Source organism: Ictidomys tridecemlineatus, chromosome 7 (assembly GCF_052094955.1).
Source record: "Ictidomys tridecemlineatus isolate mIctTri1 chromosome 7, mIctTri1.hap1, whole genome shotgun sequence".
In the NCBI taxonomy this organism is placed as follows: domain Eukaryota; kingdom Metazoa; phylum Chordata; class Mammalia; order Rodentia; family Sciuridae; genus Ictidomys; species Ictidomys tridecemlineatus.
Window position 1 is genome coordinate 171,345,381 of NC_135483.1, and position 72,089 is coordinate 171,417,469.

The window sequence follows — 72,089 nt, forward strand, 5'->3', positions numbered from 1 at the left end:
CTAGGAGAAATTTCTACATCATTTAAACTGAAAGACGAAAAGGCAAACTTTGAAGTTAAGAAATGAAAGAAATTCCATGGCCTAAAAAGAAAGAAAGAAAGAAATGAATAACATTTCCTGAGCAACTATCACATGCAAGATCATTGGTGGATATTCCCTCATTTGATTTTGAAAATATAGTAGACCCCACTTCTCTGTGGGGGATACATACCAAGACACTCAATGGATGCCTGAAATCATGGATATTACCAAATCCTGCCATGTTTTTTCCTATACTTGCATGCCAGTGATAAAGTTGAATTTATTAATTAGCATCATAATAGATTAGCCATAATTAAAATGGAATCATTTTAACAATATAGTGTAATAAATTTTATGTGAATATGCTATCTCTCTTTCTAAATATCTTATGGTATGTTTGCCTTTAAAAAATGTTTTTTAGTTGTAAATAGGCACAATACCTTTTCTTATTTTTTTATATGATTCTGAGGATCGAACTCAGTGCCTCACATGTGCTAGGCAAGTGCTCTACCACTGAGCCTCAATCCCAGTCCCATATGTTTGCCTTTGCATTCAAAGAAAGAACTGTACAGCTTCTCTTTGGCATAACCATATTACCAGCATCACCTCTCTTGTTACTTATTATCCTTTGGGGCCATCATTAAGTAACAAGTGTTAATTGAATGATCATTGCAGTGCCATGACAGTGCATCTAATAATTAGATGGCTGCTAAGGGACAAACAGGCAAGTAGTATATATGGTTTGGATACAGTAGACAAAGGGACAAGTTACATTTTAGATTGGACAGACAGGGACTGAGCAAGATTTCATCACACAACTCCAAATGGCATATAATTGAAAACTTATGTATAGTTTATTTCAGGAATTGCACATGTCATATTTTTGAAGGATGGTTGACCAAGAAGGGTACCTGAAACTGCAGAAAGTGAAACTGTGGTAAGGAGGGACTACTGTCTTGCTGTAAGGTAAAGAGATGATTATCCTCTCTTTAGAGTCCAAAAAATCTCAATGCTGAAGATCACATTGTTAATATGTGACAGACTTTGGATCCAAAGCCAGATGAAATGTGGTTGTATGGCTCCAAAGCCCCTTGACCTTTCAATCACAGCATGAATTATCATGGTAGCATCATTGGGCCCTGGTCCCGTTTGCCTCGTTTCCCCAACCCAAAGTTTCCAACTAAAATCTATGGGATGATTTTCCTTTTTTCTTTAGGAAAAAAGGAAAAAAAAGAAAGGTATCACCATGAACACACTTGCTAGTAGATTTTTCTGGAAAGAAATTTCCTTGTAACTTTGATTTGTATGTCGTTATTTTTATTATTTTAGTTTATGCTTCTACATTATATGACATGAATATTTCTTTGAACAGAGACCTTACATGTTTTCACAGTATGATGTGATGTGAATATTTTGCTCAATTGAATCATTAGGAAGCATAATCTAACAGCATTGGGCGGGTTCTGACTAGACTCATGCTTCCCCTTAAATGTCAATGGCAATTTTTAAGTAAGCAGAGGAGTTACTTGGAGGCAGTGGAAAATGGAGAGACTGGGAAAGAATGCTAGTGCTGCTTGCTCCTCGGGATGGATCCATATAGAGAGTTTGCATTAGATGGCACTTGGTTCAGCTTGCTGGATAGTAGTTTCAAGTGCTCTCTGTGACAGACCATAGAAAATGCTGGTTTTGTAGACAGCTGACTACAAAACTCCTTGAGAAATGTATGTCTTGTGTCTGCTCACACAAAACACAACCCATTTTTCTGCAAATGCACTAGATCAGTGGATTCCAAAGCAAAGGAGCCCAAATGGAAATGTTACTGAACAAGAAGATTATATATATCCTTGCCCTTGAAAATGCTGAGTTCTGTGTGATAGACTTATATGTGTTTAATATATTCATATTATAGTACCTGTATAAACTAAAGGTATAGACTTTATTAATTGATATATGTTGGAAAGGCTTGACTGAAAATTGCTTACCACCATGAGTGCAAAACTAAAAAAGCTTGAAGGCTATCTATCTAGAAGAAGGTGGACATCAATGAGTAACGGTCGTGAGAGGTCACACTAAGTTCTTAAGATGTCACAGATAAAACCTGGCCAGGTGCAGTGGCTCACGTCTGTAATCCCATTGACTTCAGAAGGAGCCTGAGGCAGGAGAATTGCCAAGTTCGATGGCAACCTGAGCAACTTAGTGAGACCCTGTCTCAAACAGAAAATAAAAAGGACCAGGAATGTAGCTCAGTGGTTAAAACTGAAAAAAAAAAAAAAAAAAACCCTGAATTGCCTAGGTTGTGATAGAGAGGAGACGCTGCCAAGAGCAGAGTACAACTGGACCTCTTCCTGCTTTCCTCCTTACCAATGAGGGCGAACCCCTGTGAGGCTGCCTTAAAAGCAGGTGGGTTGGGCCCATCACAAACAATCCTTTCACTGCCTGAGCAGCCACAAGTGGCAGTCCCTGGACCCTCCCCAAGTCCATGTGCTTGGGTCCATCAAGGAAGAGAAATGGAAAAGACTTCAAAAATGTAATGTATTTAGTGGGTTAAGGAAGTAAAAAAACAATTCTCAAAAGATATACAATTGATCACCAAATATATGAAAAAACGTTCAACATCTCTAGTAATTAGAGAAATGCAAATTAAAACTGCTCTAAGATTTCATCGCACTCCAGTCAGAATGGCAGCTATCGAGAATATAAACAACCATAAGTGTTGGCAAGGATGTGGGGGAAAGGGTACACTCATACATTGCTGGTGGGATTGCAAATTAGTGCAACCCCTATGGAAAGCAGTTTGGAGATTCTTCAGAAAACGTGAAATGGAACTGCCATTGGTCTTGTTTATCCCACTCCTTGGTTCATACCCAAAGGACTTAAAAACAGGGTACTATACTAAGGCAGCCACATCAATGTTTATAGCAACACAATTCATAATAGCTAAACTGCAGAACCAACCTAGATGCCCTTCAATAGATGAATGGATAAAGAAACTGCGGTATATATACACATTGGAATATTACTCAGCATTGAAAGAGAATAAAATTATGGCATTTGCAGTTAAATGGATGGAGTTGGAGAATAGCAAGCGAAGTAAGCCAAACCCCCCCAAAAAACAAAGACCAAATGTTTTTTCTGATAAGTGGATGCTAATCCATAAGGGGGTAGAGGCATTGGATGAGTGGAGAAACTTTGGATTGGGCTAAGGGGAGGGAGTGGAGGGAAGGGAACACGTGGATAGGAAAGATGAAGTAGTGAGATAGACATCATTACCCTAAGTACATGTATGATTGCACAAATGGTGTGATTCTACTTCATTAACAACCAGAGAAGAGAAAAACTGTGCTCCATTTCTGTACAATGAATCAAAGAACATTCTGCTGTCATGTATAAACTGATTAGAACAAATAAAAAAAATTAATGTATTTGACTTATAAGAAATGCGCATTAAAACTGTTAAGAATGCCCTATTCTTTGAACACTAATTTCAGAGATTTAAACCAAGCAGCAGATGGTCAGGTTAAAGAAGAGGCATTCCTGTGTTTATCCAGTGGGGCAGAGATTGGCAAAATCTTTATGTAGGTAATTTGAAAATACTGATCAAGAGTTCAAAAAGTGTGTACATCCACCCACTCATCATTTTCTCCTCTGGGGATTTCTCAAAGGAAATACTCAGATTTGTCAAAAAGGTTTAAATACATAAATGCATGTTATTCAAACACATTCATTGGGTGCCCTTTACCTCTCTATTAGATGCTGCAACACAACAAAGAACAAAATAATAAAGGTTTTGGTCCTTGCAGAGGTTATTAATAATCTCTGAAATACTTTTAACAGGGAAAAGTCAGAAATCAACCAAATGACCAATATTAGTATTCCTTTTTGCCATTATGAATTACTATGCAGTCATTATAGATTATATTATTGGAAGACGCTGGAAAATGTTCACACTGAGTGATTGAGTGGGGAAAAAAAGTAGTTAACAAAGCAGTGCATAAAATATAAACCTTCTCATGGCCTTGAGTATTCAGAGAAGAGTCTGCAGCTCAGCCCAGCTTTTGAGACAGCTGTAATACAGAATAAGTAGACTTCCCTTTCATAAGGAACAAAACAGGACAGACAAAAAACTGTTGGGAAATATGACCATTTCTTTCAACTTCATGAATATTTTACTTGGAGGAACTAGAAGACAGGTAACACCAAACAATGAATGGATAAACAAGATATCTTGTGGCCTTACAATGGAATCCTATTTAGCCATAAAAAGGAAAGAAGTATTGATACATGTTATAGTATGGATGAACCCTGAAAATATCAACTAAACATTTTTATGCTAAATGAGATAAAACAGCAACAAAAGACCATATGTATGTATGTTTGGCTATATGCATTATATAATGCTATTTGTGTGAAATGTCCAGAATAGAATTAATCTATACAGACAGAGAATGAATAGTGGTCGACCAGGTTTGGGGATGATGGGGTGGGGGGAAGTCATTGCTAATGGGTGTGAGATTTCTTTTTCAGATGATGTGCTAAAAATGATTGCACACTCTATCTGGGTGAGTTTTGTAGTATGTGGATTATAGTTCAATAAAGCTCTTTTTAAAAAGCAAGTCTTTAAAGCTAATAATTCATCAAATTAATGTATTATATTAGTGCATATGACTCTAGTACAATTGATAATCTCTTCATGAATTTTATGACTGTTTTAGAAAACATTTTTTGAAGTTTTTTAATGTAATTTTTTTTTGCATAGTATTTATTCTATGTCTTCGTAAAGGAATTACCTCTATGTCTTCATTTTACCACAAGAAGCAACACTAATTATTAAAAATCTGAGCATACCTTTTTTTTCCTTCTCAAAGCCTCAATAATAGGTAGTTAAATTATAAATTCAATAATAGCCAGAAATATATTTGCCAAGTAAATGGGTTTCAATTTTTAAATGCAATCCCTGCTAAGAAATGTTTTATTTTGCCTCACAGTACATAATGACTAAAATAAACCTAAACAGAACTTCCATGAATTGATATTTTCCACAACTATAATACACTACTACTGTAACTACTGCTATACTATACTCTGACATTTTATTTTTCATTTAATTTATTTTATTTCATTTTTGGAAATGTGCTTGTAATTCAGTAAGTTGACTCACTAATGTGTCCCCCCAAGTAGATCTAAATCATCTTTAATTCACTGGCTATCAGAAAATATGAGTTCATACTTGGAAAAAAAAAAACTCCCCAAAACAAATGTATAGAGAGTTAACTAGCATTTTTGTGGGAAATGGCACAGTAGATCAGTCTGGTCAGTCAAGCAATCTAGATAAAAGATAAACCATAAGAAAATGTCTTTGAACTTGACTCCACGGGGAAGCCTTTTTATTGAGATGGAAGAAAAAGAAAATGGGTACCAAAAGCTGTCTACCAAAAAAGACAGAGAGAAAGGGTTAAACCAGGCACGATGGTGCCTGTCTGTAATCCCAGCTGTATTGGAGACTGAGGCAGATGGATCGAAAATTCAAGGCCAACTTGGGCAACTTAATGAGAGCCCATCTCAAAACAAAAAAGGCTGAAGGTGTAGTTCTGCCGTAGGGTGCGCATTCTTAAGGCCATGGGTTCAAGCCCTAGTACCAAAAGGAGAGAGAAGGCAAGCTGTATGCCAAGCTTCTGGTTACCTTATCTCGTCCCTCATATTCTTCAAGCTTTAGATTCTGATATTCAGGGCCCGGTGACATCTTGGCATTAGGACTAACAGTTACCTCCCTTTTCTAGGACTTAGCTCAACCTCAGAAATAATACCAGGGCTAATAACATTATCACTTTATAATGAAAGTCTAATAGCAGTGTTGAGTGGAAGTACTGTTGGCCAAGGGCCCCTATTTACTAAATATGTCTCATTTGAAAGATCTGACCCAAGTATCTGACAATCAAAAAGAAATATCTTTTCATCCTGCCATTATTTGTTCGCAGTTATGCCATCTGGCTCACATTACCAGAAGAAAACTTGGCATGCACATTCAGCCAGAATGACCATCAGTTCTCAAAACATCTTATTTTCTCTTTGCCAGAAACAAAGTGACAACTGATTTCAAAATGTAACCATTTATCATGTAAAGCAAATGACTTTTTTTTTTTCAGTAATACTCTCAATAGTAAGATTGGAAGAGAATTTTTGGAGTCATCAGATGTCTCAAACTGTGTCCTAACAGTGTAACTAATTTATATTTTCCTGCGTTTGATTCTGAAATTTTAATTCAATTTAATAAATAAAATACTTTTGACCACCTGCTGTATGAAATGGAATGAGCTAAGCACTGAGAGGATACCAAATTGTATTAGCCAGGGAAATGGCTCTAGCTCTGTAATAAATAAAACATTAGATTACAGTGGCTTAACCCAATAAACTTTTATTTCATTCACTTAACAGCACAGGGTTGCTGTTCTAGGTCAGAAGGCAAATTTCTTCCACATGGTAAAGCAGTGATCCCAGTTCCTATCTGGAGTTCTTCTATCCTGCACAGTATAAGATTCTTCTGCTTCAAGCTAACAAAGAAGTGAAAGACAGGACCACTTCTTAAAATGCCCAGCCCAAAAGTGACATCCACTACTTCCATGCGCATTCTACAGTTAAGAACAAGTTGCACAGCCACACCTGGATACAAACTATTGACCCACACAGCCATAACAGGATAGTCACTTCTCTACAACAAATTCACACTAGAAATGGATGAGAACAAGCTGGAGATGTCTGATTCATATCACATAAGAAGTGGCTTCTACCTTCAAAGAACCTTTCTCAGAAGAAGTATTAACTAAATGAAGAGATATTTACAGATAGGAAGATGCAATATTGTCGAGCAGTGTTTCCAAGTTTGATCTATAGACTCAATGCAATCACAGTCAAAATCCCAGCAAATTATTTTGTAGATATCAATGTGCTGATCCTAACAGACAGGCAATGAGACCAAATAGCCAACACAATATTGAAGGAGAAGAACAAAGTTGAAGGATTGGCTCTACCCACTTCAAGACTTATTGTAAGGCTACAGTAATCAAAAAAGTGTGGCGGAAATAATAGAACAGTCAGTCGGTCAGATTGATGGAACCGAATGGAGAACCCAGAGGGGATCCATGTGGATACCCTCAACCAATCTTTTTTTTTTTTTTTTAAATCTGCTTGTTCAATAAGTTTATTATCTTTATCTGAAAAAAACTTCATAGAAAAAGTGTTATTTGGTTTAGCTCTCAGCAGCCCATTCCTGAGCTCTGAGGAAGCTTGCCTTCTTTTTAGCTACCCGATCTGTCTTGTGAGCAGGGGACATTTTAGGTCCCACCTCGTCTTTTTAACTTCTCTTTGGGGCTTTCTCATAGACTGAATTCTCTCATATAGCAGAATGAGCTTTCTTGTACATCTCCTCCATGTCAGGGGTAATGTTGTTCTTTATATACTGAGAAAATTATTTCTTGTATGCATCTTCATCTTCTTCCATTAGATAATGCATATAATCTGCAACATTCTGACCCATAATGTGTTTCCAATGTACTTCTGCATTGAACTCCTTGCTTTCAGAATCATAACCAGGGAATTCTTTGGTTCTATGGGGGATGGACAAGCCACCATCCACAGCTCCCTGCAGGGCCCCCAAAACTTTATTGCCAGTTGTAGTTCTAGCAAGGCCTGCATCCAAATAGCGGGTGAAGGCACCAGGTTGACCATCAATGCTTTCCACATTGTATTCATCTCCAGTCACCTCCACTTGGCCTTCATACATCTTGTCCATACAAAACCTATTGAGAAGCCTGCAGGCCAGCAGTATGCCAGTATAATATGCTGCAGCATAATTTGTTAGGCCAACTTTCACACCATATTTTGGTAGTTCATGTGCATATGCTGTGCAAACTATCATATCCCCTTCTCTACAGGCATAAGTAATCTGGAAAATGATATCTATGTCAGTTACACGAACTATCCTCCTGTATTTGGGTGTGTTGTACTTACTTTTGTCCTGGATCACCAAGCGTTTCTGAGCAAAGTAATCAGTTTTGCCCTCTCATCTTTTTCTAAATTTCACTTGATATCTCTTAAAGTAGGCCTTATTCTTGACAACTCTAATAAACCCCATCCTGCGGAAAAAAGACCCGGCCAGGTCTGCAAATCCACACAGACCTGCAGGCCCAACAGCACTACAGGGGAGAAAAGATCAACCCACCTTTGACAAAGGAACTAAGGCAATACAATGGATCAAAGACAGTCTTTTCAACAAATGGTGTTGGAGCTGGACACTCACATACAAAAAAATAAATACATACATCTAGACATAGATCTTACACTCTTTTTTTTTACTTTTTTTTTAGTTGTCGACGAACCTTCATTTTACTTATTTTTATGTGGTGCTGAGAATCAAACTCAGTGCCTCACACATGCTAGGCAAGCACTCTGCCACTGAACCACAACCCCAGCCCCCAGATCTTACACTCTTCACACAAGTTAGCTCAAAACAGATCATATATCTAAAACACAAAACTACAAATCTTCCAGAAGATAACATAGTAGGAAACCTAAATTACCTTGAGGATGGTTATGACTTTTTAGACAAAACACCAAAGACATGATCCATGAAAATAGATGAGTTAGATTTTATTAAGGTCAAAAATTTCTGTTGTTGAAAAGAAAATGTGAAGAGAATGAAATATCCCTACCCCCCCCTTTTGTTTCTTTTATTTTTTCAATGCTGAGGATTGAACCCAAGGCCTTTGAACATGCTAGGCAAAATATTTTTATAAGATGCATCTGATTAAATGTTTCTATTTAATCAAAATATACAAAGAACTCTATTTCTTTTGTATGAAGGATGCTGGGATTATTACAAAGAATTCTTAAAACTCAATGATGAGAAAACAAACAACTCAATTTAAAAATGGGCAAAAGACCTTAACGGACACCTCACCAAAAAGATTACATAGAAGTCAAATAAACACATAAGAGATGCTCTATATCATATGACATTGAGGAAATACAAATTAAAACAACTATAAGGTACCACTACAAACCTATTGGAATGGCCCAAATCCAGATCAATGATAACATAACAAATACCGGCAAGGAGGTGAAACAATAGGAACTCTCATTCATTGATGGTGAGAATGCAAAATGGCACAGCTGCTTTGGAAGACAGTTTGGCAGGCTTCTTACAAAACTAAATATACTCTTATCCTGTAGCTATTGGTCTCCTTGGTACTTTCCCAAAGGATCTAAAAATGTATGTCCACACAAAAATCTGCCCAGAGATACTTATAGCAGCTTTATTCATAACCACACACACTTTGAAGCAAAACATCCTTCAGTAGGTGAATTAATAAACTGCAATACATCCAATGGAATTTTATTTAGCACTAAAAAAGAAAAAAGTTATCAAGCCATGAGAAGACACTGTCATGGTTTGATTCTGGAATGTTCCCCAAAGGCTCCTGTGTTGAAGGCTTGGTCCCCAGTGCAATGTTCAGAGGTAGGGCTTTGGGAAAGCAATCGGATTATGAGGACTCTATCCACATCAGTGGATTAATCCTTTGAGGGATTCATATCCGATAGGACTATTGGGAGGTGGTGGAAAATGTAGGCAGTAGGGTCTGGTTGAAAGAAGGAGGTCCCTGGGCGGCTGGGTTGGGGCTCAGCGGTAGAGCGCTCACCTAGCATGTGCAAGGCCCTGGGTTTGATCCTCAGTACCACATAAAAATAAATAAATAAAATAAAGATATTGTGTGTCCAACTACAACTAAAAAATATTAAAAAAAAAAAAAAAAAGAAGAAGGAGGGGGTGCCTGAGGGTGTCCTTGGAGACGATATCTTGTCCCTGCGTCCCCCTCCTTGACTCCTGGCTGCCATGAGGTAAACAGCTCTCCCCCTACCATGCCCTTCTTGCCATAATGTCCTGCCGGTCCTCAAGCCCAAAACAATGCAAACAGCCAACTCTGGACTGAAACCTCTGAAACCATGAGCCAAAATAAACCATTCCTTCTTTAAATTGTTTTTCTCGGGTATTTTTGTCACAGTGACAAAAAGGTGACTAAAACAGACATGGAGGAATCTTAATTGCATATTACTGTAACAGTGATTCACTGTATGTTTTGACTATGTTCATTGTTGCTCCAAAACTGACATTTTTTTTTTCTCCTCCCTGACCTTCTTCTCTCTGATCTTTCCTCCCTGTCTTCTCCTCCCTGATCTTCTCCCTAATTTCAGGAAACAGATTCCTCTGAATCACCTCTTTAAAAGGTCCCTGCTTCCCTGAAAGGGGAGCGTCACAGATTCTGGCATGGGAGTCCCCTGTGCTTCTCCTTTGTTAGCAAAGTAATGAAACTTCTTTTTCCTTTTTCTGAAAACCCTGTCTTGGATTGGCATCAGGGATGAGGACTAAGCTTTTGGTAACATTACCAAGTTAAAGGAGCCAATCTTAACTATATGCTTCCACCTGTATATAATTTCAGCTATATGACATAAAAAAAAAAGCAAAATTGTGGAGAGAGGGTAAAAATATTAGTGACTTCCAAGGACAGAGGGATCAGAGGAATGATTAGGGAGTAGTTCAGAGAAGATTTTTAGCACACTGAAAACACCCTCCATGATACTAAAATGGTGGATACATGTCATTATACATAAATCCATAGAATATACAACACCAAGAGTAAACCCAAATGTAAACTAAGGGCTTTGGATGATTATGATGGGTAAGGGTAAGCTCCTTGAAACCACCTTACCAACCTGGGGACACTGATCATGAAAGAAGCTATGTATATGTGAGGAAAAGGGGTGTACAAGATATCCTTGCACCTTCCTCTCTATTTGCTATGAACCTAAAACTTCTATAAAACTATGAAGTTTTAAACTAATAAATGAAAAAGGAAAAAAAGAACTTGCATCAGAGGGAAAAGAGTTCATGGAAGAAAAATGCCGTGAGGTCATTTCATTTGAAATGACCCTTGATTGATGGCGTAACAACAGGGGTTCACTTGATGCTTTGACTGTATCTCTTGTGGCATTGAAACATGCTTTTTTCTTATTCCCAACTTTCTCCCTGATCATCTCTGATCTTTTTCCTAACCTTTTCCCTAAACTTCTCCTCCCTGATCTTCCTGATCTCTCCTCCCTAATCTCATTTCCTCTAAATCACCTCTTTAAAACCCCCCCTGTTCCTGCTGATGGGCAGAATCACAGCCTTTGGGATAGGAGTCCCCTGTGTTTCTCCTTTGCTAGCAAAGAAATTAAATATTTTCCTTTTTCTCAAAACCATGTCCTTGTTATTGGATTGGCTTTGGGGACAAGGACTGAGCTTTTGGCAACAAGAGAAAGAACTCCCAGACAGCCTTAGTAAGAGAGGCCGTCCAGATGGAGTGACCAGCATTAACAGAGTATGGCCCTCGGCAGAGGGAAGGGAATGCTGAGTAACTAGTTTTCCTGGAGCAAAGCTTTGCACAAGGAAGAGATCAGGCTTCAAAGACTGGTTAGGTCACCGCTATCTAAGGCCTTGAATGTCAAGAGAAAGAGTTGGAATTCCATACTTCCATTATCATGATTATCATGCATTTTTAACACAAAGGCTTCAGAACAATGATAGCATTGATCACAGACAAGTAACAGTGGCAAACCACAAAATACATTCAGAAGGAAGAGATTTCATTTTCAGATGGCAACGCTAATGACAGCATCATATTGCATTCACCAGTTGTGATGGATTTCAAAGTGTTACACTTGTTCCCCGTGTCTTGAGAGTTACGAAATACAATCCAGGCATTTCTACTTGACTCTTGCTCTACTTCTCCCTCGATTATCTCGCAGTTATCTAGAGAAGCTTTGCACACTGACATCACAAACCAGCTGTCCTGTCCCTAGATAAGGAAGAGGAACCTTCTCGGGGCTGTGTACTCTAAATACTGACCCCACACTCTGACTTTCCACAATTGTTCTTTCTTCTCCCCTTCGACAGACAGTGCAGTCACAGTAGTAGGATCAACAATGGTGTCTCATTCATACTAGAAATTTAGCTGGCATAAATATCTGTTCAAAAATGCTCAGGCTTAAAGTACTGGAGGAGCACAAACACCAGCAGTAGGGAGTCTGGGCAGGGCAGTACATGAACTGATAATCAGCTTTTTCTGAAATCCTTGTGCTTTGTGACTCTGGTGTATAGAGAATTATGGGTCTGATGTAGATTCTCCAAATCAGGTGTGGCTGCAAAGTATACCAAGTAGAATACCAGAGAAATTTTGATTGTGGATGGGGTCAGACTGCTTCACCAGGTGCTGCATGCAACAATATGTTACTTGCTATCCCTTTTTGGAACATGGCAGGAAATAAATAGATAAACAAATTAATATATTACATAGTGATGCTGAGGTTCTGCCTTACCAGGTACTTTCTTGTTCTTTTGATTCCATTTAATACAATGAATGCAGTTTTGCAAAACTGTATGTAAGTCATTTTCCCCTTGGTTTAAAAGAGTGTAAATAGGCATGATATAAAGTAGAACTTAATTATATTGAGCTCTTAATAGTATATGCCTAATCTTGTTTGCCCTATAAAATAAGACAATTATAAGGGAGCAACACTATTCACAACAACCAATATTTATTTTTTATTAGTTCATGCTTACAACCATTTTTCCCATTATAAAATTAGCAAAAAAATTTAAAAACTCAATATGTAAAGTTGATAAAGACATTATGAGATAAACATTCTCATCTCACTGATGCTGTTAATTTAAATTAGGACAAGTTTCTTCAAAACGATTTGGGAAAGTATGTCAAGAGTTTAAAATGTCTATTCCACTTGTCTAAATTATGTACATATGCAACAGAAAAGATGACACCCCACACCACGAAAATCAATGTAACGGTGGCATTAGCTCTTGATGGTGGGCTGAGGTCGTTTTTATTTAGGAATTATACTTTTTAATGTTTCTCCTCAATGAGACAGTATTATTCACTGATTATGGTAAAAAAAATCATTTCTATCAGTTAAGAATATTTATAGAAAATTTTAAAATAAAATAATCATAATACTCAGTACATGTTATAAAGAAAATGATATCTCTGCACACACATATATAAAAGCTGATATCAATAAATAACCATTCACCTAATACATCTTTTTACTAAGGCCTGAATATAAGACACAAATGAATTCATTCTCAAACCACGTTTATCAATAAAATAATATTATTGATATATAAAATGTGGATCATTTTTAAATTCTGATTTTATTGAGTTTTAAATTTTTCCACATTGGGCTTGTATTCCTCTTATATTCAAGGGGTTAAAAAAAAAACCTTTAAAAATCTCTGCAGAGCATGATTGTATTATAATCCGATACATTGTTCAGTTTACAAAACTGTCAAGTTGCTAGCTACCTTGTTCATAAAAGAAGGGGACTAGAGGGTCTCTAAGACGTCTCCCAGCTCCAGGAGTCTCTAAGATGATGAACCTTTACAGCAGGCAACCATAAATATATCCAGGTGCCACATAATGATATTTCAGTAAATGACAGATGGCACCTATGACATAAGATTATATATGGAGCTGAAAAACTCCTGTCAGCTGGTGACACTGGAGCACAATGCATTGCTCCCATGTCTGTGGTGGTGCTGGTATGAACGAGCCTACTGTGCTCCCACTGGTATGAAGTATAGCACATCAGGCAGAGTACAAAATGCTTGATAATCATAATAAATGACTATGTTATGGATTTGTTATTTATTGTTATTTTAGTGTGTAGTCCCTCATTTTGTAAAATATTTTTTTAAAAAGTAGACTGTTAAAAAAAAAAAAAACAGCATACAGCATTACATGGTCGGCTGCTTCATATATCCCGCAGTCACTGTGGCTCAGTAACTGACCTGTGGTAAGTACACTCTTGTGATGTTCTGCAGCAACAAAATTGCCTAACAATGCGTTTTTCAGAATGTACCCATCATTAAGTGGCATACAAGTGTAATTATTATAACAGTGAAAGGTGTCCATTATAAATCTGAAAGGACTCCAACCACGAAGAGTCATGATATAATCATCAAAGCATGAGTTGAGAATCCTGGTTATTCTTACTTTCCCCATTAGGAAAGTGGGGATATTAACTCTTCTCTCAAATGACTGAAGAGGCCAGAATGTGGTGACACATCTGGAGGCCTTTATGTGTTAGCCGGCATGGATCAAATGCTTCCTAAACAGTGACTTCTCCTCAGTTACCCAAGGCTTGATCTGTAGAGTGGCCAGATTGCACTGGACACTCCGTATGCAATCCCTGGCTCTAAGTTCAGGTCTGCTTTGGTCCCCACAGCTGGAAGCAGAAGGGTCACCTTTGTGAGGATTCAAGAATGCTTAGCTTCGAAAGTAGAGACTAGGTGTATGTGAGGCCTGAGCGCAACCACCTGGGTAATTAAGTCCTCTAGTCCTGAGCAGAGAGCTGGCAGGACAAGGAGTCAGGCGGGGAGAGAGGGAAGCCTGGTCCTGCGTCTCTTTGTGCCTGCTTGCCCACCCACCCACCAAACTTTCCTTCCCTCAGAAAATATTTAACAATACAGATTTCTTGGCTGCCCTCATGCTAGGCTTTGGAGTTTGAAAGTCAAATATTATTAACTCTGACTTTAAGGAACTTATGGTCTGGTTGAAGAAGGTGAGGTACAGATAATTAAACAAAAAAACAAACAATGCTCTTGACCAGTCCTGCACATAAGATAAACTGATGATCCAGAGGAAGGTCAACCCAGTTCTGTGCAAAGAGGTGGCAGGCTACCAAACTGGGGGAGAGTAGTTTCCCCAAATGTGATTCCCTCAAGGTGATCTCTCTTTACGACAGAAGTAGATTTTGTCCTACTATTTCAGATGTGTTTGAGGAGGGAGGGGACCACCACCTCAGGAACTGTGTGTGGAGATATAAATAGCACAACCTTTTTAAAAGGACTCTCAGGGAACTCATTTCTCCAGAGAGAAGGGTGATAGGGAGAAGAGGGGAATGAAGCTCAAGACCAGAGCATGGGCGGGGTGCGGGGCATGCTTCAGAACTAGGCCATTCCCTGAAAGATTTTAAAGCTTGGAAGAACAGGCTCACACCTGCATTTTCAGCAGCACCTCCGAGGACAATGCTTCACAGTAGAAGAGACTGGAACCTGGAGACCAGCCGTAGGGCCTGGGACAGTCCGGACATGGGCTGAGGAGGGTGGGACAGGCTCAGAGAGAAACAGGAAGGAGATGTGACAGCACTCAGGAATGCAGGAGTGGCCGGGAACCACTATCATTATTCCCGAGGTGTATAATCATGCACATTGCCGGGCTGGGTAATTCTGGGCCTTGTCCAGCTGGCCATCCTACTGATAATGCCAGAGAGGTAGTTTGACACAAAAGACTCACTGCCAGGAATTTACAGTAACTGGCTTGTAATTTTTGCTCTGCGTGACTCTGGGAAAGAGAAAAGGATTCATCCACCTCTTCTTACTGATTTCTTTCTTTTTTAACAACAGTATTGATTCTCTTGAATATTATCACTTAAAGTTGCAATTCTCCTAAATTAATTAAGAGTTCTGATTTGGGGACTAGCTCCAGAAATTCATTAACTTTCATCTTTCTTTTATCTCCATTGTATGGTATTTTCCAGAAATGGCATGTCATTTTCCAGAAGCGCATCCTGGGTGAGCCCATTTTAAGTCTCCCTATTTGAGGCACACCACAGTGGTAAATGCTTTCCTTCTTATGATGTTCCAGATTTAGCATGTGAATTCTGCAAGGAAAGTGGGCCACACTGAAATTCAAGTACTGGGGGGTCTGCTATAGTTTGAATGTGGGTGTCCTCTCCAAAATTCATGTTTTGATACATAATTGCCAAAGTAACAGTATTAAGAGGTGGGGCCTTCTGGAGGTGATTAGGGCTTGAGGGTGGAGCCCTAGTGAATGGGATTAGATGACTTTATAAAAACGTTTGATAAATGGAGTTCATCGCTCCTGCCTTTTCTCCCTTTGCCACACGTGAGGATACTGTCTTCTCTCCAGGATGAAGTATTTGATGCGCCATCTTGGACACAAGAGACTAGGCCCTCACCATCCAACCAAGCTGTCTGCTCCTTGATCTTAGACTTCCTAGCCTCCAAACTGAGAAATAAGTTTTTGTGTCTTATAAGTTGCCTGGTTTGTGGTGTTTTGTTAAAGCAGCACAAAATGCACCTAAAGTGTTTTTTTTTTTTATATTGTAAATTAAATTGTTTTCAACATTGCTAGCATTAAGAAATAAATTCAGAAGGGGTTTTACTTCTCCACAAAGCAGATAATTTGCATGTTTTGTAAACTGCTTACTATGGCATAAATGTGAGGTAATTTAAGCCAAAGAAAAGGATTTTTTTCGCTCCACCTCTCCCTTGGAAAATGTTTGAAATGTGGTAGTCATATTTCTAGTTTCTCTTTGAAGGTACTTTTGGATACAGTCCAAGAAAATGATCCTTCATAAAACAGATGAATGTTTCATCAGAAAAAAAAAAATGGTTCACTTAAAAAAAAAATTAACTGCCAAGCGTGTTTAAAGTCTACGTTAGTTACTGTGGTACAAATTATATTCAGTAGAAGTTTCATGCTGAGAAAAACCATGAAGTACATAAGATGAATACATTCACTGTGATTATTCTCTTCAGGAACTAGAAAATAACTACTTAGGAAGATTATGCATAAGAGTAATTGCTGTTTAATGGAGAAAAACTGGGGGAAATAATTATAAGAGTGAAGAAGATATTTCCTAACCATCTGTCATTGAAATCTAAGAAACAAACAACAAAAAAAGCATAGTAGGTTTTTTCAGAAAGACTTGAAAACGATGCCAAAAAGCGGTACTCTGATGATGTACACATGAAGAAATCTGAGATTACAATATAAAGGGTCTACGCCCCTGAGGTGTGTTTCACTGTTACAGTCAATTACCTTTATTTGACTTTCTTACATAGCCAAGGTGAAAGAACACACCCAACTGCGATGTCAGTAATTGGAAGCAGGAGACACCAATAGGAAAACATTTCCTCCTCCCAGGAAAGATGAAGGTGGCAATACAAAAAAGCAATCTTTAATCTATCTCTTCAAATTTCCTATTTCCTTTAACGCACAAAGAAATATTAGGAAGTTAGTAGAGGGCTGCATTGTTATAGGCTTTATTCGAATGACATTTGATTGACATGCTCTTCTGTTGAAGCAGGTGTTCTTAAGCTTATAGCTATTAGCCTCTGCAATATGCCCATCAGAGTTCTCCAGCCCTGCCTTGGAGGAGCTGGTGACCTGGATGTGGGGGAAGGAGCAGCGCTGTGGATTGTTCAGTGTGACTGCTTTGCTGTGGTTCAACATCAGAGTCAATAACCAGACAAGACTACAAGAGATGTCGGGAGGCAGCCTGTGATTAAGGGTGCAGCTGGAAGTAATCTCTCGCCTCTGAATTTCCAGAGCACTTTTTCTGTGCCCCTTATGGCACGTTCCTCTTTCTCTCTGATGTGACTGTGATTTCCTCTCAACTAGAGAGTGAGCACTCAGGGCAAATGCCATGTCTGAATTTTCTTTGATCCTCACCCCACATCCCCCACGCCTGCCAAGGCCTGCTGCTGGGAAGCATTTTTTATTGGAGTAAAATGAGGGATACAGAATAAGTTTGGTGTGTAAAGGGGAGAAACACAAGAGTACGGGTTAGTGTGAATATTCTCACTTAGGAAAAAAGTAGATTTAAAACAAACAATAAATATCTGAAGCAGACATTGGTTTGGTTTGTTTGTTTGGGGGTTTTTGTTTGACTTTCTTTTTTGGTTTTTTACCTCTGTAGCACCCATTCACCTTTTCTGTGGTGAGACTGCCACCTTGATTTTTCTTTTGGGGACCTACCTCTCCTCTATTGCATGTCTTTAGTGGGACTTTCATCAGGGTATTCTGCCCTCCCCTGGCCTAAACAGTGACACTCTCCCATGAATGAAACTCAGGCACAACAAGGACAAAAGCTGCCAATCACGTAAGCCAGTGGTCGCCTATCCACCAGGATAATGGAGATTATCCGTGTGGCCTACCATCCTTTTGCACATTAAAGATGGCTGCTGGTTCTTTGTCACTCCTCTTTGATATCAGGAGGTGGAGTCTAGGTCCCCCTTCTTTAGTCTGGGCAGTTCTTCAACTGCCCTGATCAGTAGAATACAGTAGATGTGATGGCAACTAGTCTTGTCTCTGTGCCTAGATCTTAACAGACTCACAGCAGCCACCTACCCACCACCGCCCTGCCCCAACCCCCCAGCTCCTCTTCTTGTTTCTTGAAAGAGTCTCTTTTGGAGTCACAAAGTAAGTCCAGTTTCCCTGAAGCCACCAGGCTGTGAAGAAGCTCAAGCTGGCCCCATATAGAAATTCTATGAAGAAACAGAGAAGACTTCTTGTGATTCAGCTGTCATTTGACTCACCTGCCTGAGTCACCCAAATAAGAAATGCCCATCAACCCCCAAAACCATGTGAGATAGTAGCAAGTTGTTGTCTTAATCCATGAAGTTTTGAAGCAGCTTATTTACACAGCTTTACCAAATAATATGCTGCCATAATTTTGACTATGTATCAGAATAAAATAAATTTAAAAATAAATAAATAAATACAATCTGTACAATGAATGTTTTTGAAATTTGTTGAGACTTATTTTGTGACCTTGTATGTTGTCAATTTTTATAATTATCTCACATGTAGTGAAAAGAATGAACATACTCTGTCTACCAATTCTAGGATTCTCTATATCCCTATCAGATCAAGCTTATTAATTTTATTCTCTAAATATTCTATATCTTGCCTAAAGTTTCTTTTGTCCCCTGTGATAGATTTAATAGCTTCTGACAAAGAGCTTCCCATTCATGATTTTAGATCTTTATTTCCCTTTCACTCTATCACTTTTTGCCTTTCATGTTTTATAACTATGTTGTTAGGTACATACAAGTTTATGACTGAATGTGCTATTTCCTCCCTTGATTATTTTGTATCATCCTTGTTATCTAAGTGTATGCTTTGCATTCTATTTTGTCTAATATCAATAATCGTTACACTGGCCTTTGTTTGGGTATTTCTTCTATTTCTATATTCACCTCTTATGTATCCTCAGAAACACTTTCTTCCATCCTTTTAGTTTTTGGTTTCAAATTCATGTGGCTTTGTTCTAGGTGAGACTGTAAAGATAGTGTACAATTCAGCAGTTTTGGCTTTTGCTGTATATTAAAAACCAACTAGGAACTTATAGAAATTCCTGTTGCTTTCCTTCCCCACTATTTGCCTGCCCCTATAGAAAAATTAAATTGGAATTGCTTGGGGCCTGAGAATGAGCATTTTTATCATAGTAAAGAACACACGACATAAAATTTACTATCTTAACCTTTCTTTAGTGTATAGTTCAGTGGCATTAAGTTGTGTTTACTTTGTAGTACAACAGATCTCCTGAGTTTTTTTTAATTGTGAAAAGCTGAGACTTTCAGATCCACCTATTTCTTTCAAATTTTTTGTGTGTCATACTTTCATGCCTTTTTTAAAATAAAATATCTTCAATTACTCTGTTGAGCACCATAATCACATTTATTTTTAATTCCTTATCAAATAGCTCCACAAAATTAATTTTATCTAGAGTGAATTGATGTTTCAACAGGGACATGGGGTTCATACTTTTTATTATGTTAGATATTTTAGTGTGGCTTTGAAATTTTACTTTGCAGAAGGCTCATTTTGAGTGGAAAGTGTTTTAGTCTTTTGTTAATTTCCACTTGCCCTTTTCCTGTGTGCTTACTTGTCTCCTACCTGATAATGTTGCTTTTGCCTCCACAGGGCAGCCTGGGCACCCCAGTTCAGAAGGAGGAACACAGCCATATTTTGGTGTTCTGCCTTACTTTCATATTATAGACGTCACAGATTCCATTACTACATCAGGCTTCAAGTTTCTACTTTCCATTTCCCAGCCTCCAGAGCTTCCAGTGAGCCCATTGTGATAAGCAGTGGGTGAGCCAGCTTCTTTTCCAATCTCCTATCCCAAGAGGGAGCCTCAGCCCTCAGCCCTAGCCTCAAGGTTCCCTGTACCACATTGGACACTAACACAGGTCTTCACTAATCTGTGTTAGCGGGAGCTCTGGACCTGGGAACACAAAGCCAGCAGGTGTACAACTATGGTTCAGTTCTTCAAGGGGCCATTTTTGTTTGTTTCTGTGCCATAGAAGTATTTACATCTATGCTTTCTGAACCAAATTATATCATTTTGATTTTCCCTTTTTGTATCCTCCTTATGGTTGCCATGTGTTTAGAAAGAGAGTGGGGGCTGAAGGTGGGGGAGAGGGAGTTTTATCAGAGCATGAAGCTGCTGCATGTTATTTGTTCACTTCTATTTATATTTTGTATGCAAAAGTTTGGGGTTCAATAGTACTTCATTCTTCTGATTTCTTGTCATTCTTGTAACACTCTTGCCTCCAAGGTTATATGTGTGTATGTGTGGTGTGTGTGGTATGTGTGTATACACACACACCACACACACACGGTATTAAACCCAGGGGTGCTTAACCACTGAGCCACATCCCCAGCCCTTTTTATTTTCATTTTATTTTTACTTATTTATTTATTTATTTATTTTTGAGACAGGGTCTTGCTAAGACTCACTAAAGTTACTGAGTCTGGCCTCAAACTTCCTCCTGCCTCAGCCTCCCAAGTCTCTGGAATTACAGGATGAACCCCCACACCTGGCAATATTCATTTTTCCCTACTTTGAAAATTTTACTATTTTATCTTTAAACATTTTTATCTTTTTATAATTCTACTTAGAGCACATTTTATTATCAAGTGAGAGCTTCTCTTATAAAAGCTAAAATTTTCTCAGTGGAATTTATGGAAAATTATTTTTCTCATAATTTACTAAAAGTTTTATACAAAATAGAATTTTTTTCTGCAATATCTTCTGTTCTATTAATTTGCCTCTCTATCTTCCAGTAGCTTCCAGTAGCTCTCTATCTTCCAGTAGCATTCTGCTTTAATTATTGTAGATTTTATATATCTTTTTTTAAGAGAGAGTGAGAGAGGAGAGAGAGAGAGAGAGAATTTTTAATAAATTTTTAATATTTATTTTTTTTAGTTCTCGGCGGACACAACATCTTTGTTGGTATGTGGTGCTGAGGATCGAACCCGGGCCGCACGCATACCAGGCGAGCGCGCTACTACTTGAGCCACATCCCCAGCCCCTTTATATATCTTTATATCAGTCCCATTGCATTCTTTATTCAAAATGTATTTTAATTCTTGTCTAGCTTTCTTAAATAAACTTAACTTCATTTTTCTAATTAAAAAAAGAAAACTATTAGTATTTGCATTAAACCCATATACTAATATGAAGAAAGAGTATAGGAATATGGTATACATTAATTTTTTATTTTAAAAAACTCCCACTAAAATGTGATTTTCTTCTTATAGGTCACATCCATTTTTAAAAAATTATTATTAAGGTAATTCTAGGTCTTTACTGCTTCTCCCCCACTTCTATTACTTACAAAAATTTAATTATTTGCAGTCTATAGGACAACTTTATGTCTTGTTGGTGTTTCATATATTGCCTGGAACTTACATCTCCTTTTGAAATAGTAAGTATTTAGACGTAGAAATACACCACTTTGGTTCTAAAAGAATTCCCTTCCCTTTTCAAAAAGTTTAGTTTATATTTTATCTAGTAAGATATTAACTAATTTTAATCTTTATTCATGATTGCATAAACACTAATTTTTAATTACAGAAACTTATGAAAATTCAGGAAAGGGGAATATCTCATTTGGAGAACAGTGAATAGGAAGCTTAATGAATGCCTTTTTTTGGAAGATGTGCCTTGAAAGATAGGGATTTTAACAGTAGAATTGGGGAGGAAAGAAAAGATAAGAGGGCATTTCAGTGTCCCCACCAAAAAGTGTGGAAATAAAAAAATTTCAGCATGGTTCAGAGGACATTGGTGGATATGCAGAATTAGAATGGATGTAGACAAAGTTGAAATGAGCTTGGATGAGATTTTGCAGATCTTGAACACCAGGCTGAGGAGATTGCCATTTATTCTTCAGGAAATGAAAATCTAAGTTTCACATTTGTCCTTAAAAATCTCAGCTTCCGGAACACACGAAATTCCTGTAAAGCTCTGTTTGTACTGCAGCACTGAGAATTACAATGTTATAGTCAAGAATCATTATTTGTTCATTTCCTGTGAGACAAGTTTGAATGTAAAATGGGAGGAAAAGCCTTGTATTTAAGTTCCTTCCTGATTTTTTTTCCTATGAAGGGAGGGGGAAAGTTGTGTATTTATTCTTCTCAAGTGAAAAAAAGTCAAAATCTACATTTATACCCAAATGTAAATTACACTCAAAAAAACAGCACTTTAACTATAAACATAGAAAAAGTTTGAAATGTCTACAAGAGCAAACTTGTAATCTGTAAAAAAAAAAAAAAAAAAAAAAAATGTAATGTTATCTAAAACCTGAGAGGTCTACTTTTGGTTCACTGCCCAGTAAGTTGAAAAAACTTTTCTTGGTCTAAGGCCCAATCTATCAGAACTGGTAGTCATAAGGATGCCTGAAATAGTTCTTGTAAAGTTGTCTGGGCTCATGTCTTATCATCCATGGATGGCCAAGACAGTTTCTTATTCATCTATTTATTTCACCAAAGCTCAGCAAAGTGTTCCCAGATTATTAAATATTCATTGAGTTACATTAAAAAGGGTTCAACTCTTCTTTCAAAAAAGATTCCCATTCATCATTCAAAAATTGTCAGATGAGCCTGGGTTGAGGGTATACACATAGAATCTCAGCTATTCAGGAAACTGAGTCAGGAGGGTTGAAAGTTTGAGGAGAAAGCCTGGGCAACTTAAATGAGACTGTCAGCAATTTAGCAAGACTCTGTCTCAAAATAAAAAATAAAAAAGGCTGGGGATGTAGTCAATGCTCAGTGGTAAAATACCGCTGGGTTCAAACTTCGGTATACCCCGCATAATGTCAGCAGACAACAGGTAACATTCTGTGATATGTTCATTGATGTGAACTCTGTTAGAATCATAAGGCCAACCGAAACCCTGCAGCTTCCTAATCCCTTTCCCTGGACTAGGAAGAACTGGTCTATGAGTGCTATTCACTGATGAGGAAAATGTTCCAGTTAATGATACTTTTTCAAAATATTAATGTAAAAGTAAAAACATCTCTTTTCAGAAAGTGATTGTTATTAACTAGAAAGATTGAATTACACATAAAATAGTGGTATACCCCCTATGGGGTAAGATAAAGTAACATAGAAGTGGAATCTCTAACCTTTCCAAAATTCTAAAAAGTAAACAAAAAAAAGAAAAATAGGTTGACCAGTCAATAACATGCTAGTGGTGGTCACACAAAAGAAGGCCACAGATTTCAAAGAAGGTTAGGACGAGGAAGAGTGGGAGGGTCTGAGGGACTTTCTCATGTCTCACTTCTGCCAGCCCTCCACCAGCCATGGTGGCCAGAAGGAAGAAGGGACGCTCTCAGGCTGCCAGAATACTTTGCATTGGTAATGCTGGTGTCCCAGGAAGAGCCTCTGTTGGCCATGCACATAGATGTCACCAAGAGAGCAGTGTGCAGGAAGGGGCCCCCGGCAAAATTGTCATTAAAGGTCACCACGATACCAGCCTGCAGAGAATAAAAGACCCCTTGCTCTTGGCATGTTTTTGCAGGGGGAGTGTCAATCTGTTTGGGTGGCTGCAACAAGAAGCCATTGAGTGGGCGGCCTGTATACAACAGGAACTTCTCCCTCAGCGTTCTAAAATTTGAGGAGCCCAAGATCAGGGCACCAGCAGAATTGGCGTCTGACGAAAGCCTGCTTTCTGCCTCGTAAATGTCACCTTCTCTCTGTGTCCTCACATGGTGGAAAGAATAAGGCGGCCATCTCTGGCTTCTTCTTTTCTTTTGGTTTAATATGGGAACTAATCCCATTCAGTAAGCCTCTGCCTTCATAAACTAATCATTCGCCAAATGTTCACCTCTTACAACCATCGCAATGGAAGTTAAGTTTCAATATATGAGGAGTGTTTAGGAGGCGGGGAGGGCACAATCATTCAGACCACAGCAGGAAGGTGAACTGGTGTTGCTCTAAACTAAGGAAACAGGGAATGCTGGAAAATGCTCCTCCTGGACTTTTTCTTTTTTTTGGGGGGGGGGGCTACTGATGATTGAACTCAGGGGCTCTTGCCTACTGAGCCACATCCCCTGCCCTATTTTGTATTTTATTTTGGGACAGGGTCTCACTGAGTTGCTTAACGCTTGGCTTTGGCTGAGGCTGGCTTTGAACTTGTGATCCCCCTACCCCAGCCTCCCGAGCTGCTGAGATTACAGGCAAGCGCCACCGTGCCCCAGCTCATCTTTTTGTTCTTGCTGTATATCTCCCCTCAACTGCTGTACTGCCCTGGTTTAGAAAGCAGCATCAGTCATGCTCTCAATTTGCTTGTAATGTGATAACAACGTTCACTCAACACATATGCAGTGCCCACAGTGTGTGATGAATGTTCGTGCTGGGATTCAGGAGGTGGTCTCTGGGGGCCACCAGCCTGGGGAGACTCAGGAACTCCCAAAGGAACTGGGAGTTGCAGAATGAGCAGAAGCTGGACTGGAGGAGGTGGTGCTAGACGTGCAGAGGTGCAGAGGTGTGAGTAAACCACCCAAGACAATTTACACTGGGCGGGGGAGGGGCTCCAGCCAGATTGGGCAACACCTGGGGTTGAAGAAATTCAGGTGCAAAGAAAGGATTGGTAGGCAGAGTGACGCTACCCAGAGTGATGCTGCTGGACTTTACCGGATTAAATTAAGGATCTTGAGATGGAAATGATCATCCTGGATTATCCAGGCTGATCCTAAATCCAATGACAAGTGCCCTTATAAAGAGACACACAGAGAAAGGAGAAGATTATGCAACAACAGAAGCAGAAACTGAAAATCTACCGCCACAACCCAGGGGATGCCTGGAGCCACCAGAAGATGGGATGAATTCTCCCCTGGAGACTTCAGAGGTAGCAAGCACAACCTGCAGATAACTTGATTTCAGGCTTCCAGGTAACTTGATTTCAGACTTCCGCCCTCCAGAGCTCAGAGAGAACACATTTCTGTTGTTTTAGGCCACCAAGTTTGCACTCCGGAAATCTCACACCCCTGCAAGCCATCTCCTGTGCTCAGGCGTTGGCTTTTCTGCTCGTGCTCCTCCCCATAGGGGTCACCTCTGCCTGCCTCCCAGATGCCTTCCTCAGCCACCTCAACTCAGCACTCCACTCCAGGTCGCCCTCTATGTGAATGCCCTCCTCGTGGAATTCTCAGGAAAATACAGGATGCCCACTTAAGCTTGGATTTCAAATAAACAACAAGTAGCGCAGTGAGATTTGAAACATATTTATACAAAAAAAAATTATTCATTGTTTATCTGAAATTCAAATTTCATCAGACATCATGCTGTTTCTGTTTTTTTTTCCTTCCCCCTACACACGGTATCTTAGTTTTCTGCTTTTATGATAGAATAACTCAAGTCTGGTAATTTATAAAGAAATTTATTTCTTACCATTCTGGAGACTGGGAAGCTCAATGTTAAAGTGCTGGTGTCAGGCGAGGGCCTTCTTGCTGTATTACAACATGGCAGAGGACATCACCAGGTGAGATGGAACCAGTGTGTATGCTCAGGTCTCTTTTATCGTCTCATAAAAACACTAATGTGATCGCTGGGACCCCCAGCCTCCTGACCCCATCTAAAATTACTTCCCAAAGCCCACCTCCAAATCCATCAGTATATTCATCATGCAGTCATAGTATGTCGTCAATATATGAATTAGGATTAAATTTCTAACACGGTTGGGGGACATGTTCAGACCATAGCATCTGGTCATTCTCTCCCTTCTCAGTCCATGTCAGTCTTTCCATGAGGATGGCCTCCACTGGGGCCCTGAGGCTTGAGCTAGGTTGCCCTTCAGACTCCTGCACCCCACCCTGGGGCTTTACAGAACCAAACCCCCACCTCACCCACCACAGGCACAAGCCTCACTCGTCCCACCCAATGGCTTTAGAACCAACTCGTTCAGGAAGAGGAGAGAAAGGAGGGAAAGAGCATGCAGAGAAAAAGGAAGAGGAAGAAGATAACTTCTCAGGTTTTTTAAAAAAATATTCTCCCTGAAGTAGAATGGTTTTTATGTGAAGAAATGACAAGTGTGGGAAGTTGAAACCTCTTCATCAGTTGTTAAATGGAAAATAAATTTTTTTTTTGAGGACTACCTTGAAATTGTGAGATTTAAAAAGGTTCCAATGCTAGAAGAAACACCACTTGAGGGTGTTCCGTGTTGCACGTTTTTATCTCTTCATCGTTTTTCAGCTTCTGTCTGAAAAAACTCTCTCATCTCTCACATGGTGTACTTGGGATTTTTTGTTTCTTTCATCATGGCATATTTGTACATACATATAACACACGTTCATCACCCCTCACTGCCCTCCTTTACTTCCACCCTCCCTTGATCTCCTTTCTCTTCTCTCAGGAATTTAAATGAGATTCCTGAATAAGAACCTGTAAGTGCTAACTTCCAGATTTCTCACCTATTTTCACAATAGCCATAGTTTCTGCTTCAGTCTTGTGATTTTTAAAATGGGCTGGGTTTGTGGCTCAGAGGTAGAGTGCTTGCCTAGCTTGTATGAGGCACTGGGTTCCATCCTCAACAGCGCATATAAATAAATAAAGTTCCATTGACAAGTAAAAAAAAAAAAAAAGTTGGGGAGAGGAATTTAAAATCAGGTGTAATATATCTTTTAAGTGTAGCAAAATATATATCTTTTTTTCCCCCCTGAAACTGCCAGTTTCAGTTACTCTTCATTTTAGTCTGTTGTAGATTGTCCCCATAGTACATGCCAGCCACCCTTCAGTGACATTACTCGTACATCCTTTCTCTTCTGTTCTCTTTGAGAGAATACTATGCCACTGTTTCTGTGGGCAGGATGGTGGCAGAGCTGAGGACCAAGCCTCTTTCCTCTCTGTTTTCTTTTGCCAACAGAGGTACTTCCATCTTTATACTCTCTTGTCTGCCTCTGCTTCTAGTTCTCGTGCATCTGGGTGTAATCCTGGGCAGATCCTCTCGTGAGGGCCGAAGCAAAGCAATATGAATAGACTTTCACCTTTTAAAATCACCTAGTTTGCCCTTTTGACTTAATTTGTATAAGTTTCATCAAGTCATAGAACAAAAATAAAAACTCAAGCAGAATTTGGGCCTAAAATAGATAACCAAATCAGAAACTCTAATTTTGGGAAGTAGCTCAATTTCCTGAGCTCCCTTTAATCATGTTTTTTTAAAATTTTCTGTCAAACCAACTATGACGGACCATAAACTGAAGTGCCATGGTTAGAGGGCACATTTCTGGTTAAATAAAACACAAATTCAAGTCATCCAGTGTAGGCAAAACATGTTGGTTTTTTTTTTTCCTGTTTTTATAGTCCTAGAAAGCAATAAATGACAAGGGCTTACATGCAATATAGCTGTTATCAGATGGTGAGAAAATCCCATATATTAGGAATTACAGTATTACTACATCAACCTAATAAATTCAGCTGCCTTTTGCATGTTAGACTATTTTCCCATCACAAGTGAGGTACAAAGTAATGTTTGTCTTTCCAAAGATTTGTCACAGTCATTCCAACCATTCCTGCATGAATCACACTGGTTTATCAGTTATAGCTTTGGAGATTGTGGCCAATGGTCAACACAGGCAGAGATAAATGTGCAGTGGGATCATGTGAAAGCTCATGTAGGTTCATTTTAGAAACAACAGGAGCATGATTTATGGTGGTAAGACGTGTGTGAGAATTCTAGTAGTGCTGGAACGGACACGTAGAGAAATTAGAATGAGAAGGTTAGGCCCATCTTTGGAGCTGAGAGAAAGAACGTGTCGAGAGAATTGCAAAATCAAGATCATGGCTGCAAAAGGGAGGGTTGAGTTAAGGAAGGTTTCAGAACAGTGCTTGCCTCACTGTCCCAGGTTCACCTAGTGGACAGGCTGCGGGTGCCATGGCTTAGGGGCCTCTAGCCCTGATGTCATCACTGAGCAGCTTCTGCCGTGAAATAAAAGGAGTTAGAACTCCCTCTCCTTTCCTTAGAGGACTTTTCCTAAAGACACTGAGGTGACAGGTGACAACAAGAGCTTATGAAAATTTGGTAATGTTCTCTGCAGGAAAAAAAAAATTTAGGTTAAAAAATTACTCTTTTAGGTTTAATGTAATCAAAGAAAACTCACTTAAGTTCTGTAGATAAAAATCAGAACTACCACTCAATTACCTCCTGGGTTGTGCTTATTTGTATCTAACCCCTGATTATTATTATTTTTTTAACCAACAATAAGGACAAAATGGGCAGAAACACTGGAGACCTCCAGAGCCAGAGTGGCTGATGGCCTGGGCCTGGTGGTGCGGGCTTGTAATCCCAGCATCTCAGGAGGCTGAGACAGGAGGAACATGAGCTCAAAGCCCGCCTCAGCAACTTATCGAGTCCCTAAGGACCTGTCCCTAAATAAAATATAAATAAAATATTAAAAAAGGACTGGGGAGTGGGCTGGGGTTGTGGCTTAGTGGTAAAGTGCTTAGCTAACATGTGTGAGGCAATGGGTTTGATTCTCAGCACCACATTAAAAAAAAATGGAATAAAGGTATTGTGTCCACCTACAAATATACATATATATATATACATATATATATGGGCTAGGGATGTAGATCAGTGGTAAAGTGCCCTTGAGTTCAATCCCTGCTACCAAAAAGAAAAAAAAAAAAAAGTAGCTGTTTGGAGAAGAGGCACAAGGTTAGGGACACCCCATTAAAGTAGGCTTCATTTTTGCTCTGTTGAGTCTTTTTGCAGGGTCAGGACTGAAAGTGTGATGAGGGAAGAAGCCCAACTCATTTCTTTCTATGGTAATGGGGCAGCAATAACATGTATTTCACCAATGATGTCTCATTTGAGTGAAACTACACTTCAGTATATATCATGGGGATAATCCTGGGAAAGATGCAGAAAGAAATCTAGTTTTCTCCTTGTGATTATGAAGCACAATGTTTGCTTTTTAATAATTGATATTTAATGTTTGAAGGTTAAGGGTGTCTTCAGAGGGTGCCTAAGAGGATCATGAATACAGTGCAGCCTAACTTCTTAGCTTTGGTGCCCATCTCAACACATGCAAAAGATGACATCCTGAGATAATTTCAGCAGAATAAAGAATTGGTGTCATGTCGGAAGAGCCATGAATTTATTTGAAAAAGTAAAAATTTTGAACATGTAGATGCTCCGTTGTTAATGACTAATCTCTTGTGGAATCCCTCAAAATGGATAGTTCCACCAGCTGCAGTCTGAGATGGTCTTGTCTAAAACATTCCTTGAGTCCAGATGAGGTAAGCCTTTCCACTCCCAAATTCAGGGGTCCCCTAGAATTCCGCCCACTGCAAACAACAAAATTTCTGGATCAAATACAACAACATTAAAAACACACCACACACACACACACACACAAAGCCTTTAAAAAAAGAAATGTCTAGGCACCAAAAGAAAAGATAAAACTCAAAAGTAGAGCAATATGTATAAGGGATGATACTAAAGAAGCCTGGGGGTAACCTTCTCAAACAGGTCCTGATGGCCTCCAAGTAGCATTTTAGCATTCCTTCAAGGATGAAGGTCAGTCACTGAGGGCTCCCCACTGAGTTAGGGAGCTGGAATCAGGACCTCTGCTTCGGTGCTGGTCCCTGTGTGAAAAGAGCACTAGACTACCACACCCGTGGCCTAAAGGAAGCATGTGCCCTTTGTGGAGGGAGCTCAAAGAAATGGAGCTCAAGTGAAGGTAGAAGGTCTGAATTTAACCAAGGTGGTGGCGCAAGCCTGTAATCCCAGCAGCTCTGGAGGCTGAGCCAGGAGTATCCCGAGTTCAAAGCGAGCCTCAGCAAAAGTGAGGTGCTAAGCAACTCAGTGAGACCCTGCCTCTAAATAAAATATAAAAAGGGGATAGGGATGGGGATCAGTGTTAAAGTGCCCCTGAGTTCAATTCCTAGTACAAAAAAAAAAAAAATCTGAATTTGTACTGCTCACATGGTATGAGAACACAAGCCTAAAAATCAACATAAAAATGGGTCCTGGGTGGTATGGAATCCACGAGAGCTCCAGTTAAGATGTAAACAAAAAATTTTGGAAACCCTTATAACTCAAGGTAGATGGACCTTCTAAAGATATGCTTACAATTGAAAATTACAGAGGAAGTGATACATTGAGGAAGTTAGGAAAGAGGGAGGGAGAGAATTAGCACCCCCAAGAACTTGAGATAATAGATAATAAACAAAGACAATCAAGTAAATGAACACAAAGAGGAAAAGATCAAATGAATATGAGGTATAGTTAAAAAAAAAAGAAGTGTTCAAATATGACATAACTATACATATTCCTACAGGGTCACTGATGGATAGAGGGGTCAAATTGAAACTAGAAAACTGAAGGTAGGCTTCAAATTTTTTTGATTGGTTAGACTTTAGAGTGAATTACCTACAGGAATTATGGAAACTTAATTATGTGACTCTCACTGGAGAGTCACATTTTGTATTGAAAGCTACCCAATGGATTTAGATTGGAAATTCATAAACTTTTTATTGTTTGAGCTGCTATCTGAATAAAGTTTCCCTAAGAAATGTTTTTTATAATTTTTATTTTTTTCAATTATCAAAATAATAATCTTTATTATTCAAAATAAATACTAAAACATGGAAAAGAGGCAAGGAAAAAACCATATTCTCAATATCCAAAAACACTATTAATGTTTTAATATATTTCTTTCCGATACCTTTTCCTGTGCCACGTTTCCTTAGAAGCTAAACTTTCAAAAAAAATGTAATTCAGTGTATCTTTTAATTTTATAAACTTTGTATCATGTGTATTTTTATGTCCTTATAACTTATTATAATCATAATTTAAATAATCGCACAATATTTCCTCATGGATAGATATAGCATTTATTTCATAATTCTCATTATTGTATATTTAGTTTGCCTCTATTTTGTTCACTGTTATAACTGCAATAAATACTTGTGGGTTGAATTATGTTCTTAGGCTATATTATGATTTTTTTAAAGTCAAGAGACATGTTTTGACTTATGTATTCAAAAGTATTTTTTTCAATTGAGCTAAATTTACTGAGTATATCCTATATGTAAGCCAATTTTTTTCTATACAATTATTATTGTGGTTTTCTTTTTTCTTTAATTATCAAAGTCATCACATGCACTGGAGAAAATTTGGTGTGTGTGTGTGTGTGTGTGTGTGTGTGCATTTGCACATTTATTAAAAAAGGGAAAAAGTATAAAAGAACATCAAAGAATTCAGCTTCCTTTTATGTTCAGCTTATATGTTCTAAGACAGCAAAAAACCCTAATTTGAAGAAATTTGATGGGCACTTAAAGATTTCACAAAGTTAGTGTACTGGTTAGGAGCAAAGGTGATGGAGTATTGGTTTGTTTTCATTTGATCTCTAGAATATGTCTGCACTAAACCAGTCAGGAAAATCAAATTATCACTATCCCAAACTTGCTCCCAAATGATAATTCTGGATTTGATGGCAACTTTGGTAACTACCTTTGAAAACTATATTGGCCTTTCCAAAATGTCTGCTCAAGTGGAACATACACTTAACAGAGCATCTTTACAAATGCCAGCTCTTTATATTTTTTCAACTAAGAAAACACCACCAACCCTGTGATCAAATAAAACCAATGTACTCTATAGCAAAAATTTCCCTGGCAACTTAAATCTTAAAACATTAAATTAAGTTGAACCTGTTTCAAGATCAGCATGATTTCTCATTTGTCTTGTGCACATACATAGATGTATAGTTTCTCTGTTTAGGTTCTGCTCAGAGAAAATAAAGTCATGGTGCAAAGAAATAAGGCAGATGGTTGTAGATAGAGAAGGGGTGGGGGGAAGAATCAAAAGGACAGTAGTTTCCGTTATTAAATTCTTTCCTCCAGTGCTCAGTTCCTGCGCAGAGCTCTAACTACAGGGCCACTGCCTGTGGTTGTGTGTTTGTGCACTGACTAACCCTAGGGGGCGTTATTCATAGTGAGCCCTGATTGTGGACTCAAGTAGTGTAATTCAATAATGGAACAGACTGAGATGACTTTAGAAAACAGAAATGACAACAGCTTACTGTGTAATGGGACTCATTTCTGAGAAAAGAAAGAAAAGTGGTAACGTGTATACCATTCAGAAAAATGAAACACCATTTTACAGGAGAAATGTTTTGCACAGTGAACTAGGCTAGGCTGGAACCCTCTCCACATTTTTGAAAGCTCTCTGCCAAAAGCTTAGGCTATGAATGAATGTCAAAAGTTGCTTTAAGAAGATAGAAACCACTGCAACTTAATACCAAAGTAATTTCTTAAACAGCATTCAATGGTAAGGAAGAGGAAATTCAAAATGAATAACAGGAAAAACTACAAACTGATTTCCACATCACAAGAATAGATTTTTTTTTGAGCTTCCACCATTTGCCTGTCATTTGAGTCTTTTTGAACTTTAGTCTAAACAAATAACTAACAAATACAAGAAACCATGGGGATAGATTCCAACCCCTTATCTTCCAGCCTGGACAAGCCCATGAAGAGTTGGATTTCCTACAACTGAAACTGAAGGATGCCTTCCAGGGCTGGTTTCCTGACGATGGCAACTTACCCTGCTCTTCCTTAGACTCCTTTATGAGACCATCACAGGTGTGTCTAGTCCTGGATTTAATGTGTGCACACTGTTCGCTGGTTTCTCCTATTTCATGACCTAAGTGGATTCTCACAGTATTTATTCTTTTCCCATGGAGTCAGTCTTCTGCACCATAGAAGCCATACCAACTCTTCCTGGACAATAAGGTGGAAAGAGTATGAGCTCGGGATTTATGCAAGAGCTGGTTTTAAATTCCAGCTCTAAACCCTGAGCACGTAGCACTTAAACTGACAAAGCAAGTTTACCGGTTAGGTGCAAAGGTGATGGAGTATTGGTTTACTTCATTTGATCTTTTGGATATGTTTATACTAAGTCAGTAAGGGTTTCTTTCATCTTAAGAATTGGGAGAACAATGAGCTCCTCGTGGAGAAATAATTCACACAGGGTTATGGTTTGGATCTGGGAGGTGCCCCAAAGGCTCTTTTGTGTTGAAGGCTTGATCCTCAATGCAATGTTCAGAGTTGAAACTTTTAGGAGGAAGTGATTAGATCATAAGGGCAATAAACTCATCAAATAATTAATTCATGATGGAATGGACTAGAAGGAGGTGGTGGGAACTGTAGGAGGTGGGGCCTAGTTGAAGGAAGTGGGTCCTTGGGGGTGTGTCCTTGGGGACTATGTCTAGTCCCTGGCCCCTTCCTTTCCCCTGCTCTCTGCTTTCTTGCCATCATGAGCTGGGCAGCTTTCCTCCACCTGCACCCCCTGCCATGATGTTCTGCCTCTTCACAGGCCCGTGGCAATGGGGCCAGCCAACCATGGACTGAAACCTCTGAAACTACTAGCCAAAATAAATCTTTCCTCCTCTAAGTTATTTTTCTCAGGTATTTTGTCCCAGAGAGAGAAAGCTGGTTAACATATACAACATGAGGATCATCTTATACAGTGCCTGTACACAAAGGTCTCAAAGACAATGTGGCTAGTGTTGAGCAACTATTTAGCAAGGAAGGGATTGAGCTGAGAGCCAAACTGCCCAAGTTTGAGTGTGTTGGCTCTGTCACTTAACAGCTATGTGATCTTGGGCAGGCCACATCAACTCTGTACCACGTTTCTTTATCCCTAAAATAGGAATAATGAAAGCACTGCTTTATAAAAAATTATGAGGGATGAAGGAAATAATAATACATATACAGCACTAAGAATAGCAGTTGGCACCCAGTAAGCTCTCAATAAAAACCTTAGCCATATAATCACTAGGACATTAATTAACAAATTGTTTTACTATCTCATAAAGTTGTTGAGAAGTTTATATATGCCAATCATAAAGTGTTCAGCAAAGCTTCTAGCTCCTATCAAAGAGAGACATGACTTTCATGGTTATTCTTACATGATTATCAGTATTTCACTATGCTGAATAGGGGCTGGGATGTAGCTCAGTGATAGAAAATATACTTAGCATGCATGAGCCCTGGGTTCAATCTACAGGACTATAAAAAAAAAAAAGTCAAACTCTACCTAATAGTTGTGTAGTATATGATGGATTTCTACATTTCTCATAATGATTTAGTTTTTGTAATGAACTAGATGTTATCATGAGTTGGTAAAAAAAAAAAGAGCATTTTCACATATGGCTAATTAACATGTGAATTAAAAAGTTATAACAACATAATTAAAGAAAACAATTTATGAGCCTTTTTTGGAAATTCTTACTTTAATGTTTTTTCCTTTGGAAAGTAGATTTTTTATGAGTTTTCACTACTTTGTTATATGAGTTAAAGACATATTTATTTCCTTCAAAGTAGTTTGAGTCAGTCTCCTGGTATTCAGCTAAATTGAACGCTGGTATTTTGGAACAGTATCTGTTGACATGAATATATTTGGCATCACTGGGGAATTTAAAACTACATACAGACGGGGTCAGGATCCCTCAGACTCCAGATGACAGCATTACTACGGAAGAGAAGCGTTGAGAGATTTTATGCTGTCCTTTCTATGCTGACCACGTGGGCATGTTAGTTTCTGATTAGTAACGGCAGCTACAAAGATTCAACTATAGTCCTGCAAACATTCCTAATAAGGTAGACTGGAATTGCATAGGAAAATAAGCTTGAGAATCTGGTAACATATGCAGCAAGGACACACCAATTTCTTCCTCACTTTCTATCTGATTTTGAGATGATTCTGTGGGATAAACATCCCTTTCATTGCTCACCTCACTCCAGAGGCCCATTTGACTCATGCCCAACTGGGAAGATATGGGTTCACATTTGCGATTTTGGTTCATTTTTGATCAGATATTTCTAGTCTAGAAAATTTCCTAATGTGTAAATTAAGCTAAGCATTGAAGGATTCAGAAGCTGACTGGCCTGGGAAGAACATTTGTGCCTCTGGGTCTTTTGCAGCAACATTTTCTTTTCCTAAGAAGTAACACGAGGAGGCCCTTAGTGCTGAATGACCAGTCTTTGTCACCCTGCCTTGGTTTCAGATTTTCGTAGGACCTTTCAGAGGTCAAGAGAGGTACTGGCCACTTCTGTACTAAACAAAATCCCCAAAGGAGAAAGATATGCTGAAAACAAGCTATGAAACTTGCTGGCTATTTTAGATCTCAATAAGTAACATGTCAACAATTCCAACACACATTCAGTTCAATGTAAATTATGTCATTCCTGAAGTGATAAGGGAGTTATAAGGGGGTTTATTAAGAAATTGGCTCATGGAGCATGACAGAAGCCCTGTAAGGAGATACAGTTGACTGTTTACGTCTTCCTTCTTCAAACCAACCAGGGCTTCTCTGTAGCTGTAAGGATGACCATGGGGCACTGAGGCCCTTTGCAGCATTCAGGCCTCAGGCCTAAGGCCTTGGTGGGGTTGTCCTTCTTATCTTAGGGCATTTGCACCTAGACTGCCCAGCTCATATAGAGAAGCACCACTGCCTGTCTTTTTAATGTCAACTTTCTTCTGTGGTCATAAATCCAGGAGCCTGAGTTGACCTGACATACTTACTAATGTCATCCATTTTATTTATTTTTTCCACTGTGCCCTGGGTTTGATCCTGTTTTCAATGGATAAAGTAAAAAGCAGCCCAGAGCAAAAGGACAAGAGTATCTTGATAGAGTTACTAGGTCTTGTATGGGTAGGTGGTATTGGAGGACTTTGAGGAAAAGGAAGAAAAAATACCCTTAAAAAAAGATACTGCTGAGGGTTCTGTCCATAAGAAGATCCATCAGTAGCATAAGAATGGTTGGGAGAATAACAAAGTCTTCCAAGGGAAGCATGTTGGTCAGAGTTGGGTCCAACCCTGGGCTGTGTTATTTCCTATATGGCCATGACCTCTGATTTGATAACAGTTTCCAAGAAGGGCAGAGCGCTCATGATTTTGTTCCCCAACTTAACTGGTGGAGATTGTCTGCATCCCTGAAATTTGGTTTGTAGTTATCAGAGAAGGCTTACATTTCTGCTTTGCCCCAGAGGAAGACAGGAATGAGGAGTGGGGGAGGAGAGGGTGCAAGTGAGCACTGGAATCTTGGCAGATGGCAGTTGGTGCCAGTTAGCAGAAAGATCTGGGGACTGGGAGCCTGGGTATAAGATCCAGGGAGATGGAATGGATGTAAGGGAAAGGAAAGGACATTATCCAGCTGGCCTTTAAATAGGGGAAGAGAGGTCCTACTGAATAAATTTATGGAGAAGGACTCAAGGAAGGGTCTAATCCTGGTTTAAAATGATGGCTTATCCAGTTTATTAGGGTGGTCAAGTGGATGGATGGTGGGGTTATAAAGATGCTTTAGAGGGACTGGGGATGTGGCTCAAGGTAGCGCGCTTGCCTGGCATGCATGCGGCCCGGGTTCGATCCTCAGTACCACATACAAACAAAGATGTTGTGTCCGCCGAAAACTAAAACATAAATATTAAAAAGAAGTTCTCTCTCTCTCTCTCAAAGATGCCTTAGAGCTTGGGGCCAGTGTTCCAGAAGCCTCTCCCCCCACTTCTCAACCCAAACCTTTAAAAGAAACTGATAGATAATTTAATTGACTAATAAAGTTTTAATCTGGACCCCACACAAACATCTCCGTAAAATACGTCATGGCCAATAGCTGCCCAGCAGCTTCCTCTTCCCTACCCCCTGACATCTTTCTGAAGGCCTGGGAGACTTAAGGACTTGGTGAAATCTGCTTCTCATTCTGACCCCATCTCCTTTATCCTCCCAGACACATGGCCTCTTGACAAACTACTAAGCCTTGTTTTCCGTCTGTTCCCCAGAACCCACAGGGCTCACACCCTCTCATATCAATTGGGTCTCTTTCTCCAACCCTTATTAATCTGCTCAGGCAGCCAAAACAGAGGTACCACAGTCTGAATGGCTTAAAAGACAGAAAGGTATGACCTCACAATTCTGTAAACTGAAAGTTTATCATTAAGATCCTGGCAGGATTCGTTTCTTCTGAGATCCATGAAGGAAGGATCCACTCCAGCCTCTCTCCTTGGCTTATAGATACAGTCTTCCCTTTTTGTCTCTGTATCTCCTCAGGGTCTTTTATGTGTCTGTATCCACACTGCCTCTTACAAGGACACCACTCTTGTTGGACTGCAACCTGCCCTAACGATCTCATTAACTATTACCTCCATAAAGATCCTCATTCAAATACAGTCACATTCTTAGGTACTGGGGGTTAAGACTTCAGTATCCAAATCTTATTGGGGGAGGGATACAATATAGCCCATAACAGCCTCTTACCAGGGGAGACTCCTAGACCATTCCATATAAAATAGTGCCCCTGTTAACTGGCACATTTATTCATCTATTATTTATGTTACTTTTTAAAGGTCTCCCTCTACTTAAATATCAACCCCAAAGGGCCAGTTTCTTTATTTTGTGAACTGACATATCTTGAGAGCCTAGCTCAATGCCTGGAGACAAGCAGGCCCTTAATAAATATTCATGAGTAGATGAATGCATACTGTGCAGTCATTATACATTACTCTGCAAAAAAGGCAATGACAGAGAAAAATGTTCAAGGCACATTGTTAAGCAAAGAAAACAAATTACAAAAACCATATGGGTAGCATTGTTTCATTTTAAAATCACAATTTATTTTTATTAAAGTTTAGAGAAATATACAACAAAATACTAATAGCAGGTGGCTCTTGGGGTAGGATTTTGATTTATTTTTATCTCTTTGGTTCATATGTATTTTGCAATTTCTCTACAATGGCTATATAGTACTTCTCTAAGAGGAAAAAGATAAAGTTACTAAAAGTTGAAAGAAAAAAACTGCATTGTTTTTCTTTTTCAATGGGGAGTGGTGGGAAACAGAAGTAGGCAATCTCTCAGAGCCCTGTGGCTGAGAGCATGACCTCTGCAGTCTAACCAGGCTGGGTTCAAGTTCTCTTTGCCACTTTTTAGATGTGTAGTGTCAGCCAGTTACTTGCCCTGAGTCCTGGTTTTTCACCTGTAAAATGGGGTAATAATGATATCCTTAGCACATGGGGCTGTTCCCAGTCTCTGGCCAGACCAAATATGATTTCTTAGATCTCCATGATTTGGAAATGTCAGGGCACCAAGGGTCAGAGATGAGTTTGAGTTCAATTATCTCTTTATTTACTTTTGAGCACAGACCAAAACAATATTCACATACCACTCACATTGCTCCAGGCACAGAGCCCAGACTAGAGTGAGATAGTGAGGCACTTGCCACAGTCACCAAAGTTAAGAAGCACCACAAAAACTCAGCAATCAAATAATAGTTTAGAGCACTATCCTAAAAAAATAAAAAGTTATGTAAAAATCTGCAATAAACAAGAAGCCAACAATTTCAATAAATATAGGACAAGTATTACTGATTTTCCTTTTGCTTCATGCTCCATTATGGCTCAGAAAAGCACTGCTTCCAGCCCACAGCCTGAAGGTAGGGGATCATCAATTGTCCAGATCATTATTAGTACTGCTTTATTTCAATTGATGATGGAATTATTCTGAGCCTAAGAATTAGCATTGTTTACTCCATGATTATTTGGCTTTCAGTGAAAACCCTGTTAGGTTGCCAGTGAGGGAATATATACGTTTCTGATCCTGTTCATTCCTTTTCCCTCATCACAATTGCTCCTTAATCATAGGTCTCCCATGTCATTGAAGACGGAGGGGCAGGTTTCTCTCTGTTCTTTTATAGAAACATAAAATGCCAGCAGAGCATGATTTCTACCCAAAAGATCACTAAGCAGAGTTTGCAGATGTTGCAGACTCCTCCCTTGATACTTTTGGAGAAGGGCACGTAGACCTTGGCACATCTTGCCATGAAATCAGGCAACCTCATCCCCCCAAACCAAAGACTGAATGTCTCTCTGAAATGCGGCTGCTAACACACAATAAGCATGGCAGGGAGGGGAAAGAACAGAAGTTCATTGGATTAGACAAAGAGGAAGGAGGGAGGATGGATATAGGAAAGACAGTAGAATGAATAAGATATAACTTTCCTATGTTCATACATGATCACACCACTAGTGTCACTCCACATCACGTACAACCGTGAGAACGAGAAATTATACTCCATATATGTAGAATATGTCAAAATACACTCTGCTGTCATGTCTATCTAAAAAACACAAATAAATTTTTAAAAAATTAAAATCAAAATTTAAAAAAAAGGAGAGAGAGAAAGCAGGCAACAGAGAATAGTACATTTATTCCACCAACTTCCCTGGAGAAGTTGTGATGGAGTCAAGCCGGCATTTGGTCCCAGAGGAAGGCTTCCCTGAGGGACTTGCATATTACCACATCATGGGATTTTTGTAGGTATTAGTTTATCAACAATTAAAGAAGATTGCATTTGGGTAAAGGAACAGTGGCACACACCTGTAATCCCAGCCACTCAAGAGGCTGAGGCAGGAGGAGCACAAGTTCTGAACCAGCCTGTGCAACTTAGCAAGATGGTGTCTCAAAATTTTATAAATAAAAAATAAAAAAAAACTGGGGAGTAGCTCAGAAGTTGAATATCCCTGAGTGTAATCCCTAGTACTCTATACTCCCCCCAAACAACAATAATCATTTTAAATCATGTTTTATGTAATAATTTCATTTTACATAAGACAAACTTGTTGTAACCATACATTCTAAGTTTTGCTATAAAAAATAATCACTAGGAAATGTGATATATAATGTGTACATTTTAATAATTCTTTTCTGTGTTCTCAGTTAATATGTGGGGCATCACAAAATAGACTTAACCTATGGCAAGTGTTTTGGAGAGCACCTGCAGAAATATATGTTCCTTCTAGCTACTAAAAAGCCCAAGGACCAGTAGGGAAAAGGGTTACTTGGATACCAGATAGTACATAAGACTTAAATTTGGAACTCATCTCTGACCCTTGGTATCCTGACATTTCCAAATCATGGAGATCTAAGAAATCAAATTTGGTCTGGCCAGAGACTGGGAACAGCCCCATGTGCTAAGGATATCATTATTACCCCCATTTTACAGGTGAAAAACCAGGACTCAGGGCAAGTAACTGGCTGACACTACACATCTAAAAAGTGGCAAAGAGAACTTGAACCCAGCCTGGTTAGACTGCAGAGGTCATGCTCTCAGCCACAGGGCTCTGAGAGTTTGCCTACTTCTGTTTCCCACCACTCCCCATTGAAAAAGAAAAATAATGCATTTTTCTTTCTTAACAGCCCATTAAAAGTGATGACAAATCTAAGACTTAGCAAGCCAATTGCATGACATGCAGAGAAGAAGTCACCGTAGACTTTCCCACCTCAGAGATTGACAAGGAAAAAAACAGAGGAACCTAGGGACAGCCAGTACTGGCACTTCAGAAATATGGCCCCTGCTCAACCATCTCAGCCATATCCAGTTGCTAGATCAATCCAATCCAGTTGAGGCTCCAGACATCCGGGAGTAGGGACGAACAGTCCCCACCATGCCTAGGCTGATTCTGACTTCAAGTCACGAACATTATGAAGTGGAGGTTGTTTTAAAAAATGCTATAGGAGGGCCTGTGTGGTGGCAAATGCCTGTAGTACCAGCAACTTGGGAGGCTGAAGCAGTAGGATCTCAAGGCCAGCCTTAGCAACTTAGTGAAACCATGCCTTAAAATAAAAGTTTAAAGGGTGGGGTATGTAGCTCAGCAGTAGAGTACCCCAGGGTTCAATCCCCAGTACAGCGGGGGAAGAGGAAATGAGGGGAAGAATTTGACACATCTTAAAAATACTAAGATCTCATTTAATAAAACAACTGGAAAAGATGAAACATTTAAATTCTGGGTGTGGAGTAGGGGGGAGAGCATTGACAGGACTGGAGAGGGGAAAAAAATCTAGGTATTCAATATATTTATTTATTTATATTCTCTTTGTTCCAAAGTAGATTTTGCAGTAAGCTTATTTCCTGGCCAAATGTAGAAGGTAGCTCTTTTAGGAAATTAGTTGCTGCAGACCACGTACCATTAGAGTCTTTGACACTGAGAGTAGAGCTGGCATCTGCTTGAGAATAGAAGCCTGAACACCGCTCTTCTATCCTGCCTAAACACCACTCTTCTATCCTCATTTGGGTGATCTGAGGAAGTACTGGCATAAGCTGAGCAAGGTTTTAGATTTTCTGTAGCACCTAGACAAAAGAAACCAGAAGCAAAAAAACTTTATAAGATGAAAAAGAGTAAAGGGTTCAGGAGAGAAAAAGGAAGTTCTTAGTGTCTCTTAAAATGGCAAGTGCTTCTCATAAAATGCCCTGGTGTTAAGAATTAGAATCACATCCAACATCTGGGGCCAGAACTAACTTAACCAATGGACATTATGTGTACTGGTGGGACGACAAACTGACACTCTTTTTGATTTTTTTTTTCAGAGCATCATTTCAGGTAAATTAGCATTCTCATCTCAACTGACTCATTTTGACAGGAATAAACCCACATACTATTCATAGAAAGAAAGGTGGGAGGATAGTTGAGAAGGAGTGTAAAGAGACAGGTGGAAAAGGCCCTGAAAGTGACTAAAATGTGAGTATCAGCACCACTGAATGTCCAATTTACTAAAACAACAACAACAAACAGATTATAATTTTTTCAGAGTTGAGAATGAGAGAAATCAAGTTGTCACACATCATATCAGGTATGATAATAATTCTCAGCATTTTTGTTTACAGACTACTTTAAGAATATGGTAACTATAGGCTGCCCAGAAAAGAAATACACATATAATTTACCCACAGAATTCCATTTATGAAAATAGTTACGGCCCTCAAGATGGAAACCAGTTACAACACACAGATGATACATATCCCTGATCATTTGACTGCCATAAAAATCTTTCTTGCATCTGACCTAATTTCATTCTATAGTTTAAGCTTCCCTCTCTTCAGTGTTTCTATCCTCTAAGCTTAAGAGAAGATCATTACAAAACATCTTGTATAGGTTTTCATATGTGCTTGCAAAAGGCTATACAAATTTATCATGATCGTTCTTGATTTAGGCAGAAATTTTCCTAATGTTTCCTTACAGATTATGGCATAGACAGCTAGTTGCCTTCCAATATCTAGTTGTACCTTGTGCATCTGTCATCTAAAATATACAATTATGTTTTTTAAGCCTCCCTTGCAGCTAGGTGTGGCCAGGTTGCTAAGCTTTAAAACAATGTTATTGTAAGCACCAGGCTATGAATGTTCTGAAAAAAAAAAAAAAATCTTCCTTCTTCTTACCTTGCCATCTTGGGCCACAGAGAGGGAGTCATAGACAGTATTGTTGATCTCCTTTGTAGAAATTAGGTTTCATGAGAACAGGAATCTTGTTTATCTTCCTTGAAGCAACCATACCAGCACTTACTGTGCTGAAGGCTCAGATATTGCATGGGTACTGAGTGAATGGATGAGCGATTGAGTTTACTCCAGATCCATAAAAATAAAGTCTCAGCAGTCTTTACAGAATCAACCTCTTTTTTTTTCCTTCATACCACATTATCCTACTGCTCTCCTTTGTTTGCTCTCTGACTTGCCAGTATCCTAGGATAAAGATTTTTTTCTTTTAATGCTTTTCAATGTTCCCTGCAAATAAATGTTTTAAAGTATATTTTCATAATAATGCTTCCCAAAATCTTTGTTCAGAAAGTTTTTAAGTTCTTGAATTTTCAAGATCATGCATAGCTATCGTGTGTGTGTGTGTGTGTGTATGTGTTGTTGTTGTTGTTGCATGCAGGTACTATTTTGTGGCTTGATCTTAGATGTTACCTCAAGTCTAAAGGAATCATCCAAAATGATAGCTAATGACATTCCTAGCTCTTTGAACAATATTATCATCATGGAATGCAGTCACTAGGTCCTAAGGATTTAACTAGATATATGTTACTGAAACTGAACTTTATTGAAATATTTTCTGGTTGCACTGTGATTTTCCACATTTTGATATGTCATCTAATTTTTGTTCTCAACCTTAAATCTTTTAAACAAAATTAAATTAAAATTAAGCATCTCTGCTTCCTTGCTTTTTGAAATGAGTTTTTCTTTCTATTAAAAGGATAACACTCCCTCTGGCTGTTTGTGTGGCCTGTAACATGGCTTAAGAGCTTGTGAATTAATATTTTTTGCAATCTATATTTTTATAAAATGATATATATATTGCATGATGAAAATGATATATATTGCAAAAAGTATTAATTGATATATATTGCAAAAATAATAAGTTCTATTTTTTTCACTTTGTTGGCATATCTCTTAGTTTTTGCTCAAATTTATCTTCAATTTACCCATATTTGAAAGAAGAAATTACAACAGGCCTTCCTATCTGTGGGTTCTGCATCTGAAGATTCAACTAACTGTGGATTGAAATATTCAAAAGAAAATTACACCTATACTGAACATGTACAGACTTTTTTCTGTTGTTATTTCATAAACAATACAGTATGGATCGATTTACATAACATGTACATTGTATTATGTAATAATAGATGTTTTAAAGTACATGCAAACACCATGCCATTTTATATAAGGGACTTGAGCGTCCTTTGATTTTGACTCCTGTTTTAGTCAATTTTTTTTTTTTCTGCTGTGACCAAAAGACCTAACAAGAACAATTAGCAGAGGAAAAGTTTATTTGGAGGCTCATGATTCAAAGGTCTCTGTGCATGGATGGTTGACTTGATTGCTCTGGGCCTGTGGTGAGGCAGACTGTTATGGTGGAAGGGTATGACAGGGAAAGAAGCACAGGAAAGCAAAAAGAGAAAGAGAGAGAAAGAGAGCGCTCCCCTCACCAAGAATTAGATACCCCAAAAGCATTCCCCCAATGACCCATCTTCTCCAGTTACACCCTACCTGCCTAGAGTTACCACCCAATAATTCCTATTAGAGGATTAATGCACTGGTTAGCTGAAAACTCTCAGAACCTAATCATTTCACCTCTGAACCTTCTTGCATTGTCACATATGAACTTTTGGGGGACATCTTATTTCTAAACTATAATGGTATCCATGGAGGTTCCTGGAACCAATCCTATGTATATCAAGGAGCAATTATATTTGTTTTTGTTAGGTATGTCAAGCTTCTGTACTCATTTTTAACAGAACTCCTCTTTTCAAATAATGATTTTCCAAAAAGAAACCTCCTAAAGTAAAAGAAAAATAGAGGTCATCAAGTGAGTTCTTCCTAAATCTTTCCTCCACTCACAGAGACGTTTCTGCCTCCTTGCTTTAGTATCCTAAAGCTATTCCTGTTCTGGGTTACCCCCACTTCTGCTTTCCTGGGACCTTTTTTCTATTAATTCTTTCTTTTCCTCTCATTTCAAAAGTTTGTTTTCTCCATTGGCTCTTACTCTTTAACTCATTATCATACTTACCTTTTTTCCAATCCTTTTTTTTTTTTTTTGTAGTTCTAGGAGTTGAATCCAAGAGTGCTCTATCACTAACCTACATGCTATCCTTTTCATTTTCTCTTTAACAATAGGGTCTTGCTTAATTGCACAGGCTGGCCTCGAACTTGTGATCCTCCTGTCTCAGCCTCCTAAGTATGTGGGATTATAAGCATGTGCCATTCCACCTGACCTTTTTTGGACTTAAAAAGAGAAAACTCCCTTAACTGTACATCTCCCTTTAAATAATACCACATCTCTCTTTCCAGCCAAATGTTTGGACAGTGAAGCCCTCAGTTTCTGTCTTTACCTTACCTTCTCATCTATTGTTATGGTTTATGTATGAGGTGTCCCCCAAAAGCTCGTGTGTAAGACAATGCAAGAATGTTCAAAGACAAAATGCTTAGATCACAAGAAATTTAACCTAATCAGTGGATTAATCCATTCATATGAATTAACTCGGTGGTAACTATAAGCAGGTAGCATCTGGCAAGAGGAGGTTGATCAGTGGCCTTTGGGGTTTACATTTTGACCCTGGTGAGTGGAACTCTGCTTTCCTCTGCCATGCCCTTCCACCATGATGTTCTGTTTCTCCTGGGTCCTAGAGCTATGAAGTCAGCCAACCATGGACTAAACCTCTGAAACCATAAGCCAAAATGAACTTTTCCTCCTCTACTTTGCCCTTGTCAGGTCTTTTGGTGACAGAAAAGCTAACTGAAACACCTACTATTCACTTCTCCCTGTTGTCCAACTGGCTTATACTCATCCTCAGGCATCCAGTTATTATAGAAAATGTCATTTGTAACTTTGCTGCCTCTTGGCAGCATTCAGCTTTCCATGGCATTTACTGATTGCCTTCTGGCCAGCCACTGTGCAAAGTGCTGCCATTACAGAAATGAGAGGCAGGTGCCATTCCCTTTTCTTTGGGACTCATGGTTCCTGATGAGCCATTACTGATCCACCTTCCTTCTTTGACTTGCACTGCTCACCTTGGCAGGCTTCACTTTATGCTCCCTGTTCTCCAAGTCTCCTTCCTTCCCATACCTACCATCTCTTCTTTATTATATATATATATATATAGAGAGAGAGAGAGAGTTTTTAATATTTATTTTTTAGTTTTTGGTGGATACAACATCTTTATTTTATTTTTATGTGGTGCTGAGGATTGAACCCAGTGCCCCGCACATGCCAGGTGAACGCATTACCGCTTGAGCCACATCCCCAGCCCAATTATTATGTCTTCTTAAGATAACCACTTCTGTACCCACCCGACTTCAATTACTGTCTATTTTCACTGATGACAATATAACTTGAGCTGTTTTCATTTAACAGTTTTATTTTACACAAGATATATCATTTGCTAAAACCATAAATTCCAAGTTGCTTCTTGGAAGTAATCACCAAAAACATTAAAAAAAAAAAAGAAAGATACAGTATTCTTAGCATGTAAGTTTCAGGAAATTTCTCCACTCCTTTTGATTTAATTTAATGTGTATTATTTTTAAAAGTATAACCTGATAACTCGGGATGCCACAAAATAGACTTATCCTATAGAGGCTTATATGCAACTTTGACTTAACAGAGTCAAAAACTATCTTCTTCCCCAAACCTATTCCTCATCCTGCATTCTCTGTCTCCACTATCTATTGAGTCCCCCCCCAAAATAGGGACCACTATCTACTGGGTCCCCCAAATCAGAACCTTAGGAGTATTTTTTTTTTGCCTTCTACTTCTCTCTTCCTCCACTCCCTCACAAATTACCACAAATTCTTTCTCTCCACTCAGCCACTATCACTGCTTTTAGTTTAAGACCCCTCTTCTCCTAGATGAGTATAGTATCTTAATCAGTCCTGTTGCTTCTTCCTTCAATCTCCTTGTTATACGAGTGATTTTGCCAAAAATATACCTGATAGTAACTTCTGAAGTTCACATCATTCAATGACTCTCACGTTTTCATGACAAGATACAACTCCTTTACCCCAATATCTACTTTGGAGTCAGATAGATGGGAGCTTGTATCCCAGATTCCAGTTTGGTCCATCAGTGTGACCTCCGACCATTAGACTCTCTAAGCCTTTCTTTTCCTATCTGCCCGACCTCATGGAGGGTTGGGACTGTTTCACACATACAGTGGCTGACACAGAGAAGGTACTTAATGTTGATTGAAGGGAAGGCATTTTAAAAACCATATAGCAAAACCATTCTTTTTTTAAAAAAGTTACTTTCCCCAAATTCAACTTCTATTTTTATTTTCAGATGACTATAATGACTTGTGGGGATCCAGACTATTCCTACCCACTCTGAGTGCTCCTCTGTTCTTGAGAAAATTACTTCTGTATCTCACTTTCTTCTGTATAATCTGTGAGATTTAAGATAGGAACGCTTTTGAGGATTAAGTGAGTGTTTCAGATGCAACAGTACTGGACACACAGTGCTTGCTAAATGTTAACTGTTCCCTATCATTTTGGAAGCGGGATCATGGCACCCTACTTTTTGGTTCTCAATTTAGTTGAAAAAAATTAAGCTTTATGTGTTGTTAGTAAAAGAAGCTAAATTTCCAGCCGTGCAAGGGAGAGACAGGCGAGAAAAGGGGTTGGTGAGTCGCAGCGATTTAGAACTGGGAGGGGCCAGTTTGGTCTGTGCTTTTACGAACGAGGAAGTGGGGGTTGACATGTCCTAGTGTTTCATTCAAGACACAGCCACAACTGTTTATTGAAAGTAGGGCTAGGCCTCCTGGGGTTGCTTCAGTCAAATTCAATGTAAAAAGCAACACTCCTTCGAAGACGAGAGAGGAGCATTTAGTTACAAAAATGATCAATAATTCTGGTGTAACTAAGTTCCTTGAGCGAATGAAAGCTGTCTGACTCCGAAAAATCCAGTTGCTAACGGAACCAGCTCTTTACTAACCGGGGCTTTCTGCAGAGTCTGTTAACCGGGACGGTCTCGAGTAACAACGCCCGCTGTTTCTCCCAAGACCGGAAAGCTCCGGGAAGCCTACGATGAATGGAAACCCGAGTGCCGGACGCCGCTCGCGAGGGGCGGGGCACTCGTGGACGGGGCGGGGCATCGTGAGTCACGTGCCTGGGTTCCAGGCGGGCGCGTGGAGAGAACTCTGGGTCTGATTGGTTGCTCGTAACCAGGTGACCGCAGAACGCGTTCCGGTTGGCAGGTGCAGGCCAGGCTAGCGGCCCTTAGTCGGGAGGCGGCGGCGGAAGGAGGAGGAGCTCTGACCCCGCTCTCAGCCGGCAGTGGCTGCGCCTCTCAGCGCTGGTCGGGTCCCCACCCCTTTTAAATAAGCCGGGTTGGTCGCCGCCCTCGCAGACTAGTCGGCTCTGAGAAAGCGGCCGCGGCGTGGCGGCGGGGGTGCGGCTGAGGCCGGAGCCCTGCCCGGGGCCGGGCGGCGGGGCGGGCAGGCGAGCGGCGGGCGAGGCCGCGTCTGCATGTGCGGAGCAGCCCCGGCATAGCCCGGGGCTGCCAGCGCCGGCCGCGCCATTGTTGGGGGAGGGGGCGGCCACTGAGCGTAGCGGAGTCGGGGGCGAGTGAAGGCGCGGGCGACGGCGGAGAGGAGCGGAGGCGCCCCATGGGGAACACGCTGACCTGTTGCGTGTCCCCCAATGCCAGCCCCAAGCTAGGCCGTCGCACGGGGCCGGCGGAGCCGGACTACGAGTCTGAGCTCTATGAGGCGGCGGCTGGGGACGCAGTGGCGGTGGCCGTAGCGCCGGCGCCCGCTGCCGTGGAGCCCGCCGAGTTAGATTTTGGAGCCGGCGAGGGCCACCACCTGCAGCACATCAGTGACCGCGAGATGCCGGAAGGTAAGGGGGCGGTGGACCCCGTCCGCTCTAGGAAGCACCTCTGGCCTCCGCCGCCCTCAGGGTCCTCGGGAGGCAGCCGTCGCCTCGAGCTCCTTCCTGCCCAGAGCCGGCTTTTCCAAGGCTGGGCACCGGGATGCTAGCTGGCTCTGCTTGGCGTCCCCACCCCTTATTCTTTCCCTTCCTCGTCTGTCCAACTTGTTTCCCTCCCTATTTTGCCGCCCAGTTCTTGCCCCCTTTCACATTCCCCAAGCTGTCCTGGGACCCTCCAGTTTTCGGCCCTTTCTGGTTTTCTTTCTATTCAGTGTCTCCTGGGATTCTGCACGACTGTTTTGGTATATTTGCTTCCTTTGCTTAGTGAAAATTTAGTTGCCCCAACTTCGGAGTATCCATCCCATCCTCCCTATCCTTATCTATCCAGATGGTACCTAAGTGAAGAAGCCAGGCGAGAACCTGATTGTTTATTCCAAACACCGGTTAAGGTAGCTGATATTCGAGTAATTCAGACTCAAACGTTTGAGGATTACTTTAGACTCAAATAGAGGTTGCCATAGGAGTTTATTTGATATTAAGCAGACTGTTTTAAGTCTCCTGGATAGAACTGCTTTATTCTCTCCAACTGTAATTTGAACACAAAAGAAAAAAACCGGGGGAAGGGGGCCTTAAAATAACTCTGAAAAGTGTCGAAGGTTACTGCCAGGGCTTCGGTTTTTGCTTTTGTTTTTCACCCAAAGAACATTACCCACGGAGTTCCGATTACTTTAATTCCTACTTTGACAAATGTGTCTGAAGCCCTACTCAGTCACTTAGCGGACTTCATTTATCTCTGGAGGAGAGGGGAGGAGAGGTGAGGTGGTCCATGAGATTGCTGGTCAAACGTTTCAAAGTAGTCAAAACAAATTTAGGCTTTAATTAGTAATGTAATGGTTTTGGAAATTAAAATGCCAGACCCTGCCGGCGCTAGTTTGTTTCCATGGCTTCCCCTCCTTCCCTCCCCCCCCTCCCATCACTAGAATCCTGTTCAGCACTTAGAATGTTTAAGTGAAAGGAAAGCTTTTCATGATCTAAACCGTGAGGGATGGGAGGTGAGAGAAGAGAAAGGAACCTTTGATTTTTACCATAGAATTTTGGAAATGGACACATCTAGGTAAATATAATTCTGAGTAACTAGATGGTTCTTGAATGAAGACTTAAATCTTTTGAAATGGAAAACGTTGTATTCTACAGATGTTTGCCCTGCTGACCCATTTGTTTCATTTAAATGGCAGAGATTATTTCATTACTATAGAGCAGATGTCTTATAGTTCTATGTAAATTTTAGTTGGACTCTTGGTTTCTTTTGCTTGTTTGTGTCTCTTCTTCCCCTGTTTTCACAGTGCTGGGGTTTGAACTAAGGGGTTCAGGCATGTTAGGCAAAGACCATCACTGAGCTTACCTCCCCAGCCTGGCAGTTATTTTCCTTTTTTTAGAATAATTAAGGCTCATGATGGACATGCCTTTGTAACTTTTCAGAATATTCAAAAATTGTGAAAAAATATGCATTAATTGTACCTTTAAAAATAAAGCATGTAAATACATGTGAAAGCTGTTCTGCTTGGGTGGTGAAAGGTAAGTTTGATTTTACAAACCAATTAGTAGATTGGGGTAGTTTGGATAGATTTCAAGTAAAACCTTTATTTAAATCTTTAGTATTCACAACATTTTCATGTGTGGTCTCATTTGACCCTTCCAAATACAAAGGAAGCATATGTGTATTATACCTGCATTTATGATGAAGAAAGGAAGATAGGAACTGGCTATGTCTAATTAGAGGTAGCAGATATGCCAAATTCAGCTCCTAAGAAAAAACTTTTCAAAAATGCATTTATAAAGTAGACCCGTCTCTTACAATTTACTCCCATCTTTTAAAAATATTTTTAGTTGTATAAACAATACATTTATGTATGTATGTATGCAATGTGGTGTTAAGGATTGAACCCAGTTTCAACATTTGGCTATTATTCTTAAGTTTCCTTAGAAACAAGTTAGAGCACCAACTATAAAGTATAAGTACATTGAAAGTTTGCTTTTAATATCTTTATTTCAGACAATTTTACATTGGTTTCCCTGGAAACTAAGAAATACCTTAGATATAAAACATTTTACCTCTTCTACAATGAAGAATTGTTTTGATTTTTTTTTTTAGATTAAACCGTACAGTATGATGATGTACTTTTTACTCTTCAAAACATTTCAGAACAGTATTAAGATTATTTCAGAGCTTTTCTTAAGAACCTAATATGGATTTCAAATAGACTAAAGTAGTTGGTCTTTATTTGACAGTGTATCTAATATAACTGATGGTAATATCAGTATCACAAAATGAAGTAGTAAGATCTTATCCAATTTTCTTACTCAACTTTTCATATAGCCTTTTATGCTCCAATTTTAGGAGCTTTGCTAATTTGCTGGCTAAGAGTGCTCTTTCAGGTGACCCCTTTGAAGGGGGTAGGATAGGGAATAAAATGGCAATATGATGTGAAAAAAGTCCTGGGCAGCCAGGTGTGGTGGCACGGACTATAATCCCAGTGAATAATTTAGCAAGGCTCTGAGCAACTCAGCAAGACCCTGTCTCTAAATAAAATACAAAAAGGGTTGGGGATGTGACTTGGTGTCCCTGGGTTCAATCCCCAGTACCCAAAACAAACAACAGCAACCCTGGGCAACAGATCTATCTTCTTTCTAGTAGATGATTTACTACCCTTTCCCCACCGCCATATTTAAAAAATAAAAAATTGTAGATGGACACAATACCTTTATTTTATTTATGTGATGCTGAGGATCAAGCCCATTGCCCCATGCATGTGAAGCAAACACTTTACTACTGAGCCACAACCCCAGTTCCCCATTTTAATTACATTATCAAGTGTATTTGATGTAAAAGATTCAGTAAAAACATAAAAATCTTTCATTCACACCAAGGCTTACTTTGGTGTTGATTATTCTGACCCTTTTATATGCATATAATTATAACATTCTGTTTATTTTATAAAAATGAAATCACTCTATGTGCTGCATTTTAACTTTTTTAAAACAATGAAATAAGACACAAAGTCCCTGGGACGGTGCTTGATATATGCAGAGTGCTCCAGGATGTCTTTCCATGCCAGTGCTTACTGCTTTTTTTTTTTTTTTTTTAATAACTGCTAGTGTATTGTTGAGTAGTTAGAGCATCATTTATTTCCCTAACCTTTATCATTGGGCATCTTTTATAGTAAAATCAAACAGGACCATTAAATGTTTGATTCTGGGGACACAGGTAAAAACACATTTTGATGACCTTTCTACTATAGAATTCAGATGGCATATTTTCCCTTGTGACACAATTTAAGTCCTTAGGATGAGTCATTTTGCAGGTAAGGTATTTTTAGTATTAAATGTTCTTATGCGAAATTAGTTATAATTGATGTTTTGCTGGACATTAGAACTCTGTTTCTTGGTACTTGGTAGTTTATTTCATGTTTTTAATTCTGAATAGCTACCACTCTAAGAGATCTGCAAATAATGCTGATTTTAGGTGTCAAATAAGAAACAGCATTAAAAGAAATCTTAGATGATAATGGGCAAACAGGAGCAACTTAACTGATTTTGAGTACACTAACATTTATTGAGTACCTTTGAATGATCAGGCAATTTTCCAGATCTAGGGCCAACAGTGGTATATAAGAGCGCTCTTCCTAACCCTGATCCTTACATGCTAGAATGGAGATGGTAGGAAGCACATAAAAAATAAAAAATATCAGGTAGTGAGGTGATGAGAAGAAAGCAACCGGCTAATGATTGGGTAGGAGAGCAGTTTTACATGCCTTTATGTGGGGTGGTGAAAGATGTCTGTTCTCCTTTAGTGATGTGTAAGCTGTCCTAAAAATGAGAGGGAACTGTGTGTGGTGGGAGGAACCTTCCTTGCAGAGGGATAACTCCTTTTGGATTTCTTCTGGTGGGAAAGGACAGTACACAAGGCTGAGTGTAGCAGAGTGAAAGGGATGCCAGGAGGAACATGATGTTCTAAGTAAGGCTTTGTATGCCCAGCAGATCTTGACAAAGAACCTGGACTTCAGTAGTATTGGGAAACCATTGGAGGATTAGAGATAAGGGAATATTTTAAAAACACACACAAAAAAACAAATAGATTAGCTGTTCTGTGAGAATGCATTGTGATGCAGCAAGGGTGGAAGCAGGGAGACCTACCTGCAGGTGCCCGTAGTTCAGGGGAGAGCCAATAGTGATCTGGACAAAAAAGCAATATTAATAAGGGCCTAAAATGGCTAATTTAAAGAAATTGAGGTCAGCATGGTGGCGCATGTCTATAATCCCAGCATCTCTGGAGGTTAAGGCAGGAGGATTGTGAGTTCAGAGCCAGCCTTAGCAAAGGCAAGGTGCTAAGCAACTCAGTAAGACAGACCCTGTCTCTAAATAAAATGTAAAATGGGGCTGGAGATGTGGCTCAGTGGTTGAGTACCCCTGAATTGGTACCCTGGTACAAAAAAAAAAAGAAAGAAATTGAGTGAATCTAAATGTTAACAAAGATGAATAGACAAGTCACAGAAAAAGGAATTCAAGTGATCCTTAAACATACCTTCACACATAAGAAAAATGCACATGAAAACTGTGGCAATTTCTCTTTGAGGGGAAAAATCCTAAAACTTGACAATACAATCTTGGGGGTGAGGCCATGAAGGTGGTTAAATTCATGTATTGCTTATGGAAATACAAAATATTTTGACTCCATCAATAAACATTTGGTATAATCTCACAGCACTGCAGATACATTTAATCCAGAAGTCCTGCTTAAAGGAATTTTTTCTAAAGGTACATCACCACAAATATGGAACAACATATGTACAAAGTTTATTGTATCATTTTCAATAGCAAAATGTTGACAATAATTCAAATGTCTTGTAAGGGACTGGTAAAAGAAACTGGGACATCCATATAGTGAATGTAAATACTATGTAACCTCTTTAGAGCTGTAAAAAAGAATGCTTATGGAATGATCTCCAAAGTATACATTTTTAAAAAGTACAGTAATCTACATTAAAGCAAGGAAAACAATATGCATTTGCATATTTAAAACTCTAACAACACTGGGAGGAATTCTTGATGATCTTGTGTGTACCTTTTCCTTAGTGGGTAGCAAAAGTGTGTTTGCTCAATGTATTATTTTGGGATGTTATTTTTGGTATGAGTTTTCCAGTGAAATGCTAAATGTTTATTTGTTTATTTTTGAGTTTGTGAAAGCTTTGTTTTGTGATTGTAATATACACTATAAAGACTCATCTTGCATTTCATTTGATTCTCAGTGTTTTAGGTTAGACAATATAGCAATTAAAACTGTTTTACATATGAGAAGATGGCCTCTGAAAAGTATAAATTACATTCTCCAAGATTTTGAAAAATAAAACTTGGTAGTTCAAGAATGTAAATTCCAGATATGTGGCATATAGGAAAATAATTTATAGACTGACTCATAGGCTTCTTTGGATGCTACCTTCCCTGCCCCCAGAATATTAAAATAATTAAGTCTTGCTGTTTAAACAGTAGCATTGGATAATATACAATGAAATGGAAGGTAGTATCTCGTAACCTAGGAATGTTCTTAGAACTCTAAGAAACTGAGTAAAGTGCTCTTAAGAAAAAAATAATGGAGGAAAGGTATATTACTGTGTCTGAAATGTCACATTTCATTTTCACTAAAACATAGATGGAAAATTAAAACAGGGCAAGACTGAGAACTGACGGATATGCAGGTCCAGAAATGAATTGGAAGCCAGAATTAGTACCATCAGAGGCTAGAAAAGAGAAACCAGATAGGAGCCAGCACTAACAGCATGCAGGAGCTCTGCTGTTGCCCTCTGCTGAAGCAGGCCAGCTCAAGGCTGCCAGGTGAAGAATTATGATGGTAGAAAATGTGGACTCAGAGATAAAATCATTGTTTGCATGGTGATTGTGGCACTTGAAATATTTGTGTATTCTTATAATGTACAGTAAGGGAAAATCGAACAGATCAGTAAATGGATTGAGCCTTTCAATAAATAGTTGCCCAGAAGTTGGCCCCGAAACTGCTGACATCTGTTTAATTAGGATATATTGAAATCAATGTTAAAATCAGTATATTTCTGAAATATACTGTGATGCAGCAAGGTCCAATAGTTTCTTGGTCACTACCCTCTCCCTTGAATATTTTGACAAGGAAATAATTTTGTTTTGTTTTTTTGATACTGAGGATTGAACTCAGGGGCACTTGACCACTAAGCCACATCCCAAGCCCTATTTTTGTGGTTTATCAGAGACAGGGTCTCAACTGAGTTGCTTAGTGCCTCACAGTTAACTGAGGCTGGCTTTGAACCTTGCTATTCTCCTGTTTCAGCCTCCCAAGCCACTGGGATTACAGGCATGTGCCACCACACCTGGCTAAGAAATAATTTCATGACAGTTTATGGTTACTTCAACTTTTCAGCCTTTAGTAATGTATTTCAGTTAGTCGCATATGCTTTCACATTTTTAAATATCTGTGCAGTCAGAGTGGGTCATAACAACTGATAGACTAGAGAAAAGCAGTTTTTTAAAAATATTTATTAGTTTTCGGTGGACACAACATCTTTATTTTTATTTTTATGTGGTGCTGAGGATCGAGTCCAGCGCCCTGTGCATGCCAGGTGAGTGTGCCACCACTTGAGCCACATCCCCAGTCCGAAAAAGCAGTTTTTGATATCAAAGATGTTTACCTTAAGACTGGAGTTTAATTTTTTTAAATTGTGCTTTTCCAATGTCAGTCTATCATACTGTCCAATTAAATTACAATTTAAATTGATAACAGAAAGTCTGTCTTACAATTTTAATCACAGCACCCCTAATCATTGAGATAAAAGAATATTTTTCTTAATTTAAAACATTTTTACTGGTTTCTTAAATGATTTTAAAGGGATTCACATCATAAGATGCATGGTAATTAATGTATTTTTACTTCCTGACATCTCTATGTATGCTGTGTGCATATTTGTGGGACCTGATGCCTTGCTTTATAGTGGAAAGTTTTACCTTTGTGATAGTGGAAAATAGTGTAGTGTGATTTATCAGAGTCTCCTTAGGCTCTTGGCAGTAGATTTAATGGAGATTGCAGAAATAATAGTATGTATATGAGTTTACTATGTAATGGCTTAAATTTCCATTCTATACATGTAATACCAACATCTGGTACTTAGCATCATCAGAAATGCAAGTTATATAGAAAACTATGATGGGCTAAAGACAAAAATCAGTATTTTCTGAAAATCTTGTGTAAATTGACAACCCTAAGGCCCTAGTGGATACAATGCCTACAGTATATATAAATATATGAAACTCACCAAAATGGAAATACCACTGTTAACCACTGGAGAATAGTCAATTAGAGTTGCGGTAATGTACCTCATTAACATAACAGGACTTTTTTCTTTTTTAGGTATCCAAAACTGGGGTAGAAATTAAAATTGTTTATTGTTATAATTGTTAGCTTGTGCTCTTCTTTTAGAAAGCAATTTTAGCACTGTACATATTGAACCATGAAAATGATCCAAGCTTTTCTAGTCATCCCACTTTTATAAGTCTTTCCAAGGAAATAAAAAGAATAATTTAAAAACTATGCTCTTGAAGGTTTTCTTCATAATATTAGAATAGAATGTTGTAAGTGCCTAAATTCCCCCAGAATAGATTAAGTATAGGAGTGACATTTGGCTGCATCATTATGTATGTATGCATTAAATAGTAAATATACTGTAAGGGGGGTAGAAGTCATTTTCATGTAATAAGACATAAATGGTATACTGATAAGAGGATTTTCTGTCTTTTTGTTTTCATTTGTTTTTAGTGCCCAGGGCCTCAGACATGCTAGACAAATACTTTACCACTGAGCTATATCCCAGCCCGGGAGCTGTTCCTACCATTCTGGGGATTGAACCCCAAGGTCCTCTATCACTGAGCCACAACCCCAAGAGCAGTTTTTTAAACATAATAAGAAAATAATAATAATTATTTTTTTAAAAAATAATAAGAAAAGCAACTAAAAGTAATGGTTATAAGAGTATCAATAATTTTTAAATTTGGCTTTTGCAAATTTCTGTTTAATAAGATTCATTGAATGAGCAAGTGATAATTTAATCCATCGCTACCTTTGGTATCTTCATTAGTACCTATGATTAAGCAGGTCTTTTACATTTGCAAGTTAAAACCTATATCTAAATAGACTTGTATAACAAGGATTTCAGAGATTAGGTACAACCTGACTCGGGAATTACATGATCTCAGAACCTATCTCAGTTCTTCCCCCGCTATTCATCTCGCCTGAAAAGGCTTTATTTCTCACGATTGCAAAGTTAGCCAGCCACAGCTGCTGACTAGGCTAGTTAATGGTCCTAGAGAACAGCTTTGCTGTTTTCCTCTAGTACTTGGTAAGTCTCAAGTGAGCTCTAATTAATTGTCTAGCCGAGGGTCTTGCACCCACCTTAAAACCTAGGGTGGGAGGTAGAGAGTTGTCAGCTTGTCACTTGGGCTAATTTTGCTTTTTGTTTGCGGGTTGTAATTTCTTTTATATCTCTCTCTGAATGTTGTTTAATATTCGTAGTAGCATATTTTGATTTTAGGATTTTTATGTGTGTGTGTGTGTGTGTGTGTGTGTGTGTGTGTTTTAAGCTTGCTTTTCTGTAATTGTGATACTTAATTTCCCTAGACTTCCATTGAACATTTTGAATTAAGTTTTATCATTACATTGTTGTTAATATATAATATGGCTATTTCTGCAAACTTTTAAGATACTTTAATAATTCTGCAAATTATGTTTTAAATTCAAATTGTAATATATTTGCTTTATTTGGGGGAGAAAGTAGTCCCAAATCCCTTCAGAAGCTTTAGGGAGATAGCTATGAAAGTCTTTTTGTCATTCTGTGCTCACATGATTTTATTTTTCCACATAGCTCACATTGTCTCATCATCCTTTCATCATGTGAAAAAAACTGTTTTGTGGGTCTTTTACATAAGAATAGTTTTCTTCAAAAGCAGTTTAATAAACTTATGTGAATAAATTTCCATGAAGGACAGAGTGGTTGGTTTAAATATGTAAGTTTCTGATGATCTAACAGTACCATTAAAATGGATGAATTGGATTTCCATTAAATCAGGAAGTCCCAAATTATGTTCATGCAAGATTCTAACAATATTACTTGGAGGGGGAGAAAGTATTTTAAGTAGACAAATTTGTGAAATATACTGAGTAATATATCAGTATACATTTTGATTTTGTAAGAGCCTTGGATGGTAGTGTTTTGTGATTTGGACATTGAATCCTTCTTTTTTTTCTTTTAAAGTAGGACAATTACTAAAATATGGTTTGGGAAATAATTGCCTTACTGTTACTCTGTTTAGATCTTGGTCCATCTTAAATGGCTTGAGAGTGGACATTGCTGAGGAGTGTTGTAGGTTCCCACATTCTGACAACTTTTGCTGTCCCATGATGGCAAAGTATAAACAAAATTTATGAATCTGTTTTATAGTCTTGACCAAATAGATTGTCACGTCTTGTTCCCAGTGTGGACTGTAGGGATTAAGAATGAAGAGAAAAGAATGTTGTCTTTGAAATTAAGGACAGAAGTTTCTGTTTTTGTTTTTTAATTAGTTTTTTTCATGGAAGTGTTTTTGTAGGTTAGGACATTGAATTTTTATGCAGTCCTCTTATATCTGCCATGATTAATAGCCCACAAATAAGCCAAAGCTAACTAGATTAATTTACTTGTTGAAAGAAGTTAGAATTAGCCTTGTGATTGTCTGAAAAACATTTGTCAAAACAATCTTGTTTTGGCATATTTGATATATTGAGCCAGTGTTTGACAGTAATTGGCCAGGGCAGCATCACTTGTTGAGACTGTTCCTGAAATGTGCTGGTAATATCAGCACAGAGAAGAGTGCTTGCATTTCTGGAGGACGAGAAGAGGTGGTCTTGTAAACGGTTTATCTAAAAGTTGCATTCAATTATTTTTTTAAAAAGAGGTCTAAGACCCAGCCTAGCCTGGTTTTGCTCCACATGTGCGGAGAGAATCTAGGATTTTACAGTTACCCTGTAGTGTTTTTATATTGTTGCTTGTTTCCTACATGTTCATAACTAAAATTTTTTTCTAAGACTATTGAAAGTGATTAAACCTGATAGGTATCTATTTAAAAACCATCTACTCTTTTATTGAACTAAATTATCACATCTTTTTCTCTTTCTCTATAGATTTAGCTTTGGAATCAAACCCTTCTGACCATCCAAGGGCAAGCACAATTTTCCTGAGCAAATCTCAGACAGATGGTAAGACAATATTTTTCCCTATGGTAAGACAATATTTTTCCCTTCCAAAGAAAGGACTATTTTATATGGCATATCATAGAAAATATTTAGAAGAACTCCTACACTGCTTTAAAATTTTAAATGTTACATATATTCTACATGACTTTTTAATATGTGATGATATATACTCTCCCTTAATTAATACAGGTAGACTTTGTGTTTTTTTTTTTTTAAGAGAGGAGAGAGAGAATTTTTAATATTTATTTTTTGTTTTTAGTTCTCGGCGGACACAACATCTTTGTTGGTATGTGGTGCTGAGGATCGAACCCGGGCTGCACGCATGTCAGGCGAGCGCGCTACCGCTTGAGCCACATCCCCAGCCCCTAGACTTTGTGTTTATACACTTTGTTACCTCTTAATAAAGACAGTTGCCACACAATTTAGAAGTGGTCATTGATTTATACCTAGTATTCCATATTTTTTTTAACCTTCCCCCTTGATCCTCAGAGCATGTTTTAAAGATAAATAATATGATTTAGGTTTTAATTAGGTTTTCATATGAACAAATTTTAAAAAATCAGTTGTTTACATATGGGGATTAAATCTGATTTTGAGCTCATTTTACAGTCCTCTAAATAAATGAGCCGGTCTCACATCTTGATTTATCCTATTCAGAACTTTTAAGCCATTCAAAGCTTTTTCATCCTAATGTATTAAAAACTGGAACAAACGTGAATTATGGTGTTTCCCAAGAGGTTAGCCAGTGTGTGAAACTAGTGTAAATTTCATGTGTCCTGATTGTTTTGGGATGAACCATTAAAACTGTAGGATTTTTCTTCATCTGTGCTGTTTTTCTTAATGTTTGGTCAAATCCTTTTTTTGCTAAAAAGCAAAAATGAGGGGCTGGAGTTGTGGCTCAGTGGTAGAGCACTTGCCTAGCACGTGTAAGGCACTGGGTTTTATCATAGCATCACATAAAAATAAATAAAGGCATTGTGTCCATGTACAAGTAAAAAAGCAAAAAATTTAAAGACAAAACTGATTTAGTTTATTACAACAAGAATAATATAAAAAGTGGAGGGTTCTGTATTACATTTGGGGTAATGTAGCACAGTAAAAATTAGTGGTTGCTATGTGTGTACTTTTCCTGTCTTCAGCTGGCCATTTCTGATTAGCATTGCTATGTCTCAGTTTCTTTAAGAACTGTATTCTAGAGTGTGAGGAAGTAAAAAACTATCCCTGCTGCTCTTTTTAGTGGGAAGGAATGTGTGACTACAGTGCCTTCTAGCGTTAAAGGAGGAGGCAGTGTGGGAAACAAAGTGTGGCCCAAGTCCCTCTTAGGAGCATATACTTTTCTGGCCTTAATTAGAGCATAATGAAATCAGTGTGCTGTAGATAATCATGTTCAATTAGGTTAGCACACTCATTTAAAAATTTAAATTTAAGATAGGCTACTTTCCAATTGTATAAAGGCCCATTAATTTTTTTATTTTGGTAGATTATCAATAGGTGGTTCAGGATGTTTCTAGGATTCAGATGCATCTAGAAATGGCTGCCTAGCCAAAAACAGTTTCCTAGAGCTATCACCTCTTAGATCCTTGTAATTAAAGTAAGGAAATGTAGAACTAGAAAATACTACTATTTATTCAGGTATGCAGTATGTGTACTATCTTATTAGCTATATTTCCTACCTAGCTCAATTCGTTTTGCCCCTTTTGTATATGGAGAGTCTCTTATTTATATGTAATAAATTATCTGCTAGTAAAAAAGTAGAACTAAGTTTTTAGATTTTATTATGAAATTTATCTTGCCAGAAAATTCAGATTATTAATTTTGTTGGAAATTATTTTAAAAAAGAATTAACTTTGTCATTTTGTATATTGGTAATTCATCAGATAATTAGCTACTTTTTATTTTTCTATGACATTTGTACCAGAATTGATCAGTTAATTTTTTTTTATTCTTAGTGCGTGAAAAGAGGAAGAGCAACCATTTAAACCATGTAAGTAAACAGTTAAACTTATAGTGAATTAAAAGTATGTCTACTGTGATTTTTTAAAATATATATGTAATGGTGATTCATTAATGTTATCAGGGTCCACTTTTTGTGGATTTTCTAAATCTCTCCAATTTCTTAAGTATTAAATTTACTCAGGGAAATCTTTGACTTAGTAATGTCAGTTTTTAAAGGTTTCTGACAGTTAAATTTCAGTAACGTGGTTGTGATATAAAGATATGCCTGAAATATTTTGCCTTAATTTTTTGGTCTTTTTTTTTTTAATTAAAGTAGCAAACTATTAAGTCAGTTTTTAGCATTAGCTGTTGATTTCCTGTAATTTATAGCAGGTGAAAGTTTAGCTTCCTCATTCCACTGTGACCTTATTCCCCTGCTGTATTTCCTTGACATGTATCACATTTTATTATTAAATCACTGATCGATATTTACATTGACTTGCAAATATTTTTCACTGCTGTCATATTGTACTTTGTGCCACCTCCTGTTCACCCTTAATTTTCCTCTTAAAAAGATATTTCTGAGGTCTGAGCACTTCTGTATTCCTCCTGTGATAATCCGCCATTTCCTAATGAACATTAACTCACACAGCCACATGTAGTAAATGGCCCCCTCACTGGCCTCTTTGCTTTCATATTCTTCAATTTTTTGTGGAATTTCATATTTTCACTTGTCTGTTCCCCCCCCAAATGTTTTAACATTTGTCACATGCCTATAAAAAAAATTTTCCTTTACTAAATCGCATCTATTTAGTCTTTTTTCCTGGAGGCAACCCTTCTCAGTCTTCTATCATTCTACTCTAAAACAGACTGGTTTTTTGTTAAGCAGTTCTCTGCCTATTTTTCCTGGGGTATCTTTCTGAAGTTATCTGGGATCTCAAATAACTGCTCTCTTGTATTGGATCCTGTAATTTTTGTGTTTCCCTTTGTCGTCTTATACCTCTTGTACATTTTCCTGGGAAAGGGCACATAAATGTGCTCCTCCTATTTGGTAAAAGTATAAGTAGGATTCTAGGTTGAAATGAATTATTCCAGTGGTGAAGATACTTCTTTTTTTTTTAAATTTTTTTTTAGCTGCACATGGACATAATATATTTATTCATTTATTTTTTTACGTGATGCTGAGGATTGCACCTAGTGCCTCACATGTATGAGGCAAGTGCTCTCTACCTCTGAGCCACGGCCCCAGTCCTGATATTTCTTTATTGTCTCCTCATTTATAAATTTTTGCCATTGTATTCTACATTATATATAACCAACTTTAGTAATTTTCCCCTATAACTTCTCTGAAAGCTTTAGTATCTTCTCTATCTGAGGGATTCTGAAGTTGCATGATATGGCTTGTTAATGAACCTTTTTTAATTTTTGGTACCAGGGATTGAACTCAGGGGCACTCAACCACTCAGCCACATCCCCAGCCCTATTTTGCATTTTATTTAGAGACAGGATCTCACTAAGTTGCTTAATGAGTCACTTTTGCTGAGGCTGGCTTTGAACTCACAATCCTCTTGCCTCACCCTCCTGGGCCACTGGGATTACAGGCTTGTGCCACCATGCCTGGCTGTTAGGAACCTTTTTATTTTAATTGAGGTCATTAGTTTGCATATTAGCTCTTTGTAGAAAATTTTCTTGTAATTTCATTGATATTTTCTTTTTTTTTTTTTTGCCCCCTTGTATTTTTGTCATTCAGATGTTGGGCCTCTTTGACAGTATTTCTACACCAGTGTCCAATTTCTATTCCCTCCCCAATTTCTGGTTTGTCTTTTTGTCCTAGTTAGAGATTCTTCAGCCCTTCTCTTGAATTTTTTGTCTTGAGTTTTCACTTACTCCTAAATTTCAAGTACTCCCATGAATTCCTTTTTTTAATCCTTCGATCGAGGCTTGCCTCAAATGTGTGGTAGACCCTGACTTTGTCTGGTTTGAAGCACTATGTATGAGAAGGACTTGTTAACTGATGGATTTCACTCCCAAGGATTTGGAGGCCATGCCCAGCTTTTCATTTGTTGGGACCTCAGTATTTTTATTATGTGGGGTGCCCTGTCTCTGGATAGTTCAGTTTCTTCAGAGAAGGATCTTCCACTTTTCTACCTAGGGAGTACAAGCATGGCTGCTTATTTTTCAGAAGTTGGAAAAGGGAGGTGTGGAGTATGTAGTTTTTTCCTCTTATTTTCCAAGTTTTACCCACAGTGTCTCTGAGAATGGTAACTCTAAGCCCAGAAACTGTCAGGTTTAATATATCTGGAGAATTAATATCTAGATCCCTATAAAATGGAGGACAGATGGACTTTGGGTTCTAACTACAAATTTCCAATTGACCTCCTTTATCTTCGTTTTATGTTTCATTCCAAGATGCTTTGTGCCTCTGAAATCTGAGTCTCTATGGGTTCTGCAAGATAAACTGGCTTGCTTATTCCTGCCACTGATTCTTCATGGCCACCAGAGTTGTATTTCTACTCTTCTGTCATGTTACTATTCTTTTATCTACTTTAATATTTCAAACAATAAAAATCATCTCTCTGTCCTGACTCCTAGTCTTAGCTATAAACCTGTATTTTATACCTTTAATGAGATTTCAGGAGGAAAGGGGTATATATGTGTGGTCAATCTTCAATGTTTAATAAATGAATTTAGAACCTGTATTTAAAGTATATATCCAAGCACAAAATCAATATGCAGTTTTACCTATAATTAGCATATATAAGGCCATGTTTTAGAATTCTTTCAAATACACATCCTGCTGTATTGTCTTGTTACTGTGCAACAAAAGTTGGAATAGTTTTCATGAATGCATAAAGTGTTAGAAAATTTGAGGTTGATTAAATGTTATTGATTCTTAAAAACACATCCCAGGGGCTGGGGATGTGGCTCAAGTGGTAGTGCGCTCGCCTAGCATGCATGAGGCACTGGGTTCGATTCTCAGCACCACATAGAAATGAAATAAAGATATTGTGTTCACCTAAAACTAAAAAAATAAATATTAAAAAAAGAAACATATCCCAAATATGTATTATGGGGGGGAGGATTTCAGGCTTTCGTTTTTGTTTTTTAATAGATAAGTGGCTATAGGCACAATGGGAAAAGTCAATGGGTGGGGACAGGATTTCAACAAATTCTTGACCTTTGATGGTAAGGTTCTGGTTATGATTTACCAGATTAGTAGGTATTATTTTCTAGTCTTTGTCTACTTAAGTACTCTCTTTCCTGTAAGAATTACAAAATTCTGTACTTTATCATTTGTGCTGATTGGAAGAAGAAAGATGCTATTGTTTGTGTTTCTTTTAGTAACCATCTGTCAGAAATGTTTTCTATTTTTTTTTTTTTTTTTTTTTTTTAGTATTTGTATTTTATATCCTTATGTTTGTCAGTGTAGTTTTTTTGTGGTTGTGAGCCAGCAGTGGTAACGATTTAACAATAAAGGGCAAGTTGTCCTAATTTTTCATGCAAGCTGAGGGGAAAGTTACTTGTTGACAGCTATATTCTAGGCTTTGCTTAGAGGCTTCGTTCTGCCACCCTCTAGTCATCAAGACTGAAATGTTGGAATAGCTGGAAGTGATGGTATGTCGTTTGCTATATATTGGCAACAGAGAGTTTTTGCACTCAGCTTTTCTAGTCATCTTGAAATTTGAGAATGGCCTGATTACAGTAGGAGAGAAGGTAACAGAAATGACTTTTCCTACAAAATGAATGATTCCTCTGTCTTTATCAGTTTAGAGTAAGCCTGGACTAAAAGGAAGTGATGAATGTTTTTTGGTTGGATCTAGCCAATAAGTTGCTGATTCATTAATGGAGCTTTCATAGTTTGTAAGACCACATCTAATTAAAAATTTTTTAATGACTTGGCATTAATGTTTTCAAAGACAAGCCAATATATATACATTCATGATACAAAAAAATTTGAAAATAGAGAAAATGGAAGAAAATATCACCTGAAGTTCTACCAACTAGTCTACATTTTGATTTTCGCCCCTCTTTTTATTCCAGTATAGTGATTTTTTTTCAACAGTATACATATTAACTGAATAGCTTAAGAAACATATCCAAACTTAGATATAGTTTAAACATTTTTAGTTAAAAGGAGAATTTATTCCTCCAAAATAGTTATACTTTTCAAAAATATAACTTCTGACACTTTTTGTTAATAAGGAAAAGAAGTGACTTTGCCATAAAAACATCTAAAACAAGCAAAATGCAATTTTATGTACCTTATGGATATTTCTGACTGTGGACTACTGGTGACTTTTAAGTGCTCTGTACTTTCAGCTAGGTCTTCTCCCTGTCCCATCTTTCATTTATTTGTAGGGGTTGCTGATGGGAGAAAGTAAAAGCATGATGAAAACCGTTATATTGATAGGAGAAAGGAAGGCTTATCTGAATTAGCTTTTTTTTTTTAATTTAAAAAAAAACATTAAAATTGTTGATAATCTGTGGTTTTAAAAAATGCTGCTGTTAATCTTCAACTATTCAGTGATGAGATTCGGTATTGGCTTTTTAAGGATGAGAATTGTTTTAACGTAGTTTAGGCTGTTTCAGTATTTGACTGTTGCTCTATATCCTTGTACTCTTTTACCCTTTGCAATTAAATGGATACTTCTAAAGTGTTTTAATGATAGTTTATTTAGAGGCCTCAAAAAGTTCATTGTCATCTCTTTAGTATCACTTCAGGTAAATTTTCACTAATTTGTATTTGTAGCAAGATTTGTCTTCCAACATGTAATTGATTATTAATTAATAATTTGTCAGACAGTTGTTGAACTCCCTAACTTGTCCCCAATTTTATGCTCAGCAGCTGGAGATAGGAGCAGTAAGAGTCCCCCTTTCTTTGGAGCAGCTTAGTTTCTTATGTGGGAGATAACCTCCCTGCAAGTATTGAATTGGAGGATGAATTTTGTGATGTGGCTGTTGGCAAAGGTATCCCAGAAGGTAGAAGGAGTCAAGCTTCTGGGGCAAGGAAGAAAAAGACTTTGGGCCGAGAGTAACACTAATGAGGCAGGGAGGTGTTGTGATGTGGATCAAATAAGAGAATAAACTAAATAAAATCTTGAATGAATGGCTGAGGTTTTCATATAAGTAATGTAATGGCAATCTACTTAAAAGTGAAGTGAAAGCTAAATTCCCAAAGTTGTTTTTTATCATCTGATTTTGAATGTGAAACAATCTTAAGGCAATAATTTTACCCTCTACATATGAGAATAGACTCAGACCTATGGTCCCAAGCCTTGTTAGTTATTAAATAGCCCTGGCACATAGCCTCTGATTCCAAAACATTTGTGTAATTACACTTAGACACTTAGTACTAGCAAATCAGTAAATTTGGTATTAGGCTTTCATTTAGTGCAGCACAATGCTTTTGTGCTGGTATTATTTAAGGCATTACATTTTATTGTAGTTACTGAATAGTAGAAACAGAACCTTCTCAACTGCTTTTTATTGCTTAAGAGGAAAACACTGAAATCTTATTTTAAACTTTTTCCAGTATTTATTAAGGGGATTAATTCATAATAGATGCTTGCCAGGTTTGATTATAGGTACCATACCAAGGGCAGCATTTTATAATCCATTCCTCAAACATCATCTGTGAAGTTAAGAGCCTCCAATGGGTTTCCTATAGAGCCACACATGATATCACACTCAGGCAGTTCACAGAGTATAAGAAATATCTTAATGCTTTATCGTTTGACATTTTAACCAAGGAAAATAAACACATTTTATAGATTTAACTTACTGTGACATTTTCTTCTATTTCCCTCCCCTTCAGGTATCTCCAGGGCAGCTTACTAAAAAGTATAGCTCATGCTCAACAATATTTCTAGATGACAGCACAGTCAGCCAGCCTAATCTTAGAACCACAATAAAATGGTGAGTACAACTAGGTTGCCAAGGGCTGAGTGACAGACCCCTTTCTGCTAAAAGCATCCCAGCCATACTTGGTAATTTCAGCTATTGACTGTCCTTTTTAGTGCTCAGTTTACAAAATTGGGGTCAAGTATACATTGATTTTTAAGGACCTAAATGTGAGTTTTCAATTTCCATTTTAATCTCAGACTTTGGTGAAAGGGAAAGCCAGTTAGCAAATAAGGAATCTCAGGAAAAGTGTACCTCTTTATTTGATGCATTTATGTTGTTAAGACACTATTGAACATAAGAAGAGGTGCTTTTTATCAGATGTTTCTGGAAAAAAATAGTTATGAGTTTCATATCTAAAATACTTGTTAACTACTTTGGAAACTACTGTAGGAGGAAGGACTACCTAGTCCACTCCTGGCACCAAAGCATATTGGCATTTGAAATAAAAGATGCACTTTCAAAACACTCCAAGATGAACCTTTTAAACTTATTAAAATGACATCAACAAAAACCGGGTAGAGAGCTTCCCCCATGATGTTGGGGTTGTCCAGGGAACATTATTAATGACTTCTTGGGATGTGAGCATTGATTTTTTTAGAACATAGTTTGGAAAGTGCTGTTTTAGAATGTTAATATTCTTATCCCTAATTTTACTTTTTAGTCTAAAAAGCCTAATTAGCCTTATTTTATTCGAATATACCAGCTTTTTAATTTCTTAGCTAATTAAATTATCAGTAACTTCTACTTCATTTGAAAACTGCAAGTTCACACTTACAGTAGTGTAACTTTTCTCTCACACATATAACAGTAGTTGAGATTGAATTATGTTTCAGCAAAAACTAAGCCCTTTCTGAGATTTGGCATCTATTAAGTAATCACTGAATGTTTGTTTTCAGCCCTAAATAGCCATGATTAAAAAACCACTCTACTTTGGCTAGAACCCTCAGGTTCTTTTGAATTCAAAAGATTCTGATATTTCAGTGTATAATTCAGAATATAATTTTAAAGAGTAACCTTGCTAACATATGTAGGTTTCATGCTTTTTGATCTCTTAACTGAGTTTGTTGTTTAGAAGTCTTGTGTTTGGAAGTACAGTAAGTTTTAGTTTCTTTCATTAAATTCTAAAAATAATCATTCAGTACATTCACTATTGGTGAAAGAAAGATTTATTGAGAGAATTAATAGGGCAAATTGACTTTTAGGAAAATTCTGAAAAATGTTTTTCATGGATTTAGTGCATTGTTCTTAAGGGAATGTTCTTAGGGGAATTCTAAGCCTTCTTAGAATCACCTATGCGACTTTTTTTCAGAATACATTTCTACAAACGTGAATTTTCCCACCTTCCTTTTCCCCTTCATCCATAGACACTCACAAGCCTTTGAGGAAACTGGTGGTGGATATAAAGTGCACAAAACATTCAGGTGATTCTGATCTCAACCCTATGTCAATCTCAAATTTTGCTGCACATTGCACTTACCTAGGGAACTTTAAAATCATTCTTAATGCCCAATTAATTGGAATGTCTCAAGAAGTCAGGTCTGTTTAAACCTCCTCAGGCAATTCCAATGTGCAGCGAAGTTTGGGAGCCACTCTTATTAAAGAGTATAGAAAACTGTTTCTGATTGTTCAGTGGGACCTTGGGCAAATCATATTTAAGCCTTCATCCCCTTTATTTGTACAATGTGTTGGATGAAAATGCCATATAAGGTTTAGTGGTCCTTTTTCAGCATATAACATCAAATTCTGTGATTTTAAAATCAATTTTGGAAATAAAACTGTTTGAAGCACTATAGAAGTATCCATCTTTGATGCCAGTAATATTGTTTTTTTTTAATTTAAAATTTAAAATAGCATATACACCTGCTTTTAAAATTCAGATTTGCCTTCCCTCATTTTGAGCTTCATTTTAGACAGAGCAAATGGAATCAAAATTTACCTAAGAGAACCCTTTTTTCCCTAATACAAAGAATCTTTGGATAACTTAAGAATACAGTAACATAATGTGTAAAAAGTTGTCTGTTTATTAATATTTCACTTACTCCAGTTTGGAAATATCTGCCATTAATATTATACTGTTTGGTATTATGCTACGTTGTCAGCACTGCTTATTCAGGATGGGCTAGACCTATTTTCATCTTTTGTGGGCACTTACTAATTTTCTACTAGTAATGCAAAAGTAATTTTATCTGGTGTATAGCACTTTCACTTTTTTACTTTTAGGGTAATAAAAAATGGTGGGTAGATGGATAAGGTAACTAAATCAGTTGAAATGCTGGGCCTAACTTCGGGGGGAAAAAAAAGCTATGGCTTAAACTTAAGCGTGTGGACAAATACAACTCGCATGGAATGAAAGGTTCTGTGGGTAGACGGGCAAATGACAGGGAAGATATTTAATATTTTGTATGTAATAATCAACAGAATTAAATAAAGGATAAGATGCCCAATGGTACTGTTCTGAACTGGAGATTTCAGGGCTGATTGGAAAGTCCCCTATACTTTTTTAAAAAAAAAAAAATGTCAGCTATAACAGATAAGTTGTTAAAATATTTTTTTTTCCTTCTACAGTGTGACCTTAGCAATATATTACCACATAAAGAACAGGTGAGCTCTTTAAAAATCTGTTTTATTATTCTAGTTAATTACTTTGCATGATATATAGTTAATAGGTCATAACTATAAAACATTATAAGCTGTAGAGTGCTTTTATTACAATTTTGAGATGTATTATTTGGAGTTTTGTTCTTTTTGTTCTCAGAACTCTCTTAAAATTCCAGAGTATCTATTTCTGTGAATTATGTTGACATTTACTGTTTTAGAAATTTAAGTTGAGAATTAAATATATTTATATATACAATAATACAGGGTTTCTTAACCTTGACACTGTTGATATTTTGAGTTAGATAATTCCCTATTGTGGAGGCTGTGCTGTGCATTGTAGGGTATTTAACAGCATCATTGTCTTCTGCCCACTAGATACCAGTAGCATCCCCCACACACATTGTGACAACTAAAAATTGTCCCTGAGGGACAAAATCATCTCTGATTAAGAACCACCTTATTGGGACTGGGGCTGGGGCTCAGCCGTAGAGCAGCTTGCCTAGCATGTATGAGGCGCTGTGTTCAGATCTCAGCACCACATAAAAATAAATTAAAAAATAAAGGTATTGTGTCCAACTGCAACTATATATATATATATAAAATATATATATTAAAAAAACTACCGTATTAACTTTTATCATGAAAATAGTTAATCTCTGTAATTTTAAGTTTTTCTTCACTTTTTCAGTTGAGTGAGAAGTGTGATATAATTTACACTTTGGCAAATCTCTTTAATATTTAGCCTAATAGAAGACAACTAGATTCTCACCTTTCTCTGACTTTGTTTACAATTTGTTTTGAATAAACAATGAGATAACTTAGTCTCATGCAGATATTAATTTTGGAAAAAGTTGTATTTTTAAAACTTTCAGATAATTGTGGATACCCTTTAACATTACACTAAAACATTATAAAAAGTTTCTTAAATTAGTTACAGTGAAATTTTGATTTGTATCAATGAACATGTTATATTAGTAGTCATTGATGTATCTTGCAGAAGGAATAAATCTTTGACCAGTGCATGATTTTATAATATCGTGATGATCATTTGGAAAGTGTTAGTTCACATTTCTTCATAGTATTGAAGAACTCACTTTCGTTAGTATTGCCTCCAATCTTATCAAAAAGTCTCAAGGGATTGAGAAACTGTCAAGTCTATAGCAGAAGGTACAGGTTTTCAAAAATCTTGTTCTCACCTTGACAGCCCAAATTTTATCCTTGCAATGAATACTTGTTATTTTCCTTGAAGTGACAGGCCCACTCTTCTCTTTTTTTTGGTGGGGGGTGACGGATAGTAATCGGTGATTGAACCTCAGGGGCACTCAACCACTGAGCCACATCCCCAGCCCTATTTTGTATTTTATTTAGAGACAGGGTCTCACTGAGTTGCTTAGTACCCTACTTTTGCTGAAGCTGGCTTTGCACTTGCAATCCTCCTGCCTCAGCCTCCTGAGCTGCTGGGTTTACAGGTGTGCGCCACCATGCCTGTCTCACTCTTCATTTTTGAGAATATTTTATCTTTTTAAATAAAAGAAGTATTCTATGATAAGCAGTTTGTTCAGCTCACAGCTAAATCACAAGTGCTTTTTCTTAACACAATTATTACTTCAGTGTGCAGAAGCTTTAGGTGAACTTTCAACTTATTCAGAATATTAAAAAGAAGGTCAAGATTTAGTGACATTATTTTTTATTGTTTCATCTAGAACATGCTTTGTAAAGCAGGATTATTATTTTTTAACTGCAAGTGGCAGTGGAGAATAGAATGACTCTTAGTATCATTCATACTGAGAAATCAGTAGTTTTACTCACTTTTGTTTTTATAATCATTGCAAGTGTTCAGCAGTGAAAATGCAAGTAATGTCTTAATGTTCTTATAAGAACAGTTTTGACCTCATGGGCCTCCTGAAAGTACCAAGGGAATCTCCAGAGTTTCACAGACCACAGAGAACCACTAGTTTGAGCAGTGTATTGTTTAGTTTTAAAATGAAAAGACTGATGTCTTAAAATAAAAAGACAGCCAATAACTTTTAAACTCAAACTAGAAGAAACTAGAAATATATGGTAATAATATAATAGAAAACTAAAGAGGAAAAAAATCTAGAAAATCTGAATCCATTTATGTTCATTAAAGTTTTCAAGACTTGATTTCCCACCACTACTGCTTTGTAAGAGAAGTGAAAATATATTTGATTAATTGGCATTGCCTGTTTGAGAGCATCATTGCTTATGGGCTCTACCTGGTTATTGTAGAAAAGGCTTTACAGTACTTCATTTGCTGAGTAAAAAGAGGTCCTAACACTAGAATCCAGGAAAAGAATTTGTCAAACTATTTGCTTTGTTGAAGGATAAGCTGCTCCTTCCAACCCCTTCTTTATTCTTAGCAGATATTTTAGTAAGATATTAACAATTCCTGAATAAATTTTTAAATGTACATTCTTATTTTATAGAGATGCAAATAGATCCCTGGATATATTTGATGAGAGATCACATCCACTCACAGTAAGTATCACTTTTTTTTTTAACTATTTCCTCTCAAAGGGTTGTTTATTTTGTGCTGCTTTGCTTTGAGATTAATTACTAGAAGAAGAACACTCCCTTCAGCTTGAAGTCAAAATCATCTTCCTTCCCACCTCATGCTGTATCTAATTATCTTAGAAAAAGTGTTTTGTCGGGTCTATAATAAAGAACTGACTTGTAGCTTTGTTTAATAAGCTAAGGTGAGTAAATGTACCACCCAATAAGAGAAAATGTAGCTTTGCTAAAAGATACTTTTCAGTAGCATCAAACAATATAAATATTTGTAAATAAACCCAACAAATGTGTAAAATCTCTGAAGAGAATTAGAAAACTTAAATTAGAAAAAGTAACAAGTGGTTGAGTTTAGTAATCATGATGGTTTAAAATGATGCCACTGCATT

General features: G+C 37.9%; 1 protein-coding gene and 1 pseudogene across 2 annotated transcripts in view; one reads left to right on the forward strand and one right to left on the reverse strand.

The window, feature by feature from the left end:
- Nucleotides 1-7,232: 7,232 nt before the first annotated feature.
- Nucleotides 7,233-8,149, reverse strand: LOC101965473 (large ribosomal subunit protein uL18 pseudogene; annotated as a pseudogene).
- A 39,652-nt stretch (nt 8,150-47,801) lies between these two features.
- Ccnyl1 (cyclin Y like 1) overlaps nt 47,802-72,089 on the forward strand; it is a 36,721-nt gene continuing 12,433 nt past the window's right edge. The window contains exons 1-6 of one of the 2 annotated variants that reach the window (XM_078017907.1): nt 47,805-48,383; nt 58,663-58,737; nt 60,684-60,718; nt 66,485-66,585; nt 69,139-69,174; nt 71,619-71,670. In XM_078017907.1, the coding sequence (XP_077874033.1) occupies nt 48,152-48,383; nt 58,663-58,737; nt 60,684-60,718; nt 66,485-66,585; nt 69,139-69,174; nt 71,619-71,670 (531 nt within the window). In that variant the 5' untranslated portion in view covers nt 47,805-48,151. Of the gene's footprint in view, nt 48,384-58,662; nt 58,738-60,683; nt 60,719-66,484; nt 66,586-69,138; nt 69,175-71,618; nt 71,671-72,089 lie in introns of both variants that reach the window. The other variant, XM_078017908.1, reaches the window with a different exon arrangement.